The sequence below is a fragment of the Pleurodeles waltl genome, chromosome 5 (assembly GCF_031143425.1).
Source record: "Pleurodeles waltl isolate 20211129_DDA chromosome 5, aPleWal1.hap1.20221129, whole genome shotgun sequence".
Taxonomy (NCBI): Eukaryota; Metazoa; Chordata; class Amphibia; order Caudata; family Salamandridae; genus Pleurodeles; species Pleurodeles waltl.
Genome location: NC_090444.1, coordinates 1,006,655,630 through 1,006,727,718, shown reverse-complemented (window position 1 = coordinate 1,006,727,718; position 72,089 = coordinate 1,006,655,630). Strand labels below are relative to the sequence as shown.

The 72,089-nt window shown below is 47.0% G+C and overlaps 1 protein-coding gene across 1 annotated transcript; it reads left to right on the top strand.

The window, feature by feature from the left end:
* Window positions 1-35,504: 35,504 nt before the first annotated feature.
* Window positions 35,505-36,428, top strand: LOC138297087 (trace amine-associated receptor 1-like). The gene has a single exon (XM_069236588.1). It carries the CDS (start codon window positions 35,505-35,507, stop codon window positions 36,426-36,428), a length of 924 nt encoding a protein of 307 aa, XP_069092689.1.
* Window positions 36,429-72,089: the final 35,661 nt, after the last annotated feature.

The window sequence follows — 72,089 nt, the reverse complement described above, 5'->3', positions numbered from 1 at the left end:
ATTCTGTGCTCTGTCTCTAGCCTTCGTCAATGATTTCGGGTCGTAGGGGCTTGTGGGTGATGTGGGTGTGTGTTTTATATTGTGTTGGGTGTGTGGGAGTGGTGTTAGTATGTGTATCAGGTGTGTGTATTTCGAACTGACCAATGTGGCTGAGTTTTCTATGGGTGTGTGTATTTTGACCGCGGCGGTGTGTACCGCCAATGGAATACCGCGTTGGAAAGACCGCCGCATGGATTTGTGGGTCGGAATTGTATGGGCGTATTTCTGTTGGTGTGACGGTGGAGGTTTGGTCAGCGCCATTTTTTCGCTGACCTTTGGTGTGGCGGATTATTGAGGATGTCGGGTTTTCGGCGGTTTGGCAGTTGCGGGTCAGAATGACCGTGGCGGTTTACCGCGGCCGCGGCGGTGTTATGGCGGCTTTCTGGCCGGCGGTAAGCGCCATTTACCGCGAAGGTCAGAATGACCCCCTTTGTCTTTGTTGAATCACACAAGTCAGTTAAAAAACTATTGTATAAGAGTGTTGTTTATTTGCTTGGGCATGCACCAGTATTTCTATGTACTTTTATTAGATTTGTATATTTTATAGTGGTGGGTGTTCTGGAGTTTTAGTATAGGCCTAGTTATTACTTATTTTGCATTTAATTGTTTTTTCACGTTTAGTAAAGGTAAATTGTTGCACACCTCAGTACTTTTTCAACATGTTTGTAACATTTGCAATATTATTTAAGTATGTGGCCTAGATTTCCAAAGGGTCTTCTAAAAGGTAGGAGCCAGCACTAGTAGACAACAGTGTATGTTGTTGAAACTTTATTTAGGGCAGGGATGGATTAATCAAAGATGTTGGTTTTTGTTTGCATTTCATGTTTGTTTTGCAAAAAGTGTAAATGTTGTAATATTTGCTGATATAGGAGGATGTGTGATGTGAATTTTTTATAGCTCAGTTAATTTTCTAATGTTTTGCTTCAGTGTTACCACCACTATGCCTCCTTATAGCCAGTGTGTGTATGTGTGTAGGTGTGTGTGTTTGTTTGTTATCGTCCACCATTTCTCTTTGTTCTCCAGGCAGTGTGGCCAGGGGCCATTTTCTGTCCATAGACTTGCATGTGTTCTTGGTTATCCATGCGTCCTTCTTTGCAGCTGTTGTTTGACCATGTGGCTGTTGGCCATTTTGTCCATCCAACCAGAGTCCCTTTGCCATAGACTTGTATGCGTTCTTTGTTGTTCTTCTTGCTCCTTGTAGGTGTTGTTCACCCATGTGGCTGGCAGTCATTTTATTCATCAAGCCGGTGTCCTTTGCCATAGGCTTGCATGTGTCCTTTGTATGCCATGCCTCCTTGCTCCTTGTTTTTTGGTCATCTGGCTGGCTGGCAGCCATTTGATGCATGCAGCCAGTGTCCCTTGCCAAAGGCTCGTACATGCCCTTCCTTTGCCTTGCCTCCTTGTTGTTGTTTGATCATGTGGCTGGCTGGCAGCCATTTTGTGCATGCAACCAGTGTCTCGTGCCATAGTCTTGTATCTGTCCTTTGTTTGCCATGCCTCCTTACTCCTTACAGCCCTCAAAGAACAAACTCCCTAGAGAATACTAATCACTTAGCTGCAATCTTTTCCGGAGTGCTGGAGGAATGCCTGGTGTCAGCTGGTACAGCAAAGAAGAAAAGAATTGCTTCAAAAGTCCTGAATACGAGGATGACAGCAGGGGCTGGACTGCCAATTCAGATGCTGAGATCAGGAGGCAAAACAAAGCCAAGCAGGGAGGCATGCTTCACTCTCCTATTTATAGCGAATCAGGAAAGCAGTTCAGTTTCCACATGTGGATGAGTCACCACACCCAATTAGAAGCACGTCTACACCTGCTCACATTAGCAAACACGCATTGGTAAAACAAGCATTGATAAAACCAATTGTGTAACACAGCACATAATGTTTACTTAGAAACATGAAGGTTTAACCAAGAACAGAGATATGATTTAACCCTAATCCCTGGGGCTGCTGACAGATAATGCAGGAGACACCTTGGGGATTCCTGACACCCAAGTGTCCTTTTTTCACTATGTCTACTTGTTCCTTGTTGTTGTTGTTTAACCATGTGGCTGGCAGCCATTTTGTCCATCCAACCAGTGTCCCTTTGCCATAGACTTGTATGTGTTCTTCTTCATCTTTGTAGTTGATGTTTGACCATGTGGCTGGCAGCCATTTTGTTCATCCACCAAGTGTCTCGTGCCATAGGTTTGCATGTGTCCTCTGTTTGCCATGACTGCTTGCTCTTTGTTGTTTGATCATGTTGCTGGCTGACAGCTATTTTGTACATGCAGCCAGTGTCTCGTGCCATAGGTTTGCATGTGTCCTCTGTTTGCCATGACTGCTTGCTCTTTGTTGTTTGATCATGTTGCTGGCTGACAGCTATTTTGTACATGCAGCCAGTGTCCCTTGCCATAGGCTTGCATGTGTCCTTAGTTTTCCATGACTCCTTGCTCCTTGTTGTTTGATCATGTGGCTGGCTGGCAGACATTTTGTGCACGCAGTCATTGTCCCTTGCCATAAGCTTGCACATGTCCTTTGTTTGCCATGCCTCCTTACTCCTTTGTTGTGGTTTGAACATGTGGCTGGCTGTCAGCCATTTTGTCCATCACACCAATGCTCCTTGCCATAGGCTTGCATGTGTCCTTTGTTTGCCAGGCCTCCTTGCTCCTTGTTCTTGTTGTTTGACCATGTGGCTGGCTGTCAGCCATTTAGTCCATCACACCAATGCTCCTTGCCAAAGGCTTGCATGTTTCCTTTGTTTGCCAGGCCTCCTTGCTCCTTGTTGTTGTTGTTTGACCATGTGGTTGGCTGGCAGCCATTTTGTACATGCCGCCAGTGTCCCTTGCCATAGTCTTGCATGTGTCCTTTGTTTGCCATGCCTCTTTGCTCCTTGTTGTTGTTTTTTGATCATGTGGCTGGCTAGCAGACATTTTGTGTACTCAGTCATTGTCCCTTGCCATAGGCTTGCATGTGTCCTTTGTTTGCCATGCCTTCTTGCTCCTTGTTGTTGTTTGACCATGTGGCTGCGTGACAGCAATTTTGTGCATGCAGCTAGTGACCTTGCCACAGGCTTGCATTCGTCCTTTGTTTGCCATGCCTCCTTGCTCCTTATTGTTAATGTTGTTGACATTCAGTGTGTCTTTGACATAGGCTTACAGACAAACATCGTTAATTATTGATCATTTGTTTTTTAATTTTCTATTTTAATTTTCTATTTTAATTGTCTATTTTCTTCTATCTTCATTTTGTTATTTTCTATTTTAATTTTTTAGTTTAATTTTTAATGTATTTTTTTATTTTCATTTTTATTTTATTTTTTTATTTATTTTTTATTTTAATTTTTATATTTCCGTTTTTTATTTTTTAAATAATTTTTTATTTCTTTTTTTTTTTTTTTTTTTGTTTTATATATATATTTTTTGTTGTTGTTATTTTTATATAATTTAGCATTTTACCTTGATCCATCCATCCACATCCATCCATTCCTCCATCTATCCATCCGCCCACCAAAGACAAACAGCTGCACTACAGCATTCAGTTTCTTTAGGTGTAATCCCATTTCCTTCAGGACACCCTGGCTGTGGAGTACTGCAGACAAATCAACAGCCTAATTCATTTTGTTAATGATTATTCCATTTCCCCGGATCACCTTGCCGCCATAGGTTATTTAAAGGACTATTTCATTTACCAATGCACCTCTCTCTGACTACCCCAGGTGTCTCCTTTAAAACAGATAGAGATAAAACAAAGAGTCTGATTTGAAATGCAATTTTTTAATGGTGGGGTGGTGTGGTTTGACTTAATAATGTTAGAATAAATTCTTCTTTATTGCATAATTAACCAACCACACTAAACGGCATATTTTAAAGCCCCTAGCATCTCCTTGTGCCACATTAGCATCATTTTTTGAAATCCTAATCTGGCGTTAAGGAGGCATTTTGCAGCAACATAGTTACAAAGTGGTGCAATGCATGGATCGCATCACTTTGTAACTCCTTGTACCACATTATGCCTGTGCCAGGCATAATGTATGCAAGGGAGGCATTCCGGTGCTAGGAGGCCCACAAAAATGGCACAGTGAAATTTGCAAGATTTCACTGTGCAATTTTTGGATCATTTTTAACGCCTTCTAAAAGCAGACATAAAAATGACACACCACAGTAACCTTTGGGCCTCCTTGCACTTTGCTGCACTAGAGTCAAAATATTTGACGCTAGTGCAGAAAAGCGCCACAGTAGCATAAAAAGTTCTGATGCTATCATAAACATGGAGCTACCATGGTGTTGTTAAGTGCCGGTACGGGCGGTGTAAGAAAAGTGGTGTATCTACTATGATGAGCCACTTTCTTGTAAATATGCCCCTAAGATGTCTGTACTATTGTAGCCTGCAACAATGCCACGTTTTACTAACTAAATGTTGTTCTTGCTTAGTTGTTTTAGGTACACAAGAGAACCCACATCACCTACAGTACTGCCAAAGAGAAGGCCTTACCGTTACTTCGGTCTATCAAACTCTTCCGCTTGTGCATTTTAGTTCCACTGCCAACCTAGAGCTTAGATGGCCCCAAAGAAAGTTGCTCCCAAGAAAGTGGCCAGTGAGAAGAAGAAGCAGCTTTCTGCCAGTGGCATGCCAACTGCAACCTTTTTTGGGTGACATGTGCCTGTCACACCAGCCTCCAAGGAGGAACCTTGGAGTAGCACTCCCGCATCAACAGTACCACCCCAACCTAAGCCCAAGACCATGTCTGTCAGTGAGGCAGTCACAGCAATCATAGCGACGCCATCAAGCAGTGATGTTGAATTGGATTTGTCCCTTTCACAAAGTAGTACCCAATCATTTCAGGAAACACAATAAAAAGGGCAGCTGCTGCAGCTAAATCTTCCCGAAGTTGGAGTAGAACAAGAGGTAGAGCTTTCTGCCGAGCAAGAACCTCTTCTTTTAGAATCAATGGCTTTCAGATCTCCAGCAAGAAAAAGGAAGGGTACTACTCCACCATCTTCTCCAAGCACCACTTCTGATGATGAATATAGGTACATGGAGTGGACCCCAGCAGAGTCCGGAAGAGACCGAGATAGTCAAGGGAAACAATAAGTTCCAGAAAGCCTTAGAATCATGTAAGGGAATGATGATGAAGAGGATAATGACAATGAGCCAGTCATTGTGGAAGCTGGCACAGAGGAGTCCGACATTACTATTCAACCTGTTCCAAGGGATATGGCACAGGCAGCACCGCCAGCTCCCAGATTTGAAGGGCCCCAGCAGAGACCTGCTCCAGCCCATACCTCAGTAGAAGTATGCACTGCACAGGGGCAATCGACATACCCGCCTGCCTCCAGTTAAGGCACCGGCAGTGGCCCAAGATGAAATTACTCCTCCCCAGTTTGTGACTTTTTTACGATTAGCAAACAGGAGGAGAACATTGCGTATGCTCCATTTTCCACAAGAGTGTTCGTCGAGGTAAGCCTGGTTCACATTATGATACTGGTGTCCAGACAACCCACATGAAAAAACATCACGCAATTCAATGGGAGGAGCACCTTAAAAAATGGCTGAATGTGGTTGCGGCGGTGAAGGTGAGGAGAACCAGGAAACATCAGCTACAACTGGTCAAATCATGGTGGAAGGTGAGAAAGAAGAGGGTGGCATCCTCAGGCAAAGCAGACCCGTCCCCAGCAGTTGGCCTGAATCACCCACTTCAGCAACCTTACAATGGCACAGAAAGACTCACAGTCAGATGGAAACACCACGGCATACGGTGACTGCACCCACATCTCAATAGTCACCTGCGTCAGTGGCCCCACAAAAGAAGAAAATCCAAGCTACAATTACGGGTATGTTTAGGTAGAAGGGGGCCCTACGACCACATCCACCCAATGTCACCTTTGTACAATGGGGAGCTGACTAAAATGTTAGCGCTGGACCTCCTCCCTTTTTCTTTTGTGGAAGGAGTGGCATTCTTAGGCCCAGACTTAAGAGGGCCTAGCGCCTCCTTGTGCCACATTAGATTCATTTTTTACGCTAATGTGGGCCAACAAGGCCAAAATCGCTGCACCAGATTTACAAAGTGGCGCAATGCATGCATTGCGCCACTTTGTAACCCCTTGCGCAACATTATGCCTGTGCCAGGCATAATGTATGCAAGGAGGGCATTAGGGGGGCTGAAAAAATGGTGCAAAGAAATCGAAAAGATTTCTTTGCATCATTTTTTTCAACATTTTTAACACATGCTCAGAGCAGGCATTAAAAGGGGGGGTTCCATTGTTTTCAATGAACCCCTGTGTACTGTTCAGGGTTAGCGCCAACATTTTTGTGCTAACCCTGAATAGTACATCAATAGCATCAGAAATTCTGATGCTACTGCTCCCTACCCTGTGCCATGGGACGCCATATCGTAAATAAGGCGCGCACATGGTGGCTGTAGTGGGGCACTAAGGAGCGCAAAGAAAGTGGTGCTGCACTAGGTGCAGCGCCACTTTTCTTAAATCTGCCCCTAAGAGTTTGTGACGGGCTTCTGCCCAAAATGGAAGGTTCCATGTCAGACCTATTTTGCCAGAGTCGGTGTTCCACTGCTGCATCACAATGTGTTGCAATCGGTTGGACAAGCTTTGCAGCAAAGTGTTGTCCACACTATCTACCTGACAACAGCTATGTGGACCAGTTGTCAGGCGGCTGATTACATGTGCATCACTGTACAGTGGATCTCTTTTCTGGTGGTAAAGCTAAAACTATCTACAGGTCTTGGCCCTGAATTAATTTTGCAGAGCATTCGGTGGTATGAAACAGTAGTCATGTTCACCATGGAGAGATCACACACAGCTGCAAACATCTTGTGCGAATTTAATAGCAAGATGTCTGAATGGCTGCTACCAGAAGTCTTCAAGTTTGATTTGTGGCTACAGACAATGGCAGTAACATAGTCAAGGCCATGGCAGACGGTAGCTATTTCAGAGTCCTGTGTTTGGTGTGTTGAATCAATATGGTTGTGCAAAACTTTTTTTTTTAAAAGACATAGTCAGCAACATACTGACTACCTGCCCACACCTCTGCACTAATTTCAGCCATTCTTTTGAAGCCCCAAAACAGTTACGGATTATTCAGTGTGGTACACAGTACTAGTTAAATCCCTGATGCAGGAGGTGCCAACACAATGGAACTCAACCTATTATATGTTGTAATGTCTGTTTGAGCAGTACAAACAGATCAATGACTATGTCATTCAAAGAGGAACTGATGCAAATGAGAAAGCTATGACCATGGAAGTGGACAAATGGTGCCTAATCAAATGCCTCACACAGATGCTGCTCCCTTTTGAGGTTTTCATGCAGGAAGTTAGCAAGGAGGACAGTACAATGGGCCAGGATATCCCATTAATGCATCTGCTACAGGCGCAGCTAAAGAAGGTGGTGCCAACAAAAACTAAGAAGCACATACCTTGGTTGAGAGCCTAAGCTATCACTTGACTTGTAATGCAAGGCTCCAAAATGACATTATCTCCTCTAAAGAAAGATCTGTGCCAACCTACTTGATCCACCCTACAAAACAATTATTTTCACTTTCATTCTTTTTGTGAAGGGGATGTTTCACAATACAAGAGGTGGATTGTTGAGCAAGTAGGAGAGCTGGAAGTCGAATGGCTGGAACTTAGAATCCAACTCCGCAGTTCTGGGGTGTTGCCTTCAACTTCCAGAAAGGGCAGTCTTGTCTCACATCTGCCAACCCCACCAACAAGAAACCCGGCAACAACAGCAACAGAAGAATCCGACCCAACCTCTGCATTGGCTTGTTTTCAAGTGGCAGGTCTTAAGTCCAGTGCAGAAGTGAAGGAAAAAGTGGTTAAGCAAGTGGCAGCACCAATGACCATTCAGAGGATGTTCCAGGAGTATCTGGATGACCCAAAAGAGTTGCATATGGATTAAAACCCATTGGTGTTTTGGTATGGGAAGATGTGCCAATGGCCAGAGCACAGCAGGCTGGCAATACCTTTCTGGCTTGTCCTGTAGCCACTGTGTCTGCTGAATGTGTGTTCAGTGCAGCTGGTGAAGTTGTTACAGTGACAAGGACCAGTCTCTTGCCTAAAAACATGGAGAGATTTACCATAGGTAGAGCTTTTGGTATAGAAGAATGGAGGGGCATCACTGATCTTCGATTCATAATGTGCCTAAACTTTGGCTTATTCAGTCACTGTATAGCGAAAGACCAAAGGGAATAATCTGGTGAGGCATAAAATAAATCGGTAATGAGTGGTGAAATGCCATGAGCAGGGAGGGGGTAGATGAATGATGATGGGATATACATCTGCCTCATTTAACAAATACAGTGAGTGAAGGGATTAGAAAAAAAATTAATTGCTTTGATAACCATACATGATACAACACAAAAAGTAAGCAAAGTAGGTAATTGGTTCATTCAATCAATTATTAATCATCCTTTCATTCTCCTTACATATTCACCCGTAGACACCATGATGTAAGCTTTACTTTCTCTCATTCAGTCTTTCACCCAAATTCACAATCATTTACCCATCCATCAGTACTCACTATCCACCCTTTCTTTAAATCATCCTTTCATCCATCCATCCATTTCCCTCATACTCACCCATGCATCCCTTTCCATTCACCCATGCATTCTTTCTTTTCACTCTTTTCACCCATCCTTTTTTTAACCTCCAGTTCTTACACTTTTCCATCAAGCCATAATTTTTTTTAGGATACATCATGTGTGCTTTTGATGAATTACAGATAGAAGAGGCCATAAGTATTCCAACCACCACTGTAGCTGTAATGTTTAATACAGGGGCTTCACAACAATGTCCTGGTAGCTAGTGAGTAATAGCAATTGTCAATAAGCAAGCAATGTGACTTACCATTATACGTCTCTTCTGCTGCGTCTCCCCTGTTCCAGCTGCTCCTGCAGCAGTGGAACTTGAGCAGGCTCCATGGGTCGCACTGGTTGGTGTGATTAGAAAAAAACAGTATACAGTTTTTAGATGCCAGGTACACCTCCCCTTCCCAATTTGTTTAATCAAACAAATGAAATCGCAATACATAGTTGCAGTTCGATAAGCAATGCAGTATCTTCTATCAAAAATATCATTCTGGGCATTCTGTTGGATTGTTAAAAAAGGCAGGTAGTCAAGCCAACCAAAAGCTTTGCTTAAAAGAGAGGCAGAGCTATGGCCTATAATTAGCAATGACTTATAATCACTGAAGAGCTGTGAAGCGGTGGAATACAAAATGGTCAATGAAAGACAGAAAAAAAGATAATACAGGGATAACAGGAATTAAACAAAACTTGACTAGGGGAATTGGGAAAAAAGGGAGACAGTATAAAAAATGAAACAAGGCAAAATTAAAAGTCATATAAAAGTGGGGATAAGTAAAAGTTACAGAAACAATAATGATAATAACATTAAATAATAGGATTTACTGGGATGAGTAGAGCCATCAGCATTGGTGCTTGTAGTTGGTGCCTCCTCAGCTCATGCCAGACCTGCCGATGTAGTGCCCCTCTTCTTGCCCTTGGGTGCTGATGTAAGAAATAAAGAAGATAAAAAAATACATAAGTGGTACTGTTAATCTCCACAAAATTGTTATGTAACAGGAAAATGCAATAACATTGTACTTAAATCAGATTGCCTATGGTATTACAACTGGCTCATATAATAAATAATACTCTTAACTTAAACTAATGTAGCTTACCTTTAAGTGGAAGCCACGTGCTATTCAGGAAAAAAAAGTTTGCACTGTAGAACACTGTAGCGCTGCAGTTAAAAAAAATTGTGCTGCCACCACCTCCTTGCAAAAGATCGGCTGGGGCAGCACCCCTTGATGACGATGCCTCCCACAAGGTAGGCAGCCTTTGCTCCCCTGCTCTGCCATGGTGCAGGTTGGGGTAGGGTGAAGAAGAGAAGAAAAGAAACAGGAGGAGAAGAAAGGAAGGAAGAAATAAGGGAAAAATAAACAAAAATACAAAAAGTCAAACACATTTTTTTTTAAATGTAAAAATAATCAGACACAAAAAGACACACTAATACAATAAATAAAAAAACAGGGATGGGGGATGGCAAAGATTGATATGGGATGAAAAAAACAGGCTCAGCACCAGAAACAGAGTGAAAAACAAGATGACCACGCCTATGTGAACCATGTGGTGCTATTTGCGCATGTTTTTGAATGTGAGTATGTACTTCATGTTCACAAACGGGCAAAAAGGAGAACTCTGCCCGCTAGCATAACTCCACATAGCGTGGCTGAGTTTTTTTTAGGGGTGGGTGGTAAACTCTGTTTGTGGAGGTTGCAAGCTTTTCCACTACGCATTCCGCTTAGCTTGCGGAGTTGCAAAAAAACTCTGCGTAACGTAGTTGAGCATAGTTTTTTTCCTCATTCGTGCTTGCCAACATCAGTTGGCGACCACGAGCGAGGAAAATCTTATTCCAGACCACCAACCAGCAAGATTTCTGAACGCGGGCAGTCACAGACGGTTGCTACCGCTTGCATTAAGAAACCTTCTGTTCACATTGAGGAAGCTGCTGCTCAAGTAATTAATCTGCTTGAGCAGCAGAAAAGAAACGCACTTTTGCGCTGCACGGGGTGCCATTCGCACTAATTTTACAGCGGGGGACAAACACCCGGTGCTAAAAATCAATGCGAACAGTGTGACCTAATGCACTCCACTGCTTGAGGAACTCTGCGTAGCGAGGAGGAGTTTTTTGGTCACTTCGCGGATTTCCGCAAACTCTGTCCAGGCCTATTTTTTACACTTTGTGGAGTTCAGTGTAGCATGACTTTGTGCACGCCAGGTCTACCTTTAAGGGAGACAGGGCTAATGAGGCTTGGCACCCGGCCCTGCCGATCCTACACTTAAGCTCTTGTACCTAGGGATTCACATGATCTGGGAGTCCAACCTGACCCGAAACCTCAAACGTAGTCCCTTTACCCAGGTCATCCAGCAGACCTTGGCAGATGAACCAAGCATCTGCTTAACATGCTCAGCAGAGCATGATCCTGTATAAAATGATGGTCCTTCCACACTTCCTTTACATCATCCAGAATTTCCCCTTCGCTGTGCCTAGCCAGTAGTTTGGCAACCGACCCTGCTGATCCAATGTTTAAGCTTTGGTACCTAGGGATCCACATGACGTGGGAGCCTGACCTGACCCCTCAACCTTAGTCCCCTTACCCGGGCCATCCAGGCAGATCTTGACAGATGAACCAAACTTCTGATTAACCTGCTCAGTAGAGTGGCCCTGCATAAAATGATGGTCCTCCCACACATCCTTTACTTCATCCAGAATTTCCCCTTTCCTGTGCTTAGCCAGGGGTTTGTTGCAATGACCTTCTGAGGAAGGAAATTTCTCTGGGAAAACAAACCCCCCAGGATCTTCTTTGACGAATGTGTCTGTTATACATGTGAGGGTGGCCTGGCAAGGGCCAACATCCATCTCAACTATTAGGCAGCACATACTTTTGTAGTGAATAAATGGATGAATGGAGGGTGGACGGATTCAGCCCTTAGAGCAGAGATCTCCTTGACTGGGTGTAAAAAATCTTATTGGCCTGCTCTATGGCACACCCATCCCCCACTCACTCCCTTAGATCACCAAAGTGGTCTTCATGACCTTGAAGGCTGCCCTGCAATACATGAGATGGGACATGCAGGTGAACCTAAAAGACCTTGCAGTGGACTGGCAGATGCTGGACCGGTGACGCGACTGGAATGGTTCAGGAGAATGGGATACTATTGGTATTTCTCACCTGGGAGGCTAACCATGTGAAGTCCATCCAAGCACTCCAAATATCATTCTCCTTCTGCAAGCCACAGTTTTTTCATTTCCTCCAGCTCCTCCAGGCACTCTCTGGATACCGAGCAGCATTGACCGAGCCCCCCAACTACAAACCCTTGGTGGTCAGACTCCTTGATGATGACTGGTGAAAGACGGTGTCTCTTAGGTCAACAAGTCCTTGGTCAACCACTCCCCCTGTACACTATCACTCTTGAGGGAGCTTTAGGAATGGTGGATGGCCCATTGGAGGAGGTGAAGGGAAAGAAAGCAGGTATGACCCCTCGTGCTTTGGCCATTTCTGCCCTCTTAGACCTCATCAAGGTGAAATTACTCAATTCCGCCTATTACATGCCCTGGTGCCTGTGGAGGGTTCAAAGGCTCCCTGGCCCCTCCTGCACTAGATGTGTGAGGGACTCAGGTGATTTCTACCATATGGTTTAGGAATGCCCCATTATCCACAATACTGGGTGTCTATTTTTGGGAATCTGCCTGAGGTGTTGGGTTGGGTAGGAACCTACAGGTGTCCCGTCCCTCCAGGATGCGTTGTTGGGTCTGGACGACGTCCTGGGGGGGCCTGAGAGGGGACAACATGTTAGTGGGGCTGGGTACATTACTGGTGAAAAAGGACGTGGTCAGGTGCTGGATAACCCCAATTCCCTGAAATTGAAGGAGTGGAGGGCCGGCATTGGCTGCTCTGCAAAGTTGGGTGAGCCAATATACAGGAACGTTTGAAGATTTAAGGGAAATGCTGGTTGTATTATGGACTACACTCCAGGCCCGTGTGTTTCCCAGGGAGGGTTCAATGTGGGTAGTGTCCAGAAAAGTATACACAATGTGTGTGTTGCTCTGTACCTCAAATAAAAGCAATACAATGTTGTTATTAAAAAATGGTTTTGACACCTCCCATTCACCTTTTCCCCTCCTTGGATATGCATGAGTCCTAGTTACCTGTACTGGGTGGAATGTCCTAAATGCCTGCCACTTTTGATGCAGATTTAGCCAACACCAGTAAAGTGATGAGAAAATGAATATCGTCTCCTCTCCCATCCCTCCCTGATGGAATGGCACCAGATTTGAAATTCCAATAGAAAATGAATCTTTTTAAACATCTGCCAGATTTGTGTAGATTTGTCACCTATTGTAAGTTTTGTTATCAAATGAGCACTAAATTTTGTATTAATTGTAACTACTCTCTTCTGATGGATCAGCTAAATGTGCTAAAATAAATTTCCGTGTATCCATGAAATGGTACTAGAGTTATTAGTAAATTAAAAATGTTTGAGCCCTTCCACATCGCCCCCTAACTTGATCAACACAAAACTTGATATGTCTAAACTGGGTTAACATGCTAACTGAATGATGATACATCAAACAGCACAAATGTTATAAGCAAATGAACATTTTAATGCACCCTCCCAACTTTGTCCCACCCCCAAAACATAACTTAATACAGCAGTAAGAAACTCATCCTTCCAACCTTTTGACAAATTTTGTGCAAACTTATTTATTAGCAGATGAACATTTTGCCCCAACCCTTTTTAACCATTTTAATCCCCCCCAACCACAGCTGATGGATCTGAATGAACATGAAAATACCAAGTTATCTCAACATACTGACTGTCTACTTTCATGTAAGTTTGTCAAACTGTGCAAAGTTTTAAGCAAATTATCTTTTGCAGCTTTTCAACAGACAAGATAAACAAATATTAAAATTTTCAAGACAATCTGGCACCTTTTTTCAAACAATAATAGCTCAAGAAGTACTCAAGAGGTTTGACCAAAGTCACAAAAATTCAACTTTCTGGGTAAAGTTCTACATTCACACCACATTTTTACATACATCCATTCTGGTTTTTTTTCTGCAGCTGCCAGTAAAAGTACCTATGAAAGCTAAAAGGAGAAAACAGATAATTTGAATCCTCTACCTATTAATGTTTCCCCCCTGCACAAACCTGCATGAATATTGGCACTACAGACCTTAGTTAAATACCATAAGAGAAGCCCAAATTTGCCTCAGATCTGCCCATGGGATCGAAAGTTATAGGCAAAAAAAGAACAACTTTTCACTGGAATATGGGGTCAAACATTTTTCCTTTGGCACTGCTTTGAACTCTTTCTCCCAGTCACTAAGCGCATATATACCTTCTGAACCCCCAGATTCCTCCATAGCTAAAGCTTTGGCAAACACTGTTGAATGTTCTATACCTCCAGGAAATTTATAGGATCTCCATCTATGTAGGTTCCTGGCAAGCTAGCATAATTTGTTATACCTGCTTAGAAAAAAAGTTAAACAAATTGGTGTGTCAAAAAAGTGTTCTTGTTTTCACCAAACTCGCAGGAAACTCCCAGCATTCTTAATGTAAATATGTGTTCTTCAATAGCCATAAATTGATGTGAAGACGTTTTACCTTTAAAGACGCTATGGCCCATATTTATACTCGGTTTGCGCTGAATTAGCATAAAATTTGTTTTACGCTAATTCAGCGCAAACCTAACTACATATTTATACTTTGGCGCTAGACACGTCTAGCACCAAAGTAATGGAGTTAGCGTCATTTTCTGGACGTGAAAATCTACCCTGTGTCAATGAGATGCAAGGTTGGCGTTCCCATTCAGAAAAGCACGATATTGTCAACATCAGGGCAGTGCGCGCTCTACGGGCGACAAGAATGCAAAAACCCAACAGTTTCAAGCTAACATAATTTATGCATTGTGATGATATGATGTTGTTTAACCTTTTGCATTGCAGAGTTTAATCTCAAAGACTTATGTTCAGCATGCATATAAATACTGTTCACTTGCTATGTACTACTGCAGGTTTCCAGACTGTGTCAGGGTGTGGTCCCCTTCCAGGGCCTTCTAGAAGATTTCCCTGCAGCATGCCTGGGTGTGGTTTGTGGGCTGGGCCAAGACTCCATATAAGGAAGCCAGCCCGGCTCCACGTGCTCACTATTCAGAGGTCCCGGTGCAGAGCAGCAGCAACTTCCTGAGCTCCTGTTCCGATGGCCTACTTTGATCTTCCAGGCCTCTGCCCTTCATTTTACATTGGTGATCCTTACTCAGGGCGGTAAGACAGAGGTTGGGCTGGGCCCCGACCCCATTATCGAGGACGCTGGAGTTCTTGGGACTAATTATTGCATGACAAACAATTTTACTCTTGCGCGTGTGAATGTCCGCTTGGGCGTTTTGTGGCATTTGTATGCTAATACTAGAATCGGCAAGAGACGCGATTCTTTTTCCGTGCTTAATTCATGTTATTCATTGTGCGGTACCATTCCTTGACAGTTACATGGTGGCATTCGAATCGGCAAGACGCGTGATTCCTTTTCTTGTGATTTACCCCTTGATATTCATTGTGCGTTACCATTCACAGTTACATGGTGGCATTCGCTTCGGCAAGACGCGCAATTCTCTCCTCGTGCTTAATTCATGTTATTCATTGTGCGCTACCATTCCTTGGCAGTTACATGGTGGCATTCGAATCAGCAAGACGCGCAATTCTTTCCTCGTGCTTAATTCATGTTATTCATTGTGCGCAACCATTCCTTGGCAGTTACGTGATGGTACTCGAATCGGCAAGGCGCGCAATTCATTTTTCTGTGTTTTGAAATCACGGTGTTCATTATGCGCTTCCATTCTAAGGCATTTACTTGGTAGTTTTCGAGTTGACAAGTCGCGTGCTTTACTCCTCGAATCTACGTTGTGTAATTCATGGTGCACAATCCTTCTATGGTGTATACTACCTATGTGAAAATGGGCAATGTGCGCAATTCATGTTCCGACAATTTGAGAGAACAAAAAAGGCCAGAGTTCTAGATGTAATGTTGTGTGTTCCCAATATGTTTTCTCAAAAAAGATTCATATGATGGTTTAGAAATTATTCAGATTGTTTCCTGATTCTCATGCAAAGGAAAGTACTTGAATTTGAAAGTTTCATTTAACCTTTCTTGATTCCCTCACAGGTATCCAGTCATCTTGAAGCCTAGTCATTTTAAGTCTATGCTTAGGTTGTTCATGTTTTCAGAATGACGATGCTTAGAGTCATAGCCTAGTACTGATTTTATCAGATGTAATTTTGATGTTGTGTGTTTTAACTTTTTGCTTCCTACAGGTCTCCTTCCCAGCTGTTCCCTTCCTAATCCCCTTTTACCCACTTGGACTCTCATAGACTCTGTGACAAATCTAATCAGAGTATTGGAGCTGTCTTGTGGTGGAAGTGTTGGGAACGTGCACAGACCCTGAGGATCTGGTGACTGTGACAGATATGGCCTTAGTGCCATATTTATCACCCTATCCTAAAATCCAGCACGGGGGAGGGGGCCTTAAATGATGGCACTAAACTTGCTTAGCACCATTATTTAACGCCTGGGTATGGGCAGGCGTTAGGGGACCTGTAGGCATATTTCCATGGTCAGAGACAATGGAAAGAGCCCACAGGTGCCCTTCCCTGGCCCTAGGGACACCCCCACCCACCCCCACCAGAGAGACACCACAGGATGGGGGACCATTTCCAGGTAAGTCTCGGTAAGTATATATATATATATATTTGTTCACACCTGGAGCCACCTGCATGGCACTGGCCCCAATGGCCATGACCAGTGGACATTCGGGCCATTGGGGTGGTGAACATGGCTCCTGTCTTTACTAAGACAGGAGCCATGTCCATGGGGGTTGTGCGCCAGAAAATTGAATTTTTTTGCCTCTAAACAGTGTAGTGCCATAATTCGGTGCACAAGCTCCGGTTTCCCCTACACCTGCCCCCCTCCATGCGTCCTTTACAAGGACTCTAACAGGGCATTAGTGTCGGCTAGTGCCATTCCATAAATATGGCACCCGGCTGGCATCTTGGAATGGCGCTAGCCGGTGCTATACTTTTTCACGCAAAACTGCGCTAATGCAGTTTTGCGTGAAAAAGTATAAATCTGGGCCCAGGTTTCTCTGTGTACCATCTTTACAACCTTCAGACAGCTTCTTTGTGTTCATCCAGTAAAGTAAACGGTCCCATTGATGGTCCAATCTCTATTAAATGATCGAAAAATTCCTGCCCTGCATCCCCAAAAAACTGAACATAAGGGTTTTGTTGTACTCAGGTGAAAAGTCTTCCCCATCAAAGGCAAAAATATAATTTTCAAAGGAGTAATGCCATTGCTTCCACTTTGAAGTTGGTTTACCTGAAATCTGCCAGAGCAAATTTGGTAGATTACATATTTGGGTATATGGCATTTGAGAGTAAGAATGGAGACTGAACTCCTTCAGTCACTATGTGAAAATATTAGCCAAATTACACCAAGGAGGTAGAAGACAATTATTCCTCAAGGCCTTCTGTGACACCATAACCCTCTGTTTTGTTCGATAAAACGATGCTATCAGTTTTCCTGTTTATTTTCTCTACAGACAAAAAAAGGCCTCAGTATAAATGACTTCTTTTAAAATGCTTAGTCAAAGCATGTATTACCCAGGATGAAGTAATTTCTCCATGTGAAGTAAAGCTGCTTTCCAAGTAGCCCATCACAGCATCTAACACAAGTTCAAGCCTACACACACACACACATGTTAAAATGCTACAAATAGGGCAATATATGAGGTTGATGCACACCACAAACCACGGTTGTGGCTCCAAGGTGGTCTAAATTATTTATGTGACATCCTTTGTGCTACTTTCAGAACACCTGGCTACTCATTCAACGTAATGTGCATCATCACAAGGCAGGCATTGGTGTGCAGGAGCAGAGATGCATGGCAACAGTAGTCTGCAATGCTGTTTACAACATCAAAGTTCTCAAAGGTAAACAACGGCCCACACACTGTAATGCACCAAGTATGTAAATAAAATTTTGGATCAGTTGAATTGAAAAGTGCAGTAAATGTTCAGCGAAGTCAGCATACCATAACATGTCTGAGATATAGCCAATAGGAGTACTCAAGATCGGAAAAAATAATCAGACTGATGAGTGAGAATGTATAGAACGATGGTAGACTTTTCGAACTATATAATGAATTGAACTGGAAGGATCCTCAGATGGAAAAGGGAATAACTATTAATTACCAGACATCACTTAATATGAGGTTCAGCCTTGTGACACAAAAGTGGCCATTATGAGATTGGTGGTATATTCTGAGGACCGCTGGGGTGACGTCTGCCAACAGACCGCTGCACAGGCATTAATCCACCCGCCAGATTATGACACACAAACAAAAAACCAACAGAAAACAGCCACAACCACAAGTCCGCCAGACCCAACAAAGGCGAAAAACTATCAGACCCACCACCCTCACTGCTATTCCAGCAAAACACCGCCCTCCATATTATGATCTACGAATCATTACAGTGTATATTCAATGAAGGGCAACCATAGGCGGTGCACACCACTGCGGCGGAATTGGGCACCCAAAACCACATCAAGCCAACATTGGCCAGAACAAAAAACCCACACCTCAATACACACACACCCAACACACCCACCAACAGCACTATAAACCCCCCTACATAACCCACAATCCTCTGCAAACATGAAAAGACTGCAACACCTTGCCAGTCGAAACCATCAGAGAACTGCACATGCACCACATCTACTTATACATCCGTCACGCATCACACACCACACGTCTCACCACAATACGGAACACCCTCTGCACAACACATACAACACACAATAGGCATGTCCCCACAAAAGCACCCCCGTTTCACTGATGAGGAGTTACGGGTGATGGTGAAGGAAATCATCAGGGTGGAGCCACAGCTGTTTAGTGCACAGGTTCAGCAGATCTCCATTGTCAGGAAGATGGAGCTATGGCTGAGGATTGTGGAAAGAGTGAGCTCTGTGGGACAATATCCACACATACAGGACAATATCCAAAAGAGGTGGAATGACCTACGGGGAAGGTGCATTCCATTGCCTGAAGGTACCAGGTTGCCATCATGAGGACTGGCGTTGGACCCCTACCTCCTCCCCCACAGTTGACAGCATGGGAGGAGCAAGTCTTGGCAATACTGCATACTGAGGGCCTAACTGGAGTCACTGGAGGTCTGGACACTGGTAAGTCACCATTACTACCTTACCTCTATCGATACCTGCATGGCATGTCACCACCTCTCCCTGACACCCTAGACCCCACTCCATTCCATACAGTGCACCCCCCAATAACCATCCTCAATTGTGCACCCTTGCGTGCCCTACCTACTGCAAGCACACCCCTCCCAGCTCTGCATGCACACACCACAGCAATGCATGGATAGCATGTAGCACTACCAAACCCACAATCACTCACCATACACTACCAAAGGTGGGAGGACAACACCAAACCCTTAGGGAAAGGTAGAAATGCAGAATATGTGACATACAATGACCCATAACCCCCAGAGAGCACAGAAGTCATGATAGGGGGTTTCTGCAAGGAGGACCAACACCAGCAAAGCAACCACAGTGGATTTCTGGACCTGAGTACCTGTGAAACAAGGGGACCAAGTCCAAGAGTCGCGACAATGTCGAGAGAGGGCAGATGCCCAGGAAATGCCAGCTGAGTGTGCAAAGAAGCTGCCACCGGATGGAAGAAGCTTTGGTTTCTGCAAGAATGAAGAGGACTAGGAACTTCCCCTTTGGAGGATGGATGTCCCACGTCGTGAGGAAGCCTGCAGAGGTGTTCCCACGCAGAAAGACCACAAACAAGCCTTGCTAGCTGCAAGGGTCGCATTTAGGGTTTTTGGATGCTGCTGTGGCCCAGGAGGGACCAGGATGTCCCCACTTGGATGAAGAGACAGAGGGGGCACCCAGCAAGTCAGGGAGCCCTCAAAGAAGCAGGCAGCACACGCAGAAGTACCGGAACAGGCACTTAGAAGAGGAGTGAACCGGAGTCCACCCGAAGTCACAAAAGGGAGTCCCACGACACCGGAGGACAACTCAGAAGGTTGTGCACTGCAGGTTAGAGTGTTGGGGACCCAGGTTTGGCTGTGCCTGAAGGAAATCCTGGAAGAGTGCACAGGAGCCGGAGCAGCTGCAAATCACGCGGTACCCAACAATGCAGTCTAGCGTGGGGAGGCAAGGACTTACCTCCTCCAAACTTGGACTGAAGAGTCACTGGACTGTGAGAGTCACTTGGACAGAGTTGCTGAGTTCCAGGGACCACGCTCGTCGTGCTGAGAGGGGACCCAGAGGACCGGTGATGCAGTCTTTTGTTGCCTGCGGTTGCAGGGGGAAGATTCCATCGACCCACGGGAGATTTCTTCAGAGCTCCTGGTGCAAGAAGGAGGCAGGCTACCCCCAGAGCATGCACCACCAGGAAACATTCGAGAAGGCGGCAGGATGAGCGATACAAGGTTGCAGTAGTCGTCTTTGCTACTTTGTTGCGGTTTTGCAGGCGTCCTGAGCAGTCAGCGGTCGATCCTTTGGCAGAAGGTGCAGAGAGAAGTGCAGAGGAACTCTGGTGAGCTCTTGCATTCGGTATCTGAAGAATTCCCCAAAGCAGAGACCCTAAATAGCCAGAAAAGGAGGTTTGGCTTCCTAGGAAGGAGGATAGGCTAGTAAGACAGGTAAGAGCCTATCAGAAGGAGTGTCTGACGTCACCTGCTGGCCCTGGCCACTCAGAGCAGTCCAGTGTGCCAGCACACCTCTGAATGCAAGATGGCAGAGGTCTGGGGCACGCTGGAGGAGCTCTGGGCACCTCCCCTGGGAGGTGCAGGTCAGGGGAGTGGTCACTCCCCTTTCCTTTGTCCAGTTTCGTGCCAGAGCAGGGCTGGGGGATCCCTGAACCGGTGTAGACTGGCTTATGCAGAGATGGGCACCATCTGTGACCATCAAGGCATTTCCAGAGGCTGGGGGAGGCTACTCCTCCCCAGCCCTCACACCTTTTCCCAAAGGGAGAGGGTGTAACACCCTCTCTCTGAGGAAGTCCTTTGTTCTGCCTTCCTGGGCAAGGCCTGGCTGGACCCCAGGAGGGCAGAAACCTGTCTGAGGGGTTGGCAGCAGCAGCAGCTGCAGTGAAGCCCCGGGAAAGGCAGTTTGGCAGTACCCGGGTCTGTTCTAGAGACTCGGGGGATCATGGAATTGTCTCTCCAATGCCAGAATGGCATTGGGGTGACAGTTCCATGATCTTAGACATGTTACATGGCCATTAATTAAACAGAGTGCAGCAAGCTCATAAAGAGACGCATCAATCCCTAATAGTTTCCAAGTAATCACAATAAACACAAATAATATTAAAAAGTAGAATGTAGTGTGCACCTCCACAAAAATTCCTGCTGCACTAAGGAACCACAGGGGTGAAAAAAACACCCCAATTGTTAAAGAAGAAAAGATTGGGTGGTGCACCACTTTAAGTTGTAGACATATTTTTTATATACTAATTGTAGAAGAGTCCCAGATAATTAAACAGGTGATGATACACGGTTTCTGTTCTTTTTCTTCCCAAAATTCTTTTTATTTGATCAAGAATACTTTTTATAACAGTAAGTTGATGAAAGCAAACAGCCAACGCGTTTCGCCCTATACACTTGGGCTTCTTCAGGGCTGCAAGAGTAACATATAACCATAAAAAAGTTGAATGATAGTGGTATTCCTGATATCATTTCATATGTAAGAACAAACAAGAAAAGTTTTTTACATAAATTTTATAGTGCAAGGCATAAAACAATATTTATATACAGTTGTGATTTATGTCCCAATGGAAAGAAACGATTTTTTATATTTGCCATAATTCCGTGTAAAAGTCAACCTCGAGTTATAAGTCTAGAAAAGAACCGGCAAGGACCATAAGAACTGTGGTAAGTAGAATAATTTAGTGAACCCTAAACGAAAAAGTGCCAGCATTACCATACCAGTGTGTTTAGAGAATATCATTGTGCATGCAATAATGAAAAGCCCTAAAAGAGAGCTGAAAAGTAAGATATTTTAAGTGAAACTAAAGTGAGACAGAAGTAGGATAAATGAAAAAATATATAAATTGGTATAACCAACAAACCACCTACCAAATGGTAAGTTCCAAACTGTATTGAAAAGTTGTTTGCAAAATATGACTGAGCACAACCAAGTTTCAGAGTGCTAAAAATAAATAAGAGAAGACAAAAAGAAAAACGATTCATATATCCAAGAAGATGACACCGATATTGGATAAAAGTGGACTGGGGGGCTTTTGTAAAGGCTCAAGGCGGCATGAAGCCATAACAAAATACATTTAATAAGATAAGGTAAATGATATCCAATTTTAAGGCAAGGACCCCAGGAGGGCAGAAACCTGCTGAGGGGTTGGCAGCAGCAGCAGCTGCAGTGAAGCCCCGGGAAAGGTAGTTTGGCAGTACCCGGGTCTGTTCTAGAGACTCGGGGGATCATGGAATTGTCTCCCCAATGCCAGAATGGCATTGGGGTGACAGTTCCATGATCTTAGACATGTTACATGGCCATGTTCGGAGTTACCATTATGACGCTATACATAGGTAGTGACCTATGTATAGGGCACGCTAGTGCCAGGGTGCCCACACACTAAGTAACTTTGCACCCAACCTACACCAGGTGAAGGTTAGACATATAGGTGACTTATAAGTTACTTAAGTGCAGTGGTAAATGGCTGTGAAATAACGTGGACGTTATTTCACTCAGGCTGCGGTGGCAGGCCTGTGTAAGAATTGTCAGAGCTCCCTATGGGTGGCAAAAGAAATGCTGCAGCCCATAGGGATCTCCTGGAACCCCAATACGCTGGGTACCTTAGTACCATATACTAAGGAATTATAAGGGTGTTCGAGTATGCCAATGTGAATTGGTGAAATTGGTCACTAGCCTGTTAGTGACAATTTGGAAAGCAGAGAAAGCATAACCACTGAGGTTCTGGTTAGCAGAGCCTCAGTGAGACAGTTAGTCATCACACAGGGAACACATACAGGGCACACTTATGAGCACTGGGGCCCTGGCTGGCAGGGTCCCAGTGACACATACACTAAAACAACATGTATACAGTGAAATATGGGGGTAACATGCCAGGCAAGATGGTACTTTCCTACACCAGTGGCCCACCTCCACTAGCCAGTCTACTCAACAGCCATCAACATCTGCTGCGCCCCAAGACCCACAGGCCACCAGCACCCCTGCCCCTGCAGAAGGTGAACCACCTTGCAAACATTCCCTGGAACCCAGACAGACATCCAAGACTGTTTCCAAGACCACCGCCAGGAAATCAGCCTGTCCAGAATGTCCCCTTTGTGTGCCACTGAGTCACCTTGTTCACTTTGGACTGCTATTGCTCCTCTTCCTATGGTCCCATGGACACTGGACCTGTGCTACAAACATACTGGGTCACTACTCTGAAGTTTTCCTCAACCATCACCCCACTCTATTGCACTTTCCCTTCATTATTGTCACTTCAATAAGCACCCTTGAACCCAACTGGAGTAATAGTGCTTTATCAGACGGAAATGTGCAAAGTATCAAACTGTATTATCCTGTGTAAATGTCCTGTAATGTGTGAATCCATGCAACAAATGTGTTTCAGCAGCCTGTAGACATCATATCAGTACACATTTGTAACCACACCAACATCTGCAAAAAGGGAAGGCATAAGTGACAGTCAATTGTAATGTAAAGGTAGTGATTGGCACAACATAGCTGGCACACAGCACTTGACTAAAATAGAGATATGAACAGATCATTAGTCTTACCTGGGTGTCATTGGAAATACTGCTGCATGATAGGTGTCCTGCTGTCCACATCCTCCTCTTCTTCCTCATCCTCACTGTTCTCAGTGTCCACTGCTGCCACAGGTGCATTAACACCCCCGTCCTCCTGCAGGTCATTCACATGCCAACTGAGGGTCAAATTGTGCAGCATGCAGCAGATCACCACAATCTGGTAGACCTTCTTAGGGGTGTAGCATAGGGATCCACCTGTTAAATGAAGGCACCTGAACCTGGCTTTCAGTAGACCAAATGTGCACTCTACAACCCTCCTGGTACGGACATGTGTTTCATTGTACAATTTTTCAGCCCATGTTCTCAGATTCCTAGAAGGGGTCAACAGCCAAGAGAGGTTTGGGTAGCCGGAATCACCTGGAAGAAGTCAGGGACACACATTACCCATGTACAAAGGCATAGAGTACAACTCCAGGAGGCATACACTGACATACATTGTGTGGAGACTCAATCTCACCTCTGAGCCACACTCTGTGCCTCTGTAGTTGTGCCATCACCTGTGGAACGCTGCTATTCCTCAATACATAGGAATCATGCACAAATCCAGGAAACTTGGCAGTGACGTGCAAGATATATTGATCAGCAAGGCACACAATCTGGACATTTAGAGAGTGGTAACTCATCCTTCCAAGCACAATCGAGAACATTGGCTGTGACAATCCTGCAGCCAAGCCCACAGTCACCTGGATAGAACCAAATAACAAAGGTGAGTTCCCATAAATTCATACTCTTGGTGAGGGAATCAATGACCCATAGATTTAATCCGGTAAGCAAGGAAACGTTATGTTCTGGTTGGTAAGTGTTTAATTCACCATATATGTCTGAAATCAACATAGCACATTGAAGAAGTGCAGTGAACAGCCAACTCATGTTTCGCCCTCATAAGTGTATCCACCAGGGCTTTCTCAAGGCTGTGAAGAATAAGTGAAAAAATAGATTTTAGAAGTAATGGATGATAAAGCTCACGAGACAGAAAGTGCACCCACGTCTGAATTACAGGGAAAATAAGAAAGGGGGGTGTGAGGCAAAGAGGGGGTCTTACTGTACTGATAGCCCCAGGATTCAAGCAATATAGTAGAGAAGGAAGCCCCGCTCCAGGAGTGCTGTTAGACAAAGGAAAATCTGCGTAGAATGTGCGAAAAAATAAATAGACTAAAAATCTAAAAAGACAAAAAGACAAAAATTAAGCCGAAGAGAAATGTGCCATCAATGCGGGTGTGGATGCAGCTTAACATACTCAAATTGGCCGCAAAAAGGTGAAAAAAGTTCCAATTAACATACGCAAACGAGGAAGAATCCATATAGATGTGTTAGGTGCTGGCATGCTATATGGTGGAAGTGGTCTGTAAAGTAAAGAGAGTATCCAAAAAGTGAGCTTAATACTGCATGCACATATGAAAAATAAGAAAGAAACATACCATTCAAAATTGTAGAAACATCATGGATATAAAATACAAAATCCAATATTAGACAGTCTGCAGACAAGGAAAATATAATGACAAGATTTCAGGATGTGGCACCCTAGCAGGCTCGGTTAAAATACTAGCAAACTTGTGAGTCAAATACCACAGGTATTTAAAGAAAAATATATATAAGGTCTTGGAAAGGAAAGCCTGTATAGTGGTTACCGATGGCACTAAGGGGAATATTTATACTCCGTTTGCGCCGAATTACCGTCGTTTTTTTTTACGCAAATTCGGCGCAAAACTAACGCCATATTTATACTTTGGCGTTAGACGCGTCTAGCGCCAAAGTATGAGGAAAGAGCGTCATTTTTTTGCGTGAACGCCTTCCTTGCGTTAATGAGATGCAAGGTAGGCGTTCCCGTCTAAAAAAATGACTGCGACGCAAATGCGTCGTATTTATACTCCCGGGCAAAAATGACGCCCGGGAGTGGGCGGGGCAAAAAACCCCGCATTTGCGCCGGATTTTAGCGCCTGGGTCAGGGCAGGCGTTAAGGGACCTGTGGGCTCAAAATGAGCCCAAAGCTGCCCTCCCATGCCCCCAGGGACCCCCCCTGCCACCCTTGCCCACCCCAGGAGGACACCAAAGGATGGAGGGACCCACCCCAGGGACATTCAGGTAAGTTCAGGTAAGTATAATATATTTTTTTTTAAATATTTTTTTTTGGCATAGGGGGGCCTGATTTGTGCCCCCCTACATGCCTCAATGCCCAATGACCATGCCCAGGGGACATAAGTCCCCTGGGCATGGCCATTGGGCAAGGGGGCATGACTCCTGTCTTTACTAAGACAGGAGTCATGTAAATGGCGTCTGGGCGTCGTTAAATATGGCGCTAATCTGGTGGAGGCGATTTTTTGCGTCAACCTGACTTGCACCATTTTTAAGACGCCCTAGCGCCATTTTTCCCAACGCCGGCGCTGCCTGGTGTACGTGGTTTTTTTCCACGCACACCAGGCAGCGCCGGTCTGCTTGCGCCGGCTAACGCCATTCAATAAATACGGCGCCCGCATGGCACTTCAGAATGGCGTTATCCGGCGCAAAACTTTTTGACGCTAAACTGCGTTAGCGTAGTATAGCGTCAAAAAGTATAAATACGGGCCTAAAAGTGCTGAAAAAACAGAAAAAGAGAAGTTAGTCATCAAACACACATCGGGCTGGAAATGCCAGAGCATAGGGTTGACCCGGTCTCCAGACACGAGACGGGCCAGAGAATAATAGGAGATATTTAGAAAGTATAGGGTATGTAAAGATGAAACTGTTTAGTTTGTATGCAGCTTACCCTATTGAAAAGGAGAAAGCAGTCAAAAATAGGAATAACGGGTTCAATCCCTCGCGTCCTCGGCCGCCGCCATTGAGAAAATGTAAAACAGAAGGTCCTTCTTTTATGTTGTTAAGGCTGATACGGGTAGTAACAGCGATAAAAGGCTATTAGAAGGCTAGAGTTGCGCTTAATAGTGAGCGCCATCTTGGAAGAGGACAAAAAAAGGGGTTACGGGACCAATAAGGTCCATGTATATAAAATGTAAGAACTCCGGGAAAGTAGTGTGAATGCATATGGAGGTGTGCATGGAAAAGTTCACGGTACTCGATAGAATAACTAGAGTACCTATGTGTAAATAGATACGTAAGTCAGAAGTGTATGTGGAAATGCATAGAGATAATCGCCATCTTAGGTGTGGGCGCATGTATTGGTCTGGGTAACCACTGACGAAATGGGGGAAGATGAGCAACAAGGCTCAAACTAGAAAAGACAGGAGGAGTTGTGCTAGCTAGTAAGAGAAGTTTAAATCCACAGTGAGGAAGAGCAGACATAGAGGAGGTAAAAAGTTGGAAGAAAGGGAGAAGTTAAAAGATAAAATACATAGATGAAGAGAATACAGGGAGCAAAAAGATTTGTTTGTATCCCATTTAAAAAGCATGGTTGGAGAAAAATACATGTTTGAGAAGACAATAGTTAAAGACTGAGATACAATGGTATTATCAGTTCAAAGTAGCCAATAGTGCCATTCTGCATCTTCATTAAGACCTCGGCGAACAGTGTCCTACAGAATAATGAGACGGCTTTCCTCCTGGCGTAATTTCAGTTCCAGATTACCACCTATCGGGTTTTGAGTAAGTCGTCGAAGGCCACAAATAGAAAAATTGTGTTCCTCAGGATGATATGTAGTGAAATGTTCCAAAAGGGGTGCCTTTAAGTCCTGTTTTTGAATAATACGATAGTGTTCTTGAATCCTGGTTTTCAGGGTGCGAGTAGTGCTACCTAAATAAACTTGATTACATGGGCACTTGATCAAATAGATCACATTCAAGCTCTCACAGTTGATAAAATCATGAACATGATGTACATGGTCATTGATCTTGATTGAGTTGGTTTACTATAAGCCTAATTTACAGATGGAGCACTTGGTGCAGGTAAAGAACCCTTTTGGTCTCGGTGGAAAGTTAAAATGAGGAGGTTGTGATCGAAAAAAGGAAAGGCAGAGTTTGTCACGAAGATTGGGGGCTCTTCTATAGCCGATTTGAGGAAAATTGGAGATATATTGGCTTATAGATGAATTGTTTTGTAAGAGGTGCCAATGTTTTTTGAGAAGTTTCTGAATCTGCTGATGGCCATTATGATATTCATTAATGAAACGAACTGTGGTATTCCTGTTAGTGTGTTTTGGTTTGAAAAGTATCATATGTCAATCCATATTTTCCAGCTTATCTTTTGCCCTTTTCAGGGTGGTGGCATGATATCCCCTGGCTGATAATCTTTCGAACACTTGTGAGGAGACCATATCGTAATCAGATTTGCTGGTACAGTTGAGTCCGGCCCTCCTAAATTCACCTGTTGGAATATTTTGGATGGTGCTGGAAGGGTGGTAGCTTGAAGCATCAAGGATAGAGTTGGCTGCTGTGTGTTTCCGAAAAAAGCAGTATGTAACTTATTGTTCATGACGAAAATATGGAGATCAAGATATTCTACCATAGTGTTGGAAATTTGATAGGTGATATTGAAGTTCCAACGATTGGGTGTGAGAGAATCGAGAAAGGTGTTCTTGAGCAAGATGTCGTCTATGTAGCGACCCCAAAAGATAATGTGTTGGGAGAGATGTTCATTTTTGTCACTCCACAGCCAGTCACTTTCTATGTCACCCATCAGGATGCAGGCGTACGGCGGTGCGAACATAGCCCCCATCGCCGTCCCCTGGAGTTGTAGATAGAATTGCCCATTGAATAGGAAAGAATTGTTTTACAGACAAAAACGGAGCATTTCCAGGATCATGTGATTTCTCTCCATGTAGTGAGCAGATTTAGTGGAGAGGCATTTCCTAACAGCTTCAATTCTGTCATCATGCTTAGTAGATGTGTAGAGACTCACTACATCTATTGTTGCTAGGAGATAGCCATCTTGCCACTCAATATCCTGATGTTTTTGGAGAATGTCTTTAGTGTCTTTAATGAACGATGGTAGGTTGCTCATAAAGGGTTGGAGTTCATGATCAATCAGGGTGCCTAGGTTGGATGATACTGAGTTGATTCCGAGATAATAGGTCTGCCTTTGGGGAGATGTCCTCCTTTTGTGTATTTTAGGGGGGTTAAATAAAGTGTAGGAGTGGTAGGATGAGGTAAGTAAAGAGCAGCCTTTTCTTTAGATGAAATTAACTGACGAAAATGCCAGTGTTCCAGTAGCTTAAGTATTTTCCCTTGTATATTGGATGTAGGGTTGGAGGCCAAAAGTTTGTAGCAAGTAGTGTCATTAAGTTGGCGGTATGCCTCCTGACGATAGTCATGTTGATTTAATAAGACTATATTACTACCCTTGTCAGCCTCTTTGATAACCAGTGACTTGTTAGTTATTAATTCTTGAAGTGCTAGTTTTTATTGCTGGTTGACATTTGAAGGTAAAAATGTACATTTTGTGCAATATTTTAGGTATTCTTGGTCGAGGTCATTGGTAACTGCTGTAAGAAAAAGGTCAATTGAGTTGCCAGGTGGTAGCACAGGAGTGAAGGTGGATTTGGTCGGAAGATCAGAAGGAAAGTTGACTTTGGTTTCTATCTCCAATTCTTGTGCTATGGTGGTAATGGGAGTGTCCGGTTGGTTAAGATTGGGGCTATCAGTACAGTAAGACCCCCTCTTTGCCTCACACCCCCCTTTCTTATTTTCCCTGTAATTCACACGTGGGTGCACTCTCTGTCTCACGTGAGCTTTATCATCCATTACTTCTAAAATCTATTTTTTCACTTATTCTTCACAGCCTTGAAAAAGACCTGGTGGATACACTTATGAGGGCGAAACACGTGTTGGCTGTTCACTGCACTTCTTCAACATGCTATGTTGATTTCGGACATATATGGTGAATTAAACACTTACCAACCAGAACATAACGTTTCCTTGCTTACTGGATTAAATCTATGGGTCATTGATTCCCTAACCAAGAGTATGAATTTATGGGAACTCACCTTTGTTATTTAATTTCCATATATACAGGGGACTAAGGTCCAATCCCCTTGGTTTTTGAGCTACCACTCTCACTTAACCACTTTGATAACCTGGCATTTTACACAGGAAGTAAAATCTGGACCTTGACTTTCCTCACCTGGATAGAACCACTTGCCAGGAAATGGAGCACTGAGAGTACCTGCATAACAGGGGAAATTCCTGTAGTGCTATGGATGGCAGGAATTAGATCAGGCTCCAGTTGTGCACACAGCTCTGTGATTGTGGCCCTGTCCATACGATAGGTGAGTATGATGTGCCGGTCCTCCAGTGTAGCCAAGTCCACAAGGGGTCTTTACACGGGTGCTTGCCTCCTCATCCTCCGCAGTGGTTGGTATCTAAGTGAGCCAATATTAAAATGTGTGTGACTACAGGAAGTATGGACAAACAGCATCACAGTACACAGTGCATGTATGTATGTAGGAGACTGGAATTGTATAGGTGTGTACAATCTGCACCATTGATGCACATATATTGGTCCCACATGAGTACTAGCAGTAGGAAATGGCAACCACCTGTCCTGTATGCACTCTGCCGGCAGTTGACATCATGGTGGAAGGCAGTCTGCACCACTGTAGAACTCCCCATTAGCTAACATGGGGCTCTATGGAATACAGGAACCGATGATGATCAACGCCAAGGGTCAAAGTGTTCACCACCACGGCCGTGACCGCCATTTTCTCTGTACCACTTCACTTGATTCCAGACTCTCTCCGGATCAACATCTCCACTGCGTGTGCTGTTGTGACCTGTGTCTGGAACCTGTGATGGCCCGTGCTACAGGGGGAAGGGCTCCAGCCTTCACATCGGAGGAGCTGAAGAAGCTTGTGGATGGGGTCCTACCCCTGTATGGGCAGATGTATGGGCCTCCAGACCAACAGGTGAGTATATCATGGGTACGTTGGATGCGACATGGCTGCATGTAGATGTATGTATGTGCTGGAAGTGTGTAATTTGGGGGCGTTTGGTAGCATTCCATGTGTATGCAGAGGTAGGGGTCATGTGTGTGCTTCATGTGGGTCATATGTAGCATGTATGCCATCTGTGTGACAGAATAGATTATTGAGTTCATGGTGTCCTTCTGTCTGTGTTCCCTCTGCAGGTCAGAAAGAGTTGTGGCGTCCCATCGCCGAGGAAGTACGGACCCTGGGGGTCCATAGCCGGCAGAGCACCCACTGCAGGAAACGGTGGGAGGACCTGAGACGCTGGTCCTGGAAGACTGAGGAGGCCCATCTGGGGATGGCCTCCCAATGAGGGAGGGGTGCCTATCGGAGCCTGACCCCCCTAATAGCCCACATACTGGCAGTGGTCAATCCTGAGTTGGATGGGCACTTGAGGGCAGCACAGCAGCCACAAGGGTGTGAGTGCAGATGTGTGGTTTTCATTTTTTGTGTCCTGGCATGATGCTTGGTTCAAGGTTCTAGTCAGTGGGTGCCCCAATATGTCACTTTAGCTTTTCCAGTGTGGTCTACTTAGTTATGTAGGGTGGTATGTATATTTGGTATTGGTAAGTAGTTAGCATACCCTGGCAGACAGGGCTTAGTGAGTCCCAGTAGCTGTGCAGACTGTGGTGTTTGGGTCCTGCTGGTGTACCCAGGTAGTGGTTTGTCATTCTGGTCCATACTGCACAGTGATAGTCCCAGTGAGTGATTGTGATGTGTGTGCCATATCTGTTGTTCTTGCTGTGATTGACCCTGTGCTTCCTTTCTTTCTTCCCACCCTCTCTCCTTTTCTCATGTTGTCCTTGTGGGCATTAGCATCATCTGACGAAGGAGCAGGGGCACCAGCGAGTGGAGGAGCTGCAATCCAAGGTAACCAGGAGGTGGAGAGCACAGATGCCGAGGGGACCAGTGGGTTGGAAGGCGAGGTGAGCAGCACGGGGGAGACAGGAGCCACGACTAAAGACTCAGATTCCTCCTCTGATGGAAGCTGCCTTGTGGAGACAGACCCCTCTAGGACCACCCTAGCTACATCATCTTCTGCCACCCCCCTCACCAGCCTCGTCCTCCCAGTAGCCCCCCACCCAGTTGCCCATGCCCGCTCACCCAGGAGGGTGGGCATCTCCTTTGCCCCAGGTACCTCAGGCCCTGACCCCACCAGCCCTGCTGCCCTCAGTCATGAGGCTATTGACCCCTGCGATCCATCTCTGTAAGGCAGTCAACCATAGTGAATGCCATCCAGGGGCTGGCATCCCAGATACAGCAATGCAGTGCCTTCCTGGAGGGCATTCAGGGTGGCTTGGCTGATCCACAGAGATCGTACCAGGCTCTGGCCTCCTCTCTGCCAGTGTCCTGGTTCTTCCGTTCCCCCCTCCAACTACCTGTTCCAGTCCCAAAGCCCTCTCCCCGACCCATTCTACGCACAAAATCTGACAAGCATGCACCTAAATCAACAGACAGGACTCGCACAGACAAACACAGGCAGCACACTTCAGTCCACATGCACACATACAGCTAACACACACATGCACATACTTCAACAGCAAATGCATCCACTGTCTCCCCGTCCTCCTCCCCCTCACAGTCACCTCAACACCCACAGCTGCATGCACTGCATCATCAGTCCCAGATCCTGCCTCCTGTATAGCCTTGCCCACCACCATCACAACCTCAAGCAGCACATCCACCTCACTTGCAGAAACCAAAACAACATACATACACATGTCCTGTTTTTCCTCTCCCACCCTGTCCCCCCCTCCAATTACACATAAACCCTCCCACCCAGACAACCAACAGCCATCCACCTCACACATGCACACTGTACATGCACCTGCAGCCAAGTCCAGCACACCTACTCCTCCTACAACCACTCCCTCTACCTCCACTTCCAATCCTCCTACCACAACCCGACCCCTTGGACCTAAGAAGCTTTTCCTTTCCTGCCTTGACCTCTTCCCTTACCCCTGCCTCCCTGTCCTGCCCATAAGAGGAAGATCCCACCCCCCAACCCAGTACCTCCACCTCCCATTCGACTCCTGTCCACCAAGTCTTCACCTGTCACTAAGGGGCACAAAAGTGGCACTCTGGACCCCAAGCCCACTCCTCTGCCCCTTAGCGGAAGCCTAAAGGCCTACCCCCTCCAAAACCCAAGCCCAAGGACCCCCCCTCTCTAAAAGAAACCCCCCAATCCCCACACACCCCGCCCCCTGAGGTGCCTACCTATTTTCAACATGATGCCCCTGCCCAGTGGAGTGACTGGTCTGTCAGGAGTCAAGTTGGGCCTTGGACATTGCCCTGTGGCTTATAGCTAACACTGGACTGGCCAATGGCCCTTTGTATATAGTTGCCTCAGCAAAATAAAGAGGTTGGACCTATGGTATGTGTCCTGGCTTACTTTACTTCTGGCTTATGTTGGCTTATGTTGGTGTAGGATTTCCTGCAGATTGTTCTCGGTGTGTGGTGTGTGTGTATGGTGTGTGTTGTGCATGTGTGTGTGTCTCTCTCCCCTCCCTCCCTTGTGTGCTAGGCAGCTGTACTCACCGCCGTCATCTTCATCAGTGTTGGTGCTCCTAGACTTCTATTGTGTGGTACAGCATCGGCTGGACTTCCAGCCACAGACTCCTCTGTGTCCCTGGAGGTGAATGTCTCCTTTTATATGATGTGTTTCTGCCAGGCTTTTGGTGGTGGTGGTCCGCCCCGGAAATCCCGGTGGTCTGCCATGTCATAATATGGTGGGCAAGTCATTGTCTTCAGCCTGCCTGGATGGTACATTGGCTGTCTATGAGAGAGATCACTGCCATGGTCATAATTTGGTGATCTTCACCACCAGCCTGGCGACGATACTACCACCATCGCCGGCGTGGCGGCCAGCTGACCACCAATGTCATAATGAGGGCCAAAATATTTCCCAGTGCTCCCACAGTAAACCCATTTGCTTTGAACTGTGATCATTGACCAATGTTGTAGCTAAAACAAATGGATGAAGTGCTATGAAGACAAATCATAAACTGTGTGTGAAATACTTCCCTCACACATAAGTTGTCAGCAGAAAATGGGGATTTTCGCAGACAATTTTCCCTGTTAAGTCATCTTCTAGTAATGCAATGTTGTGCTCAGTATATTGTGAAACATGCATCAGTTGACAATAGGTCTGCACAATTTCTCAGATGTGTATAACAGATCACTACCAAACATAGGTTAATAGATAAATCTGCATGTAACAAGCCCTCTGTCCTCTAAACGTTACATGGATAATGCTCAGGCAGATTTAGGAACTGGCTTTAATATAGAGATAGTGACTACCATGGTAGCAGCTGATCAGAGGTTGACTGTCACGGGTAGTGGTGTTGGGTAATGATTTTGCTAAATCTGTGTGCTTCTTTTGACTGATCTACTGGATTTTCCTCTCACTATCACTACTTCTTTCCTATCATAATTTTTTTTCGGTGGCAGTGTTTTAGGATTGAGTGAGTTATTTTTGGGTGAAAGATCGCAATTAGATCCACTCATATCTTTCAGCTATCAATCCAGATCTATGGCCTGGGGAATCCCACAGCGTTCAGCATTTCCTCCCTTCGTTTTGATCTCCTTTGTCATCCCCTGGTAGAACTTCCTTCTCATTTGAACTCGGTTAAATGGGTAGATCCTCTCCAATTGGCTCTTGAGGCTGAGCAGTTCTCGATAGCTTTCATTTTTTAAAAATATAATCCTTTAATAACTGAAATTTCAAATTCTGATGAGCCAAACTGTAGGGACCTGAAATTGTAGTCTAATTTTTAGGAACTTCCTCCACTCCACTTGATTGGGTCAGAAACTTGGCCATGGTCACTGAGTATAATCTTTCTATGACACATCACGCGGTATCAGGGTATTACATTTTCTTGATACTGAAGATGAGTTCTGATGGGGGTTTCCTATTAATTCACTTTTTATCAGAGTAAAATGGCAATCAAAGCCTTTATCGAATCGTGCCTTGACATTGGAAGCTCACTTTATCCTGGCCTACCGTAAAAGCATATTAAGAAACTTCAATATGTGTAAAACTCTGCTGCTTGAATCCTTCTTCACTTACAGAAATGTCATGTAGTCTCCCCTTAGCTTCTCCAGTTATACTGGTGGACAGTTCTGAAGTAAATTAATTTTAAATCTGTATGCTTCAAACACCAGGTGTTCTATAACAAACAACTATCATTGGCAGGAAATATGTCATATATATTTCCTACGAATTTTTAAGCTCAAAAGAACACTTGATGGCTAAGGTTCCCCATTTCAGTCTAAAGAAATGGAATGGTAGAGAGGAGGTGCCATGGAATTATAGGGACTTCCTTTACACATCTGGAGAAAGTCTTGGTACCTGAAGTGGTGCTGAATCGAGTATTGTTGATAGAAGTGGTAGCTTGATGTCCTGTCAACAGCAGAAAGATCGGAATTACTAAACTGCACCAATGCTAAAATGTGAAAAGTACCTTCGTTTGTATTGATTCAATAGGTCCTATCTTGTTGCAAGCGTATGCTGACGGAGGTATGTTGCTACTTCTCAAAAAAATGTCCAGTGTTTGTCACTGGGGAAATTGGTATCGAAATGAGTAGTCTCCAAAACAGCACTGCACATCATTTGCACATTTAATAAGGACATAATTTTCCTATTTCGAAGTGTTTGCTGGATGGTTTAGTCAAAAACAGCCATCTTCTCTGGAAAACATGACCTGTGTGAAATAATTGAAATAATGCATTTGCAGAATATAGACGCGCAGGTTGAGTAAGAATTTCAAGTGAATCCAACAGACAAGACTAGACACTAAAAGTAGTTACAAAATGAACCAGGAATGAACGTCACAGCATTCTCCACTCAGTTCAGTAAACGTGCAAAACCTGGCATGATAGAAACTGATTCTGTTAAACACCGTTTGTATATAGCTAGCAGGGTAAGACTTCATAGTGCATTTGAAAGCATTCAAAATTGATTTAAAATACAAAGAGATTGTCTTGTTTATTCCCACAGGCATGCAGGAGACAGAATCACGTGGACTGACTATATTCCTAAACAGAATCAGAGGGGATGCCTGAAGCAGCTGAATTGTGTTATGCATCAGTAAATGGCTCCTGTTTTAGGGATAACAGGTCCCACAGGGCAAAAGTCCTTATGTACTTTCTGATGACAATAACAATTTTGTTCACGTTATTTGGTAACCTACTCATCATTGTCTCGATAGTGCACTTCAAGCAGCTCCACAATCCAACAAATTATCTTGTTCTTTGCTTGGCCAACGTGGACATCCTCCTAGGTGCCTTTGTCATGCCCTGCAGCATGATGAGGTCTGTGGAGACCTGCTGGTACTTTGGGGATTTGTTTTGCAAAATTCACAGCAGCACCGATGTGATGCTGAGCACAGCCTCCATCCTGCATATTTTCTGCATCTCCATTGACCGCTACCATGCTATCTGCCACCCTTTAACGTACAGAGTCAAAATCAATAAAAACGTTGTACTGGGGTTGACACTGGTGACTTGGTGGACCTCAGCATCACTTGCCTTTGGAATGATCTTTCTAGAACTGAACATTATTGGGATAGAAGAGCTCTACTATCAGTCTGTATACTGTGTTGGTGGCTGCACACTCTTTCTTAACAGAGGTGCGGCTTTTGGCTCATCTCTACTGTCCTTCTACATCCCTGGGATCATTATGATAGGTGTTTATGGAAAAATATTTACTGTAGCTAAAAGACAAGCCAAATCTATGAACTGCTGTCAGACAGGAGACTATAATGCAAGCCAAATAGTGCAGAAAAGAGAGCGGAAAGCTGCAAAGACATTAGGAATAGTAATGGGAGGTTTTCTCGTGTGTTGGTTCCCGTTTTTCTCATGTAACATTCTAGACCCTATACTAGGCTATAGCACACCCACAGTTTTAGTAGATGCTTTGGTGTGGTTTGGGTATCTGAACTCCGCTTTAAATCCTATACTCTATGCTTATTTCTACACCTGGTTTAGAAATGCTCTAAAGGTGATAGTGTCTGGCAAAATATTTCATCCTAACTCATCGATGATTACACTGTACCAAGACTGATAATCTAATGCTTAGCTATAGTGACTTTTGTACTACATCATAGAGGTTCAGGAACTGTAAAACAGGGGGAAGACCAATCCAGAGAATTAATGTCTTTCTAACTACTTAATACATTATTTATATTTCTTAGCCATTTTTTAAGATTTGCAATTGACAGTGCTATAAAACATTTTAACATTCATTCTATTTCCCTCTCTCCTTTGATGAAAATGATTATTTGTGTCATGGATTGGACTAAGGGCAAAGTTTATTACTAAACACATTTACTGTCATATGTTCGGCAGAGGTTTAGCCGGCAGTTCTCCATAGATGGGAAGTATGTATTAAGTAAGTGAAATGTATTGTATGATTAACTAAAATCTTCACAATTACATCACAACACATAGAAGATTTTTCAGTACGTCGCGTGAAAAGAAAGCAAATAATGAACTAGACCTTCCAAAATGAAATATCAAGATCGAATCAAACTTTAGTGCAAATGCAGTTCACAAAAAGTGCATGGTGTAATTCAAGAGTCCGGGTGGGATGTTGGGTTCTTCCCGTGCCAGTCATTTAAAGCATTTGATGCAATCATTACACCTTTTTTCATATTTGAAAGCGACAATGCGCGACAAATAATACATTCAAAGTAAAAACATTTCATTATAGCAGCATATTCATAAAAGTGATAGAGGAACATTTCTGAGAATATAGGTGGTTATACTGGCAATATAAATTGGTAATGTAAACAGGAATGTCGAATCATTAAATCAACGACAAGTTCTCACTAGAGGTTAACACCAATATACAGTTCAACAAACAGAGGTCCTGATTTATACTTTTTGGTGCAAAACTTCACCAACGCAGTTTTGCACCAAAATGTTTAGCTCCAGCTTGCACCATTTCCGAGCACCAGACGGGCACCATATTAATGGAATGGTGCAAAACGGTGCAAAGGGTAGGCTAGCATACAAAAAGAATGACGTTAGCCGGGTGGGGCTGGCAGTATGGAAGAAGGGGGTTTTGCACCCAAAAATTAGGTTAGACAGGTTAGAGTAAAAAAAAAAATGACTCTGACCATCCTAGCGTCATTTTCTGATGCTAAACCATCCATACCACATGACTCCTGTCTTAGAAAAGACAGGAGTCATGCCCACCACCCCAGTGGCCGGCACAGGGGACCAGGGTCCCCTAGGCATGGCCATTGCACCCAGTGCAATGTAGGGGGTCCCACTTCATTGCCCCCAATGGCACTTTAAAAAAATAAAAATACTTACCTGTACTTACCTGTACTTACCTGTACTTACCTGTACTTACCTGTACTTACCTGGGGTGGGGTCTCCCATCCTCCACTGTCCCTCTGGTGTGGGTGGGGATGCCCCTGGGACCTGGGGAGGGCACCTGTGGGCTTATTCCATGGTATTGCACCATTAAAATAGGCCCACAGGTCCTCTAATACCTGCCCTGACCCTGGCATTAAATAATGGTGCAAGCTTTGCGCCATTATCTGACCCCTCCTTCCCCTGTGCCTGATTTTAGCATGGGGGATAAATATGGCACTAAGGCCATAGAGTAATATTCAGCACGGGAATGCCCACTTTGCATTTCATTGACGCAAAGTAGGTTTCCACGTCCCAAAAATGACTTTAACTCCAAAGTATAAATAGTTTTGCACTGAATTTGCATTAAAAAAATGATGCAAATTTGAAGCAAAACAAGTATAAGTGCCCCAGAATGTGTTAGTGGCAGATGTTTAGTTTAATTTCTATGTTTTTATATAGCTCGTAGCTAACCGACCAGACCTCCCAACACTTTTTTGCAACAACCTCTATGGCTTTGTTGTAACCATATAGAATCTGCTGTGACATTAAAAAACATAAGTTTTTAAACGTTTCGTAAAACATTCTTCCGACTGCTGATTTCTAAGGGAGAGAAGAAGGGTATTACGCAGATTAAGCACCAAATGAGCAAAGGAGAGGCCACCGTTTCTTGCATTCTTGACCCTAGGCACCACAGAGTTTAAAAGTGCCTGAATGGAGGGTTCTCCTGGGAACATATAAGATGAGCAGGTTTTGAATGCTAGGACGGTCTTTTCCATAAAAGGGCCCAATGCGGGATGCACAAGTCCTTAAAATATATTCTTATCCGAAAGAGACTTTCTAACTGCAGATTCCTTACATTTCCTGGCGTCAGCAGGGGTCCGGAACTTTTGCAGTGCAATACCCTTGTTCACACTGTCGGGTGGCGTCATTTGGATCTGTGTGGCGTCTTTGGCGTCATTGGACTTATTTGTGACATCACGGTCACCTATAAAGGCACCACCCAGGTGCACGTAAGTCAGTTGTTTTATTTCTGCGACAGTTAGGGTAGATCCGGAATCAATCTAACTTCTCTCTTTTTTTTCATCAGGCCTTTTTTGACCTGTTTGTTAAAGATTTTTTCAAGTCTGTGTAGAATGTCATCTAGGAAGGCAGGGTTCAGGCCATGCAATGCCAGCCACCGTGCCATGTCAGTGATGGACCCCCCATAAGGTATGTCTCTGGTATCTGGACTGTGACCACGACTCAAAGTTGTGTTCCCACTGCTGGGCCATGTCTCCAAAAGCTTTGAGGGAGCGGTCCCTGAAGCTCATGGCGGCCCAGCAGTCAATGTCAGTTGGCACGACTCTTCAGACATCACGGTCCCAGTAGTGGAGGAGGTCACTGGACTGCTCCAGCAGCCCCAAGTCCTCTTTATCTCATTCGAGATCCTCCAGGCACTTGAGGAAGAGGCATAGGAAGAAGAAGCAGTCCAAGTGGACTTCGACTTCACCTCGCCTGACGGTCCACGAGTGAGTCGGAAATTTCAACGTTCCGAGCACGGTTCCAGGGAGCCAATGCCAGGGCCAACTTCGAGCCTACCACCCCCTTTTCGGGAGCCGAAGTGACCCCTTCTCAACTAAAGGAGTTTTTCGAAGCCATGCATCTTGTATTTGAGCAGGCTTCTCCCACTGGTGCTCCTTTGGGCCCCACCGGGGTTGGCAGAGGCCCCATCAGCCTTGGCATCAATGGGGTCAATTGTCCGGTGTCATTCCCGATGTCGACACTCCCTGCACCACTGGCGCCAAGCGATGGTGCAAGCCCCATCCTCATACCTGATAATCTGGAGCCGGCATTGTACAACACCGATTACGGCGCCAACAGGGGCCAGATCATTGCCTAATTCTTATTATGATTAACCAGGCATTGGTGAGGAATGGGAGGGGTTTCAGGACCCTCTTAAGTATGTATTGGAGCAAATGGACTGGTATGAGGAGTAAGGAGTGGCCAGTGCACTGAACACCTCTCCAGATACTGGTATGCTTTCACCTCCTACCATGGCCACAGAGGAGGAAGCATCTTATGCTATGGTGGTGCGTAGGGCAGCTGAGGTCTTGGACCTAGATTTTCCTACGGTGCCAGTCAGGACTAACCTCCTGACTGAGATGCTTCAGCCGGGGATTACCACGTTGGAATCGATGTTACCCTTTAAGAAAGTCCTCACTGATATCCTGTTGGGATACGGTGGGGCAGGTGCTGCCTCAGATCCCAGAGGACATGCAGGACACTCTCTCACGAGCAGTCAAAGATGGGAGAGATGCAACCAAGTTTACAATTAGGTATGGTTTGGACACAACTGACTCGCTGGGTAGAGCGATTTTGTTGATGGTGGCCCTTCGTTGCTACGCCTGGCTTCGTACATCTGGCTTTTCAGGGAATTTCCAGGCAACCCTTATGGACATGCCCTTCGATGAGTCCTGCCTTTTTGGTAAAAAAGCAGACTCTGAGCTGGAAGGTTTCAAGGATTCTTGACCTATGGCCAGGTCCTTGATCCTCTCGGCGACCCCTCGCCAACAGTCTGCTTTTTGCCCCTTTTGAGGCTTCAGAAGGGGCGGAGTACCACACCATCCACAGACCATCCACCGTCCTCCGTCAAGTCAACATTCTGTGCAGGGTCGAGGTCAAGGTACCTTCAGAACCAGAGAGTCTGGACAGAAGTCATCTACCACCCAACCCCCTTCCTCCACAGCACCCAAGTCCTCCTAGTGTGATTCTGCAAGACCACACCGGTCCAGTTGGAGGGAGGATTCATTTTCATCTCCCTCACTGGCAGTCCATAACATCGGACAAATGGGTCTTTTAGATCATACAGATGAGCTGTTCCCTCCCCTTCTATTCTTTTCCTCCCTCTATGACTCCATTAAAAGAACGGCCAATCGAGAATCACTTAGGCCCTCATTACGACCTCAGCCCGCCAAGATCGGACCGCCGGACGGCCACCAATGCAGCCGCACCCCCGACGCGGCCATTTGGAGATCCCCGCTGGGCCGGCGGGTGGAAACCTAGTTTCCGCCCGCCGGCCCAGCGGGGATCTCGGACGCAACACAGGAGCCGGCTCCAAATGGAGCCAGCGGTGTTGCGGCCGTGCGACCGGTGCAGTTGCACCCGTCACGCTTTTCACTGTCTGCGTAAGCTGCACGGGGCCCTGTCAGGGGGCCCCTGCACTGCCCATGCCATGCCATTGGGCCCCGCGACTCCCCGTACCGCCAGCCTTTTCCTGGCGGTTTGGCTGGCGGTAGGGGGACTCGTAATCCCCAGGGCAGCGCTGCTAGCCGCAGTCGTAATGACCTGGGAAGCATCGCCAGCCTGTTGGAGGTGCTTCCGTCATTACAGCCCTGGCGGTATTGTACCGCCAGGGTTGTAATGACCCCCTTAGTCTTCCTCCGTGAGAAAGTTACGGCTCTCTTGACTAAGGGAGCCAAAGAAAGTGTCCTGATGTCAGAAGTAGGCAGTGGTTGTTATTCCCGCTACTTTCTGATTCCCAAAAAGAACAAGGGTCTTCACCCTATTCTAGATTTGCGGGACGTCAATCTCTTCCTCAAAAAGGAGAAATTCAAGATGCTATTTTGCAGGCAGGTCGCTCCCCGTTCCGCCTTCCACCCCACCTCCTTTCCCGTTTCCTTTTTGCCTTTTTTCCCCACTGCTGCATCCCCTGCGGCACCTCCCGTCTCCCCCCTTCTTCTCACCGCTTCTTTTGTCAATTTCCCCGCCGCTGCATCCCCTGCGGCCCCTCCCCCCTCCTTCTCACCGCTTCTTTTGTCAATTTCCCCACCGCTGCATCCCCTGCGGCCCCTCCCGCCTCCTTCTCACCACTTCTTTTGTCAATTTCCCCGCCGCTGCGTCCCCTGCGGCCCCTCCCGGCTCCCGCCTCCTTCTCACCGCTTCTTTTGTCAATTTCCCCGCTGCTGCATCCCCTGCGGCACCTCCCGCCTCCCCCCTCCTCCTTCTCACCGCTTCTTTTGTCAATTTCCCCACCGCTGCATCCCCTGCGGCCCCTCCAGCCTCCCCCTCCTTCTAACTGCTTCTTTTGTCAATTTCCCCGCCGCTGCGTCCCCTGCGGCCCCTCCCGCCTCCCCCTCCTCCTTCTCACCGCTTCTTTTGTCAATTTCCCCTCCGCTGCGTCCCCTGCGGCCCCACCCCCCAGCCCTCTCAATCGACAGGCCCTCCCGCCTCCCGCCTCCCAGCTGCCACTCCCACCCTCCCCTCCTCTTATGGCAGCCAAGGCGCGGCCTCGCAGCGGGCACGCCGCTGGCGCGCCGAAGGCAAGCCCATGTGCGCCCGTCCGCGCCTGGACCGTGGCCAGCGCCAGAACCCCTGGCCCTCTCAGACACACCTACTCCCCCCTCACCCTCCACTCTTTCAACCCAGGCCCCCGCCAAACATGCACCACATCTAGCCCCACACACACTCATGGCCCCTTCACCTGCCACACCTGCCACTTCTCCTGCTCGTCATCCCTCACACCACACACCAACCATAGCGACCCCACCTTCAACAAACACAACACCCCCAACACAAGACTCACCCACCCTGCCCCCACCAACCAACCCCGCAGCACACCAGCCCACAACCAGAACATACTCCACAACAACACCCTCATGCACCACACCAACGCCACCCACCACAACCACCTTGATTGCCTGCTCCTCAACATCCGCTCCCTTCACAAACATGCCATAGAACTCTGGGACCTCATCACATCACACTCACCTGACATCACCTTCCTCACGGAAACCTGGACCAACCCCTCCTCAGAACCCGACATAGCCATAGCCACCCCCAAGGGATACAAACTCCAATACAAAGACCGCCTCAACAGGCCAGGCGGTGGCATCGCCATCCTACACAGAGACACCATCAAAGTCACCGCCAGCTCCCAAGACACTATCGACAACACTGAACACATCCACATTAACAACAACCCCACCCTCAGAGGTACACTAATCTACAGACCACCCCGACCACGCCCCGCCTTCTGCGACACCATCGCCGACAGCATCAGCTTGCACGCCCTCACCTCCACAGACAACATCATCCTCGGTAATTTCAACTTTCACTTAGAAAACCCACAAGACCACAACACTACCTCCCTCATAGACAACCTCACCAACCTCGGACTCAAACAACTGGTCACCGCACCCACCCACTCAGCAGGACACACGCTCAACGCAATTTTCACCTCAAGCCAACACATAGCCTACACCCACACTACCGAACTCCTCTGGACTGACCACCGCTGCATCCACTTCTCCTTCACCAAACGCCCCTCACACTACCATCAACACACCACACCCTACCGCATGTGGGACAAGATCCCCACTGAACAACTAAACTCCCAACAGGCCCATAACCCCCCCCACACCAACGACCCCAACACAGGAGCACACAACCTCTCCAAATGGATCACTACCTGTGCAGACACACTAGCCCCCCTCAGAAAACACATCACCACCTGCAACATCAAGAACGCCCCATGGTTCACCCCTGAACTCCAAGACTCCAAGCGCAAATGCCGCCAAGCTGAGAAAATATGGAGACTAGAACCTTCCACAACCAACTTCTCCACCCTCAAAACCACCATTCGCACCCATCACCAACTCATACGCACCGCCAAAAGAGATCACTACAAGACGCACCTTGACAACAACTCTCAAAACAGCAAAGAACTCTTCACCATCATCAATGAACTTGCCAAACCCAAAGCCAGCAACATAGACCCCACACACACACAGCCCTTATGTGACGCCCTTTCCAACCACTTCCTCCACAAAATTCTGGACATCCACAACAGCTTCATACCACACACACCCACCACACATACCCCTCACTCACCCATCCCAACCCCCACTCAGGACCCCCCCACCACACTCTCCACATGGACCCCCACCACACACGAAGAAACTGAAAAAACCATGAACTCTATCCACTCCGGTTCCCCCTCCGACCCCTGTCCACACCTCATCTACAACAAAGCTAGCCCTACCATCGCCCCCATACTCTACTTTTGACTCCGCCACCTACCCAGACCCCTGGAAGCACACGCAAATCACCGCCCTCCTAAAAAAAAAAAACAAGCCGACCCAGAGATCCTCTCCAACTACCGCCCCATCTCCCTCTTCCCCGCCAAGGTTGCAGAGAAATTAGTCAACACCCGCCTATCCCACTTCCTCGAAGCAAACAACACTCTTGACCCCTCATAATCTGGCTTCCGCAACAACCACAGCACAGAAACTGCCCTCATTGCATGCACTGACGATATCAGGACCAAAGTCGACAAAGGAGAGACCGTCGCACTCATCCTTCTAGACCTCTCCGCAGCCTTTGACACCGTTTGCCACCACACACTCCGCACACGCCTCCACAACATAGGAATTTGCCACAAAGCCTTAGACTGGCTCACCTCCTTCCTCACCGACCGGACCCAGAGAGTCTGCCTTCCGCCCTTCCACTCCAACACTACCAAGATCACCTGCCATAGTGATGCGGGTGGGGTCTCCCTTACCCGCAACCCCACTACCGCCAAAACCAACCTACATGCTGCTCTCCTCGACACCGCCAACTTGATGACCACTAACCACCTCAAGCTCAACTCAAACAAAACCGAGATCATCATCTTCGGCCCTAACAAAACCACATGGGATGACTCCTGGTGGCCCACCGCCCTAGGCCCCGCACCTACCCCTGCAACCCACGCACGCAACCTCAGCATCATCCTCGACCCCTCCCTCTCCATGACACAGCAAATCAATGCTCTAACCTCCTCCTGCTTCCACACACTCCACACTCTAAAAAAATCCTTCAAATGGATTCCCCCAGAAACCAGAAAGACAGTCACCCACGCACTCATCAGCAGCAGACTGGGCTACAGTAACGCCCTCTACGCCGGCTCCACACTCAAACTCAAACGCAAACTCCAGAGAATCCAGAACACAGCCGCACGCCTCGTCCTTGGCCTCCCCCGCCACAAACGAATCTCACCACACCTCAAATCCCTTCACTGGCTCCCCATAGACAAGAGAATCACATTCAAGATCCTCATCCACGCACACAAATCCCTCCACAACACCGGCCCAACCTACCTCAATGAAAGAGTGAACTTCCACACTCCCACACGCAACCTCCGATCAGCCGACCTCGCCCTAGCCACAGTCCCCCGCATCCAACGCACCACCACAGGAGGCAGGTCTTTTTCCTACCTCGCCCCCAAAACCTGGAACTCCCTCCCCACCGACCTTCGCAAAACCAAAGACATACTGGTCTTCAGAAAGAACCTCAAGACATGGTTGTTCGATCAGTGACCCTCCCTGCCCCCTCTCCCTGTTTCCCCTCCCCAGCGCCTTGAGACCCTCACAGGTGAGTAGCGCGCTCTACACATTTTTTGATTGATTGATTGATTGGCTTATGTCTTGTCTGCTCTTGACCAAGGAGACTGGATGGTAGCGTTGGACTTTCAGGATGCATATTTTCACATCCCCATCCTGCATGCCCACAGGCACTGCTTGCGATTCAAGGTAGGCCACAAGAACTTTCAGTTTACTGTGCTCCCCTTCAGTACCACCAGTGTCCCTTGAGTGTTTACCAAAGTGATGGCGGTCATAGCAGCTCATCTGCGCAGGTTAGGGGTTTCAGTCTTCCCCTACCTCGATGACTGGCTGTTGAAGGCTGCTTCGCCACAGGCTGTTGTCACCCACCTTCAGACAACGGCGAACCTCTTGCATTTGCTGGGGTTCACTATAAACATACTGAAATTACACCTGATTCCCTCTCAGATGCTCCCTTTCATCGGAGCTGTTCTGGAAACAGTACAATTTTGTGCTTATCTTCCCCGCTGAGACAGACTGTGAGGCTGTTGGGCCTCATGGCCTCCTGCATCTTGTTAGTCAAGAATGCCAGATGGCATATGAGGATTCTGCAGTGGGGCTTGAAGTTCCAGTGGGCAGAGCATCAGGGGAATCTCACCGACACAGTTCAGATCTTGGAGGGAACTGCAAAAGATCTGAAGTGGTGGTTAGTGAACTATGATTGGGTCAGAGGCAGACTCCTCTCCCTTCCCCAACCAGATCTCACAGTTGTGACAGATGCGTCAGTTCTGGGATGGGACAGCCATCTGGGAGAGGTGGAGATCAGACGCCTCTGGTCTCTGGAGGAATCCGGACTCCATTTCAGCTTATTGGAGCTCTGGGTGATCTGACTGGCATTGAAAGCATTTCTTCCTGTTGTAAAAGTGTTCATGGACAACACCACCGCAATGTGGTACTGCAACAAGCAGGGCGGTGTGGGGTTGTGTACCCTTTGTCAAGAGGCCTTGCGTCTCTGGACATGGCTGGAACAGCAGGGCATAACCCTGGTGGTTCAACACTTGGCAGGGGCCCTGGACGTCAGGGCAGACGCACTCAACCGTCGATGCCTAGCGGATCACAAGTGATGTCTCCATCCAGAGGTGGCACAAGGACTCTTTCTGCAGTGGGGAGAGCCTTGGTTAGATCTATTCACCTCTGCAGAGATTGCCCAATGTTGGCAGTATTGCATGTTGGAGTTTCCAAGACGGCACTCGCTCGGCAACGCTTTTCATCATGAGTGGAGTTCAGGCCTACGGTACACCTTTCCACCCATACCACTTCTGCCCAGATGTTCTCAAGAAGATCAAGAATGACCAAGCCCAAGTAATCCTGGTGGCTCTGAACTGGGCACAGAGAGTCTGGTATACTGAGTTTCTGAAAATGAGCATCAATCCTCCAAACAGGCTGCCTCTTCTGGAAGATCTTCTGTTGCAGCAGCAGGGGAAGGTTCTCCACTCAAACATGTCAACTCTGCGCATTTGACTGGTGACAGTTGACAGCCTTTGATCTTCCTCCCGAAGTCTGTAAAGTTATTCTGGCAGCCAGGCATCCCTCCACTAAGATGGTATACACCTGCTGTTGGAAACACTTTGTATCTGATTGTCCAGAAAGATCTATTGGTCCTCTTTCTGCTTCTATCTCCAACATCCTTCTCTTTATCTTATCCCTTTTCCAACAGGGTTCTGCCTTGGGCACTCTCAAAGGCTATCTTTCTGCTCTACTGCGTTCCTTCGGCTGCCCGATCAGCCTTCATTATTCAAATCTTCAATTGTAAATAGATTTCTTAAAGAGCTTGTACATATGCATCCTCCTTCGTCATGTGTCATGCCTCAGTGGGACTTGAATCTGGTCCTCATTTTTCTCATGTGTGCTCCCTTGAGCCACTGCAGAAATGTCACCTCTGACTGCTCACAATCAAGACAGCCTTTTTTAGCGGCAATAACATCTGATGGGAGGGTAAGTGAGAGGCAGGCTCTTTCATCTAAGCCGCCATATCACACAATGTTCCTGGCCAAGATGGTACTCGGAACACATGCCTCTTTTCTCCCCAAGGTGGTGACCCCATTTCACCTGGATCAAAATATCACCATGCCCACCTTCTTTGCTCTACCACATCCCTCTAAAGAAGAGGAGTGACTTCACCGACTGGACCGAAGAAGAGAGTTGTCGTTCTACCTTGTCAGCACAAAAGATTTCCGAGTGGATGACCAACTCTTTGTGGGGTACGTAGGAACAAAGAAGTGCTGGGCAGTGCAGAAATGAACCATTTTGTGCTGGGTCATTCTTTGCATTATTATCAGCTACGCACTGGCCAAGAAGCAGCCTTCTGAGGGCTCATTCAACCAGGGGCAAAGCTTCTACCACTGTGCTAGCACAAGGTGTTCCAGTCCTGGACATCGGTTAGGCAGCAACATGGGAATCATTGCACACGTTTGCAAGGCATTACTGCCTGGACAATCAGGTCCGTAGAGGCTGACACTTTGACCATGTAAAAGTTTTGGTGTAAAGAAGATCTGTCCACAGCCCACCACCAGGAGGTTATGGCTTGGGTATCTATTCTAACGTAAGGAATCTGCAGCTAGAAATCTATATTAGATGAATAAGTTACTTACCTTCGGTTACGCATTATCTGGTAGAGACTCTATCTAGCTGCAGATTTTTTACACCCACCTATGCCTCCCCGCTCTGCGGACAAGTATAATAGGGTCCGGATTTGTCCCTTTCAGGGCCCTAGTTTTTGCAAGGACAAAGTGTTGGTTCTTTCCATGGCTCTGCACTTCTGGCGTGGGAGTTTGTAGAAAAGGAACTGATGCACACACGTCTGGGTGGTAGCTGTATAGGCAACTGTGATGTCACAACAATGCCACCCGAAGGCTCACACAAGGGTATTGCTCTGAAAAGGTTCTGGATTCCAAGCTGATGCCAGGAAATTCTAAGGTAAGGAATCTTCAGCTAGATAGAGTCTCTACCAGATAATTTGTTACCGAAGGTAAGTAACTTGTTCTTTTGGACCAGCAGCCATTGCAGCGCTGCCAGGGAAGGACTGGATGATTGATATTTGAGTATTTTGACCAATAACCTGGCTGCAGCATTCTGAACCACTTGAAGTCTTTTCATCACAAATTTTTGACTTTCTAGGTAAAGGGAGTTGACATAGCCTAAGCGTGAATTTATGAGACATTGTGCCACTACTCTCTTAGTAGATTGTGGGAATAACTATAATAATCTTCTTAGGGACCCAAGGACACCAAAATATGAGCTGGCCAGTTTTCTGGCTTGTGTTTCTATTGAAAGATTTTCACCAATTCAAAAACCCAAACTTATAACTGCTTGTGTAGGCTTTAGTAATTCACCTAGTTGCTCTGGCCATGATAATTCCAGCCATCTAGACCTGTCATTGCCTACCACAAGGACCTCAGTTTTGCCCCCATTAAGTTTCAGATTGTGCCCATCCAGTCTGTAACCTCATTGAGACATGTCATAAGGAGAGTGGAAGATCAGCTTACACTGGGAGTGAGGGCCATGATGATCTGAGAGTCATCTGTGTATGACACTAAGGCAGCACCATGTGACCATAGGATTTCTGCAAGGGGAAAAACATGAGGGACGATCCCTGTGGGACTCCACGCGGGAAGGAGTGAACAGCAGAATACAGTGTACCTCCGCACACTTGTTAGTTCCTGTTGGCCAAAAAACCTTTCAGCCATTTGATGGCATCTCTTGTGACTTCAACATTTACTATGCTCTGGATGGGGGTGAAATGTGATACAGTATTGAATGCCACACTCAGGTCCAGCATGATCATGGCCACTAAATCTTATTGGTCTAGGATTGCCCGGAGTTCCTCTGTCACTATCAGCAGAGCTGTTTCTGTATAGCCCTGCATGAAGCCTACCAGTGTAGGTGGAAAAATGTCATAAGATTCCAAAAAGCTGGAGAGGTGTTTATTGACATGTTTTTCTAGTATTTTGCTGACGGCCAGAAACTAAGAAATGGGCCTGTAGCTCCTTGCTAGCAGGAGATTTGCTATAGATCAGTCGTTCCCAACCTGTGGTCCGGGGACCCCTGGGGGTCCGCGAAGCCTTCTCAGGAGGTCCGCGAGAGCCTAGAAAATTAAAAAATATTAACAAATATTGACAAATTAGGTCCCCAGCATCCAGTAATGACTCAGGCGGGGGTCCCCGGATTCCCATGATGATTCCGTGGGGGTCCCTGGGTTCCATTAATGTTAAAGTGGGGGTCCACAGAAACCAAAAGGTTGGGAACCACTGCTATAGATATTTTAAGAGAGACTTTACCATTGCATGTTTCCATTTTTGTGGGATACAGCCCGTTTTCAGGGAATGATTGAGGATGTCCAGGAGACTGTCCATAAGAGAAGGGCTGCCCTGAGCTAGTATATCAGGTGGGGCTGAATCTACAGGGGATCCTGACTTAATTGACCTGAGGGTTGTTTCCATATCTTCTTGACTCAAGGCTCAGTGCCTTACTGGAGAGATCATATTGAGGGTAGGATGTGGTAGTAGTAGGTTCAGGATTTTGTTGACCTTGTTGAGGAAGAAGTTGGCTAACCAATTTCAGCATCCAGTAGAACATGGGGGACCTCTAGGACAGGAAGGGAGACTCATTAGGTCCTTTACTACCTTTATCAATTCCTTGGAGGAATTGGGGGCATTTTCTATTTTTCCTTTAAAATCGTCACATCTAGCCTACCATGTGGCTCTTTTGTCGTTTTTTATGGCTAGTCTGTTTACTTTTATCATTATATGCCCTCCTCCATTCTCTTTCCCTTCTCTTGGCTTCTCTCTTAAGCAAGGTCAATTCTGTTGTATACCATGGGACCCTGCTTTTTTTGCCTGGTTTGGTTTGGAAAGTTTGCAGGGAACTGGAGGCTCTAGAATATTGATTAGCCAGTACTCAAAGATGCTATAACTATCCAGAGTATCTCCCTTCAGAATACAGACTGACAGCACATCCCACTATTCCCTTATGTTAAGCTTGGACCATAATCGCCTGGGTTTTTGGGAACGGGACTGTCTGGATATTATTTGTGGAACTTCAAGCTAGAAGGGGACTATAAAGTGATCAGACCACGGTATGGGGAAATCCTAATCATTAACCAGATTAGTAAGGTTCATAAACATGGAATCGAGTAGATGCCCATGTTTCTGTGTGGAAGTTTTTCTAATTTGGTGCAATTGAAGAGTTTCTAGGTCTTGGATTATAAATTTGGTATTTTCATAACCCTTTCCTTCAAAATGCAGATTGAGATCACCTAATAAGGTGAAGTTAGCTTTTGATTGGCTGACTGTGTTCCTCCACTACCTCTGGCAGAGCTGCAACAAATTGGGAGACTAATCCAGGAGGGTGGTAAATTACAATCCCAGATAATATAAAAATATGCATCTCCAGAGAAAATTGAAGACTCTCACAGCCCTGTATATCATTAGGAGTAAAAGCAGTAACAAATTCCTCTATAAATATTTTAGCTACCCCACTCCCCTTCGGCCCTCTCTATTTTGACTTGCTATTGAATAGCCAGGAGGAAGGGTCATTCAACTATCTGGGGTTGACTTGTTCTTGAGTCAGGTTTCCGTTAAAAACTGGATGTCCGGTTTCCTTTGCTCTATGAAAATAAAAAGGCTCTGTGCCGTGCTTATGGAGGGATCTACAATGTTGTAAGTACATGAGCAGTTTATGACGACCTGATTGTTTTAAACAATTAGTCACGACAGTGGGTGTACTACAATGTCTTTCCTTCCATTTACAGGTTGAGCAAGTCAAAGGTACGCTGGCATTGTAACCCTACTGTTGTTCTTTATTGACTTGTTGATTTGGTGCAATTCTTCTGATGAGTATGTTCATTCCATCCTGAAAAACGAGCAGAGTTTCTGGCCCCAGCCAGACGTGGACGGGTGCAGACGGGCTTGTCCTTGGTGCACCTTTGCCTTAAAACTAGTGCAAATCCACAATTAATGCAGCATGCTAAATAAAATATCACACCAATTGCAGACTTCTAAGCAATTGTAAGCTCATTTGAGTATTTAAATTAAAATAAGTTCACAAAGTGCAACAAGCTGGTCTATTATCCCGTTCCATAAGGGGAGTACCTTAGAGTTGGTTGAGATTCACCCCATGCCTACTAATCTAATCATGTTTTGTATTCACAACAACAGTTGCACATGTGTTTATAAAACCATTAACATTCACCCAGTCTTGTGTTTTTAAAGTTGTATTCAGGCAAAGAGTATTGCACTCGGCTGCAAAAGTGCACCAGTGCTCATACCAGTGTCAAGAATTACAAACTATATTTCATCTGTAACCCTCCTGCTATGGTGATGAACTGAACAATTCATGCTAACTCCATGGGATCATCATACATTCAGACATAAGCCACTGCCTCGTTGCAAGGTCTGATGCCATGCTGCAAGAATACTGGCCTTAGAAAGAGGTGCCTTTTGGGCAGCAGAGCTACGCAACAGCATACTAGATGAACCACAGATTCTGAGGTGTATGGACACCGTCTGCACTGCTGTTGTCCTGGTATTTTTGTTTTCCAGTGCCCTCTGGATTCCCGTATAGCCAGTGTTAATAGCCTGGCGAGTAAAATGTTCCTTAGGGCTTCACTCCCCATAGCGGTTTTCAAATAAGCTAGACAGACAAAGTCCTTGTGGGGTTTGAAGAGGCCCAAGGCACACAGAATGTGCCTGATTTCATTCACAGCTTATTTTAACAGGTGCTTCTTTGATTCTTTAGTATGCCCTTCAAGTGGGGCACTGTCAAGGCTGGATCTTTTAGATTACGTGTGACAAGATTAAATGATGTGAAAGCACTACTAAAAGATTTTACCCATGGGCTCTTTGCATTGTTGAAGATCACCTGCCAGAAGTATTTCATGGAACCTTCATCTGCTCTAATAACTTGATCGTAATATTTTATTAAGTCCTTTTTGCATTCGACGTCCATATTCACCAGCTCAAACTCCAGCCATAGCAGTGTTCGTTTTGTTGATTTTGGGAGCCCAAATATTTTATGATAGGCAGCAAAATGACAGTGATATAGTGTTTTTGTGAGCATTCCTGGGAGGGCAAGATGCTCACAAGCTTATAGTGGGCATGAATTGCAGTTTGTACTACCTCGGCTGTTGGGGTCTGTTGTTTATGACGGAGTTTAACTAAGAAAAATGTTGTTTTATCTTGCCTTTCCTCTATTGCCCTTGCCCATAGAAAGGCTTTGCCTGTGACTGAGAGCAAGGCACCAAGCTAGTTGTATTTACCGGTTGTGGTTATGTTTAAAGTCTCAGGTTCCATGTCATTGCACACCTTTCTGCCGCAGAAAACTGCATCGGGGGACATATTTACAAGGCGGCGTTAAGCCACGCAAAGTGGCTTAATGCCACCTTGTAAATATAGAAAATGGCCCAGCACCACCGGAGCGTCACTAAAAGTGACGCTTTGGTGGTGCTAGGGCCTCGTAAATGAGGCCCTAGGTTTCATAGCCAGCTTAAGCTGGAGCATAAGATGTGAATCCTCTTTATGTTTCTGACAGCTGCTCCTTGAATGCAACTTGTAGCATGAGGATAATGGCTATTAAAACTGAGTTAAAAAACACAACTTTTTAGCAACAGCAAAACTTTTGTTCTGATTGACTGGCATCATCACAAATAGCACGTGCTCTGATAATAGGCACTGCAAACTCAAACATTTGCAACACCTTTTTAAAGACCAGTACAAAGCTCTCAAAACAGACAGTACATTAGTAATGAACATAGCCTCAACCAATAATATGTAGAGAAATAAATGGGGTTGGAAATGAAATAATATGAATAAAGTATTATGACCAGTAATATACTCTGAACCAGGTAGCTCAACCAGCAATGCAGCCAGGTTGCACTGGATAGAAATTGCTTTACTAAAATTCAGGAGATACTTTTTAGGTTGAGCAAAGCAGCGCACAAACGCTGCATTTCCAACGTGTTGTTATCTATTTGGGCTTTTAATCACGTTCAACCTCGTTCATTGGCTTGCCCTTCAAATATCCTTTGCTATCATTGGTAAATGCTTTACGTTTGTCCCTCCTTGGGGCAGTTTGGTTACCGCCTTGGACATCAACCCTGTTACATGGTAAATTGCTATTTTGCTGATATAATTGACTGCGAGAAAACTTATTTTTCATTGGTTTGTCTCCTTCACGCTCATGGCATGGCGTTTTGAATCGTCTCACTTATGTGAAACTGTACTACTTTTAATTTTCAATTTATGTGGCAAGAAAAGTGCAGTTAGGAGTTTACAACGCTAATAGCTCTAACCCGAGCAAATGCAAGACCCATTGCATTGCAAATGCTTGTTTCTATAGCTTTTGCTATAACTTTCTGTACACAGGTGATGTGCTGTTTTTTTAGCGATGCAGAGAAGTACTGCAGTACAGGCATTGTCAGAGGAATATGACATGATGAGTATTGGACGCTAGAGGTGCTAGAATCAAGATCTCTTCTGTGCAGCCTATCTGCCAGTTGTATGATGGAACCATGCATGCAGCAACAATGCATGCCTGCACTGAGAGGTCAGAACAACAACTGCATTGTTTCCACGCATGCCTTTACCATGCATGCCTTTACAATGATTTTTCGTTGTAAAGGCATGCCTGGTAAAGGCATGTGTGGAAACGGAATGCGTAGTTGTCGCTTGCCACCCCCCACCCTAAAAACAGAAGTACCCTGACCCCCCACCCTTAAAAACGACCCCGATAGCCCCTGTTAGATTTGGCATCCTTAGCATGGTCTCCCCTAACTTTTTGCCTATGCTCCCCAGGTTGTTGATGTATGCTGGACTCTTTTTTGCTGCTTTTGTTACTTTGGGCACTTTACCACTGCTATCCAGTGCTAATGTGCAAGGGCGCCTATATAAAATGTGTATGTAATTGGATCTCCAGTATTGGCATATGTGATTTACTGGTGAGTCCCTAGTACAGTGCACTAGAGGTGCCTAGGGCCTGTAATTCAAATGCTGCTGGTGGGCCTGTAGAACTGGTTGTGCCACCCACATTAGTAGCCCTGTAACTATGGCTCAGACCTGCCACTGCAGTGTCTGTGTGTGCAGTTTTAAACTGCCAATTCCACTTGGCAAGTGTACCCACTTGCCAAGCCTGAACCTTCCCTTTTCTCTACATGTAAGACACCCCTAAGGTAGGCCCTAGGTAGCCCCAAGGGCAGGGTGCAGTGTATGTTTAAGTTAGGACTTTAACTAATGTGTTTTATATGTCCTAACGGTGAAATACTGCCAAATTCGGTTTTCGCTGTTGCAAGGCCTATCCCTCTCATAGGTTAACATGGGGGCTGCCTTTGAATATGATTAAAGCGTAGATTCCCTTTGGGAGCGGATAGACATGTGGAGTTTGGGGTCTCTGAGCTCACAATTTAAAAATACATCTTTCAGTAAAGTTGATTTTAAGATTATGTGTTTGAAAATGCCAGTTTTAGAAAGTGAACATGTTCTTTCTTAAACCATTCTGTGACTCTGCCTGTTTGTGGATTCCCTGTCTGGGTCATTTTGACAGTTGGGCTGTTTGCACCTCTCTGTAGACAGTGACACAAAGGGAGCTGGGGTGAAGCCTGCATATCCTGATGAGCCATCTGTGCTAGGAGGGAGGGGTGAAGTGGTCACTCGCACCTGAAAGGGCTCTGCCTGCCCTCACACAATACAGTCTCCAACCCCCTGGTGTGTGTCTTGGGCCTGGCCTGGGCAAGGCAGGATTTCACAAACAAGATAGACTTTCCTTTGAGGTAAGCCTACTTCAAAGACCAAAATGGGTATAAGAAGGGCACCCAAAACCACAGACTTTAGATCACTTCTGCACATCAAGAGGAACCTCTGCCTGGAGAAGAGCTGAAGAGCTGAGGAGAAGTGCTGCCTTGCCTGTGACTGTGCTTTGTGGAGCTATCCTGCAGTTGCTGCTTCTGCCTGGTGAAAGGGGACAAAGACTGGACTTTGTTGTGCATTCCTGCTTGTGAAGAAATCTCCAAGGGCTTGACCTGAGCTTGCCTCCTGTTGTTGAAGTCTCAGGGCCATCACAGACTTCCCCTGCCAGCACCTGGACTCTCGGCTGAGGCTCCTGCCCTGCCAGATCGTATCCTATCCAGTTCCTGGGGCCTTGACAGGGGAAGCTGGCAGACCAGGTTTGAAAATTCACGCACAGACCGCATTGCGGGGAAATTTCTGACGCAACCTCCGAGACGCGGCTGAAGAAACAACACACCACTGGCTTCGCGGCTGAAATCAACGCTCCGCCTGCAGCACGGCTGGAAGATTGATGCACGCGGCTGGAGAAATGACCCGCCACACCGCTAACATCGCAACCCACACAGCGCGGTTTTGCTGATATAGTGTGGCAAACCTTGCTGGGCATGGAAAAACGATGCAACGCCTGCCGTCCCGAGTGCTTGCCCGGAAGGATGCATCGCTCTCCTGCGGAGAGGAAAAACAATGCATCGCTAACCTTTTTCAATGCACACTCACCCGTGCGTGTTATTTTGACGATACCCAGGTGCTTTTCAATGCCAACAGTGTTCTTACTGTTTACAAAAGGATTTAAGATTCTTTTGCTTTTGAAATTGATAACTTGACTTGAGTATGTTGGATTTTTGCAATTTCGGGCTTGTTTTGTTTTCTAAACCTGTGTTGTGTCATTTTGTAGTGTTTTCACTGAGTTACTGTGTGTGTTGGTACAAATGCTGTACACCTAGACTCTGAAGTTAAGCCTGCCTGCTCGTGCAAAGCTACCAAGGGAGTGAGTGGGGGTTAGCTGAGGGTGATTCTCCTTCACCCTGACTAGAGTGAGGGTCCTTGCTTGGACAGGGGGTAACCTGACTGCCAACTAAAGACCTAATTTCTACCAGCCCCCACCCCCCCTGAGCCCTAAAACCGACCCCCACCCCCAAAAATAAAACAACCTAACCTCTAAAAATAAAATTACAGGCCCAACCCACCCCAGCCCTAAAATCAGAAGTGCCCTGACCCCCCACCTTTAAAAACTATCCGATACCCCCACCCACCCTGAGCCCTAAAACTGCCCCAGCCCAAAAATAAAACAACCCAACCCCTGAAAACAAATTTACCCCCACCCCTGCCCCTAAAAACAGAAGTACCCCGACCCCCCACCTTTAATAAATACCCTGATACCCCCACCCACTCCGAGCCCTAAAACTGACCCCCACCCCCAAAAATAAACTACCCAACCCCTAAAGACAAAATTACCCTGACCCCCCAGCCCCTAAAAACAAGCCCCGGCCTGCCCCGAATACAAAATTACCCCAACCCCCACCCTTGCCCCAAAAACCCAATAAAAAACCTGCCCCTAAAACAAAATTACCCCATCCCTAAAAACCTGCCCCTGCCCTAAATACAAAATTACCCCACCCTCACCCCTAATAACCCACCTCCACCCGCCCTAAATACAAAATAACCCCAACCCCCACCCCCTAAAAACCCGACCCCCCACCTGCCCTGAATACAAAATTACCCCACCCCTGCCCCCAAAATCCCAACCCCCCACCTGCCCTGAATACAAAATTACCCCACCCCTAAAAACCCAACCCCCCCACCTGCCCTAAGTACAAAATTACCCCGACCCCCTACCCCTGAAAACCCGCCCCCACCCTAAATACAAAATTACCCTGACCCCCAACTCCTCTAAATACAAAATTACCCCACCGGCCCCTAAAAACTCGACCCCCCACTCGCCCTAAATACAAAATTACCCTGAGCCCCACAGCTAAAACCCCACCCCACCCGCCCTAAAAACATAATTACCCCAACCCCCCAAATACAAAACTACCCTGACCCCCCACCCATCCCCGTAAATTCTGGGGCCCCACCCACCCTAAATAAAAAATTCCCCCACCCTCACCCCTAAATCCCTAAATACAAAAATACCCAACCCCCCAACCCCGCTCCTACAAATAAAATAACCCCAATCCCCCACCCACCTAAAAACCATAGTACCGACACCCCCCACCCCTGCCCCTTAAAAAAAATAACCTAATCACCCGAACCCCTTCACCCCCGCCCCCACCCCTAAAAGCTAACCACAACCCTGCCCCAGCCCCACTTACCTGACCACGTCCTCTCACCTGATGGATCTTCCTTTTCCTCTGCCTTAACCACGTGTGTGCATTGTTCAGCACATGCATGGTTAAGGCAGAGAAAAAGGCCTGTGTTGTTCATGCAAGCGTTGTCCCGCTTGCTTGAACAATGCAGGCGTGGTTCCGGATGTGTGGTTCCAGATCTTTCCCCTACCTGCCAGTTTACTACGCTTTTCCATGATAAACATTAAAGGTGTTATGGATACAAAAATGGCAAAGCTAATTATTTAAAGAAGCACTGTACTCCTGTAAGATATGGTGATCTAAACAGTATATAAAATGCTGCCAACTTACAGATATTAGGAATGTTTGTCTTTCGAAAACATAAATAGAGCCTAGAATGGTGAGTGGCATCTTTTTTTGCTTTTCCATTTTTCTTTCTTTCCCACTGTGCTCCCTCTCTCAATTAGTGCTGCTCTTCTCAATGGGCCTCATTAAAACTTTGGAGGACGGTGTTAATCCGTCCCAAATTTGACAGATATACAACCTACCGTATTACAAGTCCGATATGTCCTATGGAACGCGTAAAACGGTAGGTGGTATATCCATCACATTTGGGACAGATTAACACCGCCCTCCAAAGTCCCGATGTCCTTAGACAAGATTCCTTCAGTGTTTGAATTTTCCTTTTTTGGGCATCCTTCAGGACTTGTCATTTGTGCTGACTGGAGAATCTGTGAGGAATTTAATGGCACTTATTTCCCTATTATAGTGTTCTACATTGCTCTGAAAGCAGATGGAATATATCTGTGGTCATTATCCTGAACCTGACACTTTATTTCTACTTTTCAAAGGCCCTCTTTTTAAAAGATCAATATTGTATTGTGAAATTAAGTTATTCTTTGCTTTAAGAGCTGTTAACTGATACCATACGTAAACCATGCAACTATGAGTGTTTGACCATTTTCTGAAGTTGTAACAAATACAGGTCTTTACTGTTCTGTCATTAAGATTACAGCCACATAAAGTGATAGCTAGTCATTCTGTAATAAAATGACTGTTCTATTTAGCCATATTATCATTTAGAAACTCCCCAAGACTAACAGCAACATAAAAAAATCGGAATTATTAAAGAAATCGCTACATTACTCCTTACATCATTTTATGAAAAGCGGACGGAGACATTTTTTTCACACCAGTTACAATACTCGGCCTTAATGCAACAGATGCAATACATTACATTGCAACTATCATAATGGATGACTAGAAACGTAGTATTATTAATCAGTTTAAATAGTGCTGTAGTTTAATTACATTTCCCTTTTTGGTTGTGGTCATTTGTTGGTACACATATTGTGGGGTCATGAGCACGCATTTTGAATGTGAGTTGTTTTGCATGACCGTTGTGCAAGATACGGATTGCTGAAATTAATACATATTGGCTAAAGTATCACCTGCTGTACATTATAAGGATATTACAACTCACCAAGGAGTTCTATGACCATAAGAGGATCGAGGCCAAAGGTTATGGAACACCAAGATGGCTTGCAATATATTTATCATCCATGGCAGAGGGTCCTTTATACTTTAAAATACATGTCCACCCCATCACCTTTCCAACAAACGTCTTAAATCCTTGGTGCACAACTCTTTCATATGAAAGAGAGAGACGTTTGCAAAGATGAAAACATAAAATATCTAGTACAAAATTAAATGCATCATAAAAGCTGCTAAGATATTTGTTGCAAAAAGATATTAGAAGTCATTCATTACAAGTTAGTTGTTTAAACAAAAGAAGCACAAAACATACAGAAAGATTCTAACTTCCAATAATAACTAAAGGAGAGCAAAAAATAAACGTGCTGCCACAAATATTCTCTTTCTTCTTGTCAATGCACAGCTAGAAAAACAGAGCAAGAAGAAAAGCAATGTTTCCTTTTTCGTTCTTTAAACATCTGTTTTAATTATACTCCTTGACCAGCTGCTGGCTCTGGCACCAGGCATTGTGACTTCGGAACTCAACTCTAATTAGATATTAATGTTGAGGACTGATATCATCTGTTTATAATCAGCAACTGGCTGCGTCACAAGTTGCCCTAAGGCAACTATAACTTGCGCTCTCGCCATGCACAGTTTTCTCATCAGTATTCAAATTTTACAGTGATAAGGTCAAAATATGGGTTTAAAATTATTTGTCTTCACTATGCGCAATATTCACGAATATCCTCAAATATTCAAGGATATTCGAGGATATTTGAGAATATTCCCAAAAATGCAAAAACGTTTTTAAAAAATTCACAGACTCATTCATACACGAATTCATTCACTCATACATGCACTCAGTGACTCAAGCACCCACTCACACCCCCACTCAGACACTCAAGCACCCCCTTAGACCCACTCATAGACTCACACACCTATTTTCAGACTCACTCAGACACTTACGCACCCACTCATGGATCCACTGACAGACACTGGCCTTCTGGCCAACCCCCGCTATGCACGGCCAAAGGCCGTGCACAGAGCGGGGTTGGGTGGTAATAAGGGCTTGGCTACGTGCGGGTGGTGGTTGGATTAACATATAGGCCCTCATTTTAACCCTGGCGGTCTTCTGACTACCAGGGTTAATGTGGCAGTATCACCACATGAACCCACCTCTTCTCCATTCATATCACCATGGCGGTATGAGCCACCGGGCCAGAGATATCTAACTCCAGCCCGGCGGCTGACATAGTACCACCGGCGGCATTATGAGCCGGCCTACCACCATGGTGGTAGGCCCTACCAGTGACAGGGAATTCCTTCCTTGTCACCGGTAGGCTCCCCCATCCCCCAAAACTCACCTGACGTGCCCCACCCCCCTCCTTCCAGACTCACCCCCTTTGATCTACTCACTCACCCCATATACGCACACAAATGACCCCACTCCCCACAGCCACACGCGCCCCCATTACAGTCACAGCGCCCCTCACACCACACCACCCTCCCCGCATACACGCACACAGACACCCGCAAGCACCAGGCATACTCCCATTCACTTAGACATACAAGCATTCATTCACACACTGACATACACGTATTCATTCACACACTGAGACACAAGCATTCATTCACACACTGACATAAACACATTCATTCACACACTGACTTACTCACACATATTCTAACACACAATCACACCAACATGCAGACACGCACTCACCTCACCATTCTTACACGCATTCACTCACAAGCATACACCCACACAAACAACACAACACACACAGATGCATTCACACACAGACATTCATGCACACACCCAGACATTCACACACAACACCCCCCACCTTCCCACCCCCCTCCCCTGTCAGAAGCCTGACTTACCTTGGTCGAGGAGGTCTTCCGGAAGGGAACGGGAGGGGGCGCTGTTACCATCAGCAATGCCATAATACGGCGCACAGCGTTCTACTGGCTTGGCGGTGCTGGTGGTAGCAGCACCAGCTTACCACCATTCACCACCATGAGCACTGCCGGATTTCAGGCCTTACTGTGGCGGAAGTCAGGCAGTGTTCATAATATGGCGGAGGGATGGTGGCTGCGGTGGTGGTATGTTGGCGGCCGTCACTGTGGCGGTAGTCGATATGTACTGCCAATGTTATTATTAAGGCCATGGTGATTACAATTACTATACATTGAAAAACCATAGAAATTTACTGAAAAAAACAAAGTATAGTTAGATTCTGAATTTACTCATCCAAAACCATAGACTATCAGCAGTTAGAGTTATTTCAAGTAACTCCTGTATAAGTATCCAAGCTTGAATCGTGCACAGCCTTCACGCATGTGCAAAAGGGGTTGCCCGCAAGGACTGGCCTGCAGCCAGTCCCTGTAGCCAACCCCCCTAACCATCCATTCCTACTCTGTTCACAGCCACAGCCAATCACCCTTGATGTAAGAATAGGTGTAAGAGGGTATATCTGGGCATAAGAGTGGCTGTGAGAGTCTCTATCTGAGTGTGAGAGTGCACGTATCACTGTCTTAGTGGGTGTGTCAGTGTCTGTGCAGGTCTGTGAGTGGGTGCATGAGGGTGTCAGTGTGTCTGTGAGTGGGTGTGTGAGAGTCAGAGTGGGTCTGTGTGTGGCTGCATGAGTGTCTGACATGGAATGTGAGTGGGTGCGTGAGGGTCTGACTAGGGCTGTGAGTGGGTGCACAAGGGTCTGAGTGTTTCTGTGAGTGAGTGCATGAGTGTCTGAGTGGGTCTGTGAGTGGGTGCATAAGGGTCTGACTAGGTGTGTGAGTGGGAGAAAGCAATTGAAAGCGAGAGAGTGAAAGAGAGTGAGAGGGAGACAAAGAGTTTTTTAGGCTTTGATGGATGAAATACGTAGCATGAGATATTTCTGTACAAATTGAAACGAAAAATTTACATGTCAATTAAAAGAGTAAGATTACCTTTCAGTATGAGCCTTAAACATTTGCAGTTGAAAAGAAATTAAAGGAGGGAAACGACTACGGATACACCTGAAATCGAACCCCGAACTCTCAGTGTGATCTATTTATTTATTTATTTTTTTAATCACATATTTTTCCCTTTAAAAGCTATCTGGGACCACAGGGGAGCTTCAAGGCCTCACCCATGGTCCCACCCGATTATTTCCCCTTCATTTTTAGCCCTTTACGAGGTATTTGGGACCATGGGGGAGCTTCAAGGCCTCCCCGTGGTCCCAGCCGGCTCCCACCTCCTGCGTGAGCCGGTATTGCTCCAGCAAACAAGGAGCTGCTGCTAATAGCAGCTCTTGCTTGCTGGAGCAATGTTTTCATCTCTTTTCTCTGAACACATACCTGCGTGCAGGGAAGACAGATGAAAACTCCCCTTTCTGACAGCAGGACCTGTTTGACAGGTCCCATTGTCAGAAAGCAGAGTTATGTTTGCTTTTGCTTGTTAGGAGCTGTCAGCTCTCACCAAGCAAAAGCAAACAGCTATGTCCTAGGGGTGGGCATCCCAGGACATAGCAGGAGCCAGGTCAGGGCTTGGAGGTCCAAAATGGATTTGTTTCATTCTTTTTGTTAAAACCACGGGTAGGTGGTGGACCTCAGGCTGCAGGAGGGCTGCGCAGCCAGCACGCATTACTTATACTGGATGCCCCAGGGATGGCAGTCCCCAGGGCAGTGGGGGGGGGCTATGTGGGCACCCCTACACATGTTTAATATATAGCCCCAGAGAAGTGGTGATTCCTGGGGCTGTGGGGGAGGACTTTGGTCCTTCCCCACACATCAAAAGCATTTTGCCCCCGGGAGGTGGTGGTTCCCAGGATGCAAGGGGGCCATGCAGCCCCCTAGACATATAACAAAAATCGCTGCGGGGAGGTGGTTGTCCCCGAGAGGCCCCCACATCCAAAATTATAACTGTCCCGCTTGTTTTTTTTGTCACTAATTTGTGAATTTCGCAAATTTGCAACAAAAAAATGCTTTTTACCACATCACCAGAGCTAAGGAGTTAGGATGTACCTACCCTGTCCTCTTTTCTTTTTTGTTAGCATCTTTTCTGGGAATCGGCTGAAGCCAAGTCTCAAGATGGCTGCCAACTCTCGAAGTGTAGGCAGGCATTCAATTCAGAGGCATTCAGAGCTGTGCATTTTCCTGTACGTGCTCATCTTTTATTTCGAATGATCACGAAGGATCCACAATCCTAAATATAAACATTTATTTTCCCTTGAATATCCTTCTAAACAGAATTCCACAGTGTTAGACCTGGCAGCTTTTTGGCGTGTCTCCCCTGCCTTTTTTCCTTCTGACCTCCTTTTTTATGGTTTACTGGACTCTATTTTTGGTGGTTTATTGCCTTTGTGCACTTTACCACTGCTGATCAGTGCTAAAGTGTGAGTGCTCCCTAGATAAATTGTACTGTTGATTGGTTTATCCATGATTGGCATATTTGATTTACTGAGATGCCCAGGGCCTGTCAATCAAATGCTACTAGTGGGGCTGTCACTGCAGTGTCTGTGTGTGCAATTTTAAACTGCCAATTCGACCTGGCAAGTATACCTACTTGCCAGGCCCAAACCATAACGTTTTGTATATGTAAGTCACCTCTAAGGTCGGCCCTAGGTAGCCCCATGGGCAGGGTGCAGTCTATTTAAAAGGCATGACATTTACTGGTGTGTTTTACATGTCCTAACAGTGAAGTACTGTCAAACTTGAGTTTCATTGTTGCAAGGCCTTTTTCTCTCATAGGGTAACATGGGAGCATCCTTTAAATCACTTTAAAGCGCACATTCCCTTTGAGAGCAGACAGAAATATAGAGTTTAGGGTCTCCAAACTCACAAATTAAAATACATCCTTTAGTGAAGTTGCTTTTTGGATTGTGAGTTTGACAATGCCACTTTTATAAAGTAGGCATTTTCTTGCTGAAATCTTTCTGTGACTCTGCCTGTTTGAGATTCCCCATCTGGGTCAGTTTGACAGTTGGGCTGTTTATATCCCTCCTCTAGACAGTGACACATAGGGGGTCATTACAACATTGGCGGTAAAAGCCTCTTACCGCCGCGCATAAGACCGCCAACACACCGCCGTGGCCGCGGCATTCCGCCACAACTATTATGACCCACATCTCGGAATCTGCTGAAATTCAGACACCCACACAAGTCCGCCACACCAAAGGTCAGTGATAAACTGGCGAAAACAAAACCTCCACCGTCACGCCAAGAGAAACACGCCCATGCTATTACGACCCACGAATCCACGCAGCGGTCTTTCAACCGCGGTATTCCATTGGCGGTACACACGGCCGCGCTCAAAGTACACACACATCTCCAAAACACAGCCACATTGGACAATTCGAAATACATACACCTGATACACATACACACACCACTCCCACACATCCAATACAATATAAAACACACACCCACATCACCCACAAACCCCTATGACCAATTAATCTGAAAGAAGGCCAGAGAGAGACAACAGCAATAGACAACCCCACCACACAGAGGCACACAACACCATCACCCATACAACATGCACCCTCAAAACACCCCACACCACCACACATCACCACACTCATCAACACCACACATCACCTACACCACTCCATGTCACGCCAAAGACACCCCAGGTTTTCCGAGGAGGAGCTCAGGGTTATGGTGGAGGAAATCCTACAGGTAGAGCCACAGCTATTTGGAGCACAGGTGCAGCACACCTCCATAGCCAGGAAGATGGAGCTACGGCGAAGAATCGTCGACAGGTTCAATGCTGTGGGACAGCATCCAAGAAATCGGGAGGATATCCAGAAGAGGTGGAACGACCTACGGGGGAAGGTGCGTTCCGTGATATCCAGGCACAACATCGCGATTCAGCGGACTGGCGGCGGACCCCCACCTCCTCCCCCACAACTAACAACATGGGAGGAGCAGGTCTTGACCATCATGCATCCAGAAGGCCTCGGAGGAGTCAGTGGAGGAATGGACACTGGTAAGTCAAATCTTAACTATCATATCCCCCACCCTACCTGCATGCTATCACACACCCCCACCCTCACCCCCTCCCCTATCACTCCAACTCCTCACTAATGTACTAATAACACAAACCACCCATCCCAACACCAAGCCCTGCATGACACAACTAAGCATGGACACCCATCACTAAAGCATGCTCACTGCACATACCCATAACACCCCCCCAACCATCATCATACAAGCCCCACACTGGAATGCTAGCACTGGGGTACACGCTCACCCACCCATTGCACACCATGACACACACACATGCAATAATCATGCTTTTATACCCCTGCAGGACCACTACCCAACGTCACCAGACAGGAGGGTCCAGACATCTCTACCCCACCCACAGAAGAGGCCCACAGTGATGACAGCAGCTCTGGCCTACTGGATCCAGATGACCAGCCCAGACCATTGTGGGCCTCGGGACAGTCGGTTCCCCTTTCACAGGCACAGCCCAACACTGACCTTCCACCCTCTGGTAACACCAGCACAGCACCCAACCAGCGGGCCCATACCTCCGTACCCAGGACACGTCAATCAGCGGTGTGTCCACCAATACAGGAAACCCAGGATAACCAACCACCCCAACAACAACAGGGACCTGGGGGCAGTGGTAGTGGGCACACGGTCCAGGAGACGCAGGCACAGGAACACAGGGGAACTGGGAGGGCTGCTGTGCGACAGGGGGTGGACAGGCCAAGGGAACCCACTCTCCACGAGGCCCTCTCCTCCATCATGGGAGCATACCACCACTCCCAGGAGACGATGGCGACGGTCCTGGCCAAGTTTCAGGAGACCCAGCGCCTGCAGGACGAACAGTATTTGGGGTTCAGGGAGGAGCTTAGAACCATCAGCGCCGCCCTGGGCACCATCGTAGGGGTGCTGAAGGACATACAAAAGACCATGAGGGACACCGTGGCACTCCAAGGGGCCCCTGACAGTAGCATGGATGATGAACTGCCCACCACTTCCGCCGGCGCTAGTGGACAGGACGCCCCGCCACAGGACCACCACACCGGCACCCCACCCCCTGCAGACGGAGAATCACCCCGCAAGCGGTCCCTAAGATCCAGGAACAGGACAGAGCAAGATGGCAAGACCCCCGCCAGGAAATGAGACCACCCTGATTGTCCTCCCACTGTCCCATTTTGTTACCCTGTCCACATTGGACTGCGCCAGCTCCACTTCCTATGCCCATATGGGCAATGCACCTGTGTGACTAATAGACTGGACTCTGCCATGGACATTCCTCCACCATCACCCATCACCATTTTGCCGTCCCCTCCAATAATTAGCACTTCAATAAACACCCTTGAACCACAAAACAATCTGGAGTCAGTCTGTGATTTTGAAAATGTGTATTAACTATGACAATGGCAAAATCCGTTCGAAAATGTAATGTCAACATACCTATGTCACACATCACAAGTCCATGAAGGATGCAAGCAGATGACACACGTTGGTAACCACACCTGTGAAACCGTAATGGAAATGTACAACTCAGTTACCATATACTGGTTGAAATCGACAGACAGGATAGAGGTAGAAGTGTGAAAGTGAATGTGATAGTAAATAAATTGTTCTCACCTGTGTGTCACTGAAAATATTGCTGTATGACTGACTCTCTGTTGTCTATGTCTTCTTCCTCAGCTTCATCCTCATCACTGTCCACAGGCTCCACAGGCTCAACAGCTGCCACAACACCGTCATCTGGACCATCCTCCTGCAGAAAAGGCACCTGGCGTCGCAAAGCAAGATTGTGAAGCATGGAGCAGGCGATGATGATCTGGCACACCTTCCTTGGTGAGCAGAATAGAGAACCACCTGCCATATGGAGGCACCTGAACCTGGCCTTCAGGAGGCCGAAGGTGCGTTCGATCACCCTCCTAGTCCGCCCATGGGCCTCATTGTAGCGTTCCTCTGCCCTGGTCCTGGGATTCCTCACTGGGGTCAATAGCCAGGACAGGTTGGGGTAACCAGAGTCCCCTAATAGCCACACACAGTGCCTCTGGAGTTGACCCATCACATACGGGATGCTGCTATTCCGCAGGATGTAGGCGTTATGCACAGAGCCAGGGAACATAGCATTCACCTGGGAGATGTACTGGTCTGCCAAACATACCATCTGTACATTCATAGAATGATATCTCTTCTCGTTCCTGTACACCTGTTCACTCCTGTGTGGGGGGACCAGAACTACATGGGTGCCATCAATAGCACCTATGATGTTGGGGATATGTCCCAGGGCATAGAAGTCACCCTTCACTGTAGCCAAATCCTCCACCTGAGGGAAAACGATGTAGCTCCTTACATGTTTCAGCAGGGCAGACAACACTACGGACAGCACGTTGGAAAACATAGGCTGGGACATCCCTGATGCCATGGCCACTGTTGTTTGAAATGATCCACTTGCAAGGAAATGGAGCACTGATAGCACCTGCATGTCAGGGGGTATTCCTGTGGGATGGCGGATTGGTGAGATCAGGTCTGGCTCCAACTGGGTACACAGTTCCTGGATTGTGGCACGGTCAAACCTGTAGGTGATGATTAAATGTCGCTCCTCCATTGTTAACAGGTCCACCAGCGGTCGGTACACCGGAGGATTCTGCCATCTCCTCAAAAGTCCCAGCTGACGGTGCCTAAGAAGGACAACAGCGACCACAGAGTCAACAACATCCCAGGTATGTACCCACAGCTACACAGAACACAACACCAAATACAAAACTCATCCTGTATGTGTGTTGAGTGTAGGCCTAGGTATGTGTGACGCAGTAGTAAATGAAGCCATGTGGGCCCCTGAAATGGCGGCTGCCTGACCTCTAAAGTGGGACAATGGGGTGTGAGGTAACTGCGCTGGCGTTGTACACCGTCGCGGTAGGCGGTCGAAGACCGTGGCGCAATGCTGCATTGGTTAACATTGGACCCTATGGGTCCCAGGAGCCAATGACGAAGTGCGCCGGCGGTGATGATATGCACCGCCGCGGACGTCACCGCTGCAGACGTGACCGCCATTTTCTATCTGTTCAATCACTCGATACCTGATCTTCGACAGGGGAGGACCTATACTGCAAGTGCTGCTGTGACCTCGGTCTGGAAGAGACAATGGCTGCTGCATCTGGGGAAAGGGCCCCTGCTTTCACTGCTCAGGAGTTGGAGAAGCTAGTCGACGGGGTCCTCCCCCAGTACACGCTACTCTACGGTCCTCCAGACCAACAGGTAAGTACACAGTGAGCACGTTGTATGGGCTATGCTGGGTGGAGAGGGCCTGATGTCAGTAGCAAGGGGGCAGAGTTAAGTAACCATGAAGGACTGTGAATGCATGTGCCACATGGCAAGGGTAGGGATGGGGGCCACTCACTTCGACTGTGCACTTGTTAATGACTTCTCTTCTTCCCCTGTACATGTCATGTAGGTCAGCACCCACCAGAAGAAGGACATTTGTCATGCCAAGGACGTCCGGACCCTGGGGGTCCACCAGAGACGGGGCACCCACTGACATAAAAGATGGGAGGACATTCGCCGCTGGAGCAAGAAGACGGCGGAGGCTCAGCTGGGGATGGCCTCTCAACGTGGGAGGGGTGCCCGTCACACCATGACCCCCCTGATGTTCCGGATCCTGGCGGTGGCCTACCCTGAGTTGGATGGGCGCTTGAGGGCATCACAGCAGCCACAAGGGGGTGAGTACAACATCATTCTGCGGACTTTGCACACAGTGGAGGGGTCTGGGTGGGGGAGGAGGGCTGTGGGTTCCCCTAGACCAGGGCGAGTTAGGTAGGCTAGGCCCCTCCGTAATGCATGCCATGGGGCACTCCACCCCACCTCTGTAGAGTGCCAAGTACAGGTATACATGCCCCTGTGCCATCTATGTGTGCAGATGTCCACCATAGCCATGTAGGCCAGATCCCAGGAATTGCATCTGTAGAGGCCAAGAGCACGGCGTAGTGCAGGGGGCTGCTGTGTCTGTATTGTCCGCCAGCGGTAGCGGTAAGCCATGCACTCAACCTGTCTTTCTTCTGTCATCGTCCCCCTTTTTGTGCTCTCCCTGTTCTTTTGTGCATCAGCATCATCAGGCAGAGGTACATTGGCACCGGAGCACGAGGGATCTGCATCCCACATGGCCATGGAGGGCCACACCACAGACTCTGAATACACCAGTGGGACGGAGGGCAAGGGGAGCTTCACGTCGGTCACGGGATCACCAAACAGCGACACAGACTCGTCCGCCGATGGGAGCTCCCTTGTGGTGGCGGCACCATCTGTGCCGCCCACTTCAACAGGTACAGCCGCCACCACCCCTACCAGCACCGCCCTCCCAGCAGCCCCTCAGCCTTCGATCCGTGCCCGCTCACCCAGGAGGGTGGGCATCACCTTCGCCCCAGGCACCTCAGCCCCTGCCCCTGTCACCCCTGCTGCCCTCAGTGAGGAGGCCATTGACCTCCTCAGGTCACTCACTGTTGGGCAGTCTACCATTTTGAATGCCATCCAGGGTGTAGAAAGGGAGTTGCAACACGGCAATGCATTCCTCGAGGGCATTCATTCTGGTCAGGCTGCCCTTCATCGAACCCTGCAATCTCTGGCCTCAGCACTGATGGCAGCCATTGTCCCTGTGTCTAGCCTCCCCCCTCCAACTTCCTCCACCCAGACCCAATCCCCTGTAGCCCAGCCTATCCCAAGCACACCATCAGACAAGCATGCACACACCCCAACACACAAAAGTAGCTCAGGCAAACATAAGCCCCACACAACCCACAGGCACTCACACAAGCATCACCCACATACAGACACAGCAACATCCACTGCCTCCACTGTGTCCCCCTCCTCGTCATCTCCCTCCTCCCTCCCAGTGTCGTCTACACTCTCACCTACATGCACTACATCTACAGGCATGAGGACTCGCACCAGAACACCCAGCACCACACCCCGCTCACCTGCACTCACCACCCCCACTACCATTTACACGTCCCCTGTGTCCACTCCCAGTGTGTCTGTGGCACCCCCTCCCAAAGTACACAAACACGGGCACCCACACACCCAACATCCATCCACCTCACGACAGCCTCCAGTACCTGCACCCAAATCACCTAAAGTGACACCTCCTTCAACCACCTCCTCTTCCTCCACTCCCAGACCCCCTCCACCTTCCCATCCCAGTGTTCATCAAAAACTCTTCCTCAGCGACTTTGAGCTCTTTCCCACACCCCCACCCCTCCAATTCATAGGTCCCGTAGTAGCACCTCAGCCAAAAAAAGCCCGGTACCAGTGGTGCGTGTTAAGGGTGTGTGGAGTGCACCGGCCACCAGGGCAGCCAGTGTGACACGGAGCCAAAGCACTGCCAGTCCACCCCTTGTAAAGCACCTTAAGTTGGAAAGTCGCCGACGGGAGAGGGTGAAGACTCCTGGCGGAAAAACAGCTCACAAGGGTCCCGGGGGGAGTGCTGAGTCTGCTGTGACTCCTCCAAAGGTGGTGAAGGGGCAGAAGAAGTCTCCAAAGTCTGGGAAGAGCAGCACGGCGGAGAAGGCCGCCATCCACCCCGCCAGCCGGGACGCCACCGCCAGCACTGTCGTCACTGGTCCTGAGACCACCACCAGAGTCATTGCACAGGAGGGCAGCAGTATCGTCACTGGTCAGGAGACCACCGCCGGAGTCAGTGCCCAAGAGGGCAGCAGTATCGAGTAATTGCCCAGGAGGGCAGCAGTATCGTCACTGGTCAGGAGACCACCGCCGGAGTCATTGCCCAGGAGGGCAGCAGTATCGTCACTGGTCAGGAGACCACCGCCAGAGTCAGTGCCCAAGAGGGCAGCAGTATCGTCACTGATCAGGAGACCACCGCCGGAGTCAGTGCCCAGGAGGGCAGCAGTATTATCACTGGTCAGGAGACCACTGCCATAGTCATTGCCCAGGAGGGCAGCAGTATCGTCACTGGTCAGGAGACCACCGCCGGAGTCATTGCCCAGGAGGGCAGCAGTATCGTCACTGGTCAGGAGACCACCGCCAGAGTCAGTGCCCAAGAGGGCAGCAGTATCGTCACTGATCAGGAGACCACCGCCGGAGTCAGTGCCCAGGAGGGCCCCGGCAGCCACAGCCCCACTGGGCAATGAGGGACCGTCATGCCACACACCAATGCACAGGTCAGAGACCGCCATGGCAAAGCACCGCTGAACAGGGAAAAGACCGCCATGGTGAAGACCGCTGAACAGGGCAAAGCACCGCTGAACAGGGCAAAGCACCACTGAATAGGTCAGAGACCGCCATGGCAAAGCACCGCTGGACAGGGAAAAAAACGCTACATCAAGCATCGTTAGTCCATGTGCAGCTGGGATAGTGACCGAACAGGAACCGTCACGGGGAGCCTGATGCAGTCTGGGCAACATTCCCCCTCCAGAACCAGTGGAGACATGCATCCACTCCGTCTGTCCTTAACAGGATGAAGCACTCTGGGCACCAGTCCCCCTCCAGAACCAGTGGAGACTGTTATCCACTTGAGAGACTGTGGCTTTGTACTCCCCACAATACAGCAGTGGGCAAACCACCCACTGTAAAGACTTGAGAGACTGTGGCTTTGCACTCCCCAGGATTGAACAGTGGGCAACCCACCCACTGTAGAGACTTGAGAGACTGTGGCTTTGCACTCCCCAGGATTGAACAGTGGCCAAACCACCCACTTGAGATACTTGAGAGACTGTGGCTTTGCACTCCCCAGGATACATCAATGGGCATGGAGCCCCGTTGTGGATCTGGCGTGGTGCTGTAATCCGGCCGAGGTGCCCCCCCTTCCCCCTGAGGTGCCTGTTGTATTTCTATCTGATGCCCCTGCAGTGTTCTCTCCGTTTGTGGACAGGTATCTAGTGTAGGCCTCGCCCATGCATTTTGGGCCCAGTGGTGCACGGACATTGATATGTGCATACCTGCACTACTTCTCGTGATGTATAAAATTTTGATAGTGTATATATATCTTTATATATTTGGTAACTGGATTTTGATACATTACAATGTTTGAACTGATTTCTTTTTGTCTTTGCATTCTTCCAGCGGGGTTGTGGGTTGTTACTGTGATGTTTGGAAATGCATTGGTGTGTGTTGTAATGTGCGAGGGTGGGGGTGGGGGTTTTGCGTGTGTGTCACCCTGACTTTTGCCTCCCCCCTCCCCTATGTCATAGGTGCAGTACTCACTGTTGTCTTCGGCGCCACCGTTGCTGGTGTTCGTAGACGAGCAGGAAGACAAGGGCAGGGAATATTTGTAGTTCGGGCTCCATGGTGTCCTCCTTCCTCGTGGAGTGTGTTAAGGTGAGCGTTTTCCCATTTCAAAAGCTGTTTCCGCCGTGTTTTTATCCACGGTGAATCCGACCTGGAAAAGGTGGGTGATTGGCGGGTTGTAATATTGTGGGCGGTACTTTGTCTTCCGCCTGTCTGTTGGCGGTGACCG

Excerpts from the sequence above, each read along its gene's own strand:
- LOC138297087 (XM_069236588.1), top strand. The coding sequence starts at position 35,505 with ATGTACTTTCTGATGACAATAACAATTTTGTTCACGTTATTTGGTAAC.